The sequence below is a fragment of the Mytilus trossulus genome, chromosome 6, assembly GCF_036588685.1.
Source record: "Mytilus trossulus isolate FHL-02 chromosome 6, PNRI_Mtr1.1.1.hap1, whole genome shotgun sequence".
Classification (NCBI taxonomy): Eukaryota; Metazoa; Mollusca; class Bivalvia; order Mytilida; family Mytilidae; genus Mytilus; species Mytilus trossulus.
In genome coordinates this window covers 56,238,887-56,298,155 of record NC_086378.1, presented here as the reverse complement: position 1 = coordinate 56,298,155, position 59,269 = coordinate 56,238,887, and the positions used below count along the sequence as shown (strand labels likewise).

At 32.1% G+C, this 59,269-nt stretch overlaps 3 protein-coding genes and 1 long non-coding RNA gene across 4 annotated transcripts; 1 reads left to right on the top strand and 3 right to left on the bottom strand.

Annotated features, from left to right (window-relative positions):
• Window positions 1–1,483: 1,483 nt before the first annotated feature.
• LOC134721565 (uncharacterized) lies at window positions 1,484–4,303 on the top strand. Its single transcript, XR_010107881.1, has 2 exons — window positions 1,484–1,833; window positions 3,869–4,303. It is a non-coding gene; the product is annotated as an uncharacterized LOC134721565 (long non-coding RNA).
• A 620-nt stretch (window positions 4,304–4,923) lies between these two features.
• Window positions 4,924–5,997, bottom strand: LOC134722832 (balbiani ring protein 3-like). The gene has a single exon (XM_063586462.1). The coding sequence runs from the start codon at window positions 5,995–5,997 to the stop codon at window positions 4,924–4,926; it is 1,074 nt and encodes a 357-aa protein (XP_063442532.1).
• Window positions 5,998–21,626: 15,629 nt separating this feature from the next.
• Window positions 21,627–25,616, bottom strand: LOC134721564 (uncharacterized). Its single transcript, XM_063584662.1, has 6 exons — window positions 25,475–25,616; window positions 24,933–25,015; window positions 24,433–24,570; window positions 23,940–24,080; window positions 22,450–22,567; window positions 21,627–21,923 (listed from the first exon to the last, which is right to left on the bottom strand). The coding sequence occupies exons 2-6, from the start codon at window positions 24,982–24,984 to the stop codon at window positions 21,701–21,703; spliced, it is 672 nt and encodes a 223-aa protein (XP_063440732.1). The 5' UTR covers window positions 24,985–25,015; window positions 25,475–25,616; the 3' UTR covers window positions 21,627–21,700.
• Window positions 25,617–35,048: 9,432 nt separating this feature from the next.
• LOC134721563 (uncharacterized) lies at window positions 35,049–38,663 on the bottom strand. Its single transcript, XM_063584661.1, has 5 exons — window positions 38,536–38,663; window positions 37,922–38,062; window positions 37,024–37,164; window positions 36,102–36,222; window positions 35,049–35,663 (listed from the first exon to the last, which is right to left on the bottom strand). Exons 1-5 carry the CDS (start codon window positions 38,585–38,587, stop codon window positions 35,438–35,440), a joined length of 681 nt encoding a protein of 226 aa, XP_063440731.1. The 5' UTR covers window positions 38,588–38,663; the 3' UTR covers window positions 35,049–35,437.
• Between the last annotated feature and the right edge of the window lie 20,606 nt (window positions 38,664–59,269).

The following is a 59,269-nucleotide window of genomic DNA, read 5'->3' as shown; positions in this document are numbered from 1 at the left end:
TGTGGAACAGTGTAAATAAACCCATCATAGATACCAGGATTGAAATTTTATATTTATGTCAGACGTGCGTTTCGTCTACAAAAAACTCATCTGTGACGCTCGATTAAAAAAAGGTAAAATAAATTACGAAGCTGAAGAGCAGTGAGGACCTTAAATTCCTAAATGTTTTGCCAAATACAGCTAAGGTAATCTATTGCTGAGATAGAAAAGCCTTAGTAATTCAAAAATTCAAAGTTTTATTAACAGTTAATTTATAATTATGAATATATCCATGATAACTCAAATCAGCACAGAAGAGCTGACTACTGGGTTTCTGATACCCTCGGGCAGTGGCATAGACCCAGTGGTTGTAAATAAACTCATCATAGATACCAGGATTGAAATTTTATATTTAAGTATGTATCTCTATGAAATTATACTACAACTTTCCACACCACAAAGGGATGAGTAAGGGAAGTAATCCAAACTTGTTTAAAGTACAATGTTGTGTTTTTTTAATTACCTCCCTTACACTGCTTTTAAATTATGTATAAAGAAATGTTGTATTGTCTTGAGGTGATTAGCTGTCAATTTATTGTTAGAAATTGTTTTTTATAAAGGAAATTAAATTTCATCAATGATTGTGTACTAGTACGTATGCCATTTTTGTCGAGCCTGGGACTTTTGTCGCAGAAAGCTCGACATAGGTATAGTGATCCGACAGAGGCGGCGTTAACTAACTTCTTAAAAGCTTAATATTTTAGAAGGTGGAAAACATAGAAGCTCCATACTTTGTATATTGATGCTTCATGTTGCAGGTGAGACAGTCTGCCTTGTCAATCCGATCAACTAGAACGTTACCTATGTACCCAGTACAAAGTGTCCTCTGGATATTAAAGCTCTTTCAGCACTTTTTTAAAATATTTCCGACGTACGCTTTATCTGCCGGCTTATCGACAGCCAACCGACATAATCGAATACCGTTTTCTCATACTCTTATATATACCAGTGGTCGATACCATTATTTCCTTTATAGGGGTGTTCTCTATATGTTACCCTTACGGAGCATAGAGAGTCCCTTACGATCACCCCTATAACTTTAGAACCATCCACAAATTTTCCCGCCTAACGTCTCAATCTGTGTACCTCTTTCTCAAACGTAAACCATACTTTCTACACTAAGATTCTAATCAACTGTAACCTTAAAAGAAATAAATATTACAATAGATATGATTTTAGATGGCATTAACACATGTACATGTTTCTTTCAGTATTGTTTTGAAGCCATTTGATTAATTTAGTTTGCAAATTTCATAAATATACGCATACCATAAAACAACGAACATGATTTAAAAACAAAAATGTGTCAAAAGTACACAGACGCGCCACTCGCACTATAATTTTCTATGTTCAGTGTTCAGTGGACCGTGGAATTTGGGTATAAACTCTAATTCGACATTAAAATTAGAAAAAAATCATTTCATACGGAACATGTGTACTAAGTTTCAAATTGAATTGTACTTCAACTTAATCAAAAACTACCTTGACCAAAAACTTTGACCTGAAGCGGTACAAACAGACGGACGGACGGACAAACGAACGGACGCATAGACCGGCAAACAATTCCCCGCTACTATCGTAGATGAGGCATAACAATCGATATTTGAAAGTATAGCCATGGATTGATTTTTAACAAGTGACTAAGAGTGTTTCCGCAGAGCGACCAATTTGTTTATAAATATATGTGAACGTATACGTATAAGGACACACGACACAAACAGATATCTAAATACTGTACTGGTACTGTTGTATTGAAAGATTATAGTATACATTTGTGATCCGTGAGAATCTAAGGTATGTTCATTGAATTAGATGGTGTTACAATTAAGAGGGTGCATTCAAACTATTTTTGCAAATATATCTGCTCAAGCTGGTGTCGCGTAGGGTCGTATAAAACCTGCATTGAATTTTTTTTTTATCTTTTAGTTGCTATATTGTGATGTCCATACTTGAATGAATTTAACTTCTTTGTTATTCATAGCATCCAAAAATATTTTATAGATTCTTGCACACAACACAGTTTGACCCCAAAACCGTGCCTCACATTTTTGCTATTGTTTTCATTCTTTCATAAATCTTCAATGAAGTTTGCAACATCAATTCATAAGTGATCACTAAATTCAATTGGGTATACAATTTGTTCTACTGATGTTTTTGGAAATCTGAGACATGGTTTTGGAGGTCAAGCTGTTTTGTACAAGAATCTATAAAATATTTTGGGATGCTATAAATAACAAAGACGCTAAATTCATTCAAGAGTGAACTTCACAATATAACAACTAATTACATAACAATTAATTATGTAAAATCATGTCATAGTAAAATTATCACAATTTGAAAGATTAATCTTTCTTCTTTCTTTTAGTACCTCATTTATAAAATATAAAGAAGGATGAAATGAATTACATCAGTTTAAAGTCGTCTGATTGGGTGTGAAAAATATTTGTATTGTGCTACATTGTACCTTAATATGGCATATATATGAATGTAGAAAAATGGGCTATACAAATTATACAAAAATACAACAAAATAAACAAGATTAATTGATGGAAAACAAGTAACAAAAAAGGAAATACAATTACAAAGCTAGATATTAATATCATGTTTATATCATGAAATGATTTTGAAAAGGTTGAAAAAAATAAACACCCGCCACATTATTTATGTATGTGCCTGTTCCAAGTCGGGAGCCTGTAATTTCAACGGTTGTCGTTTGTTTATAATGTGTTACATATTTGTTTTTCGTTAATTTTTTACTTAAATGAGGCCGTTAGTTTTCTAGTTTGAATTGTTTTACATTGTCTTATCGGGGCCTTTTATAGCTGACTACGCGGTATGGGCTTTGCTTATTGTTGAAGGCCGTACGGTGACCTATAGTTGTTAATGTCTGTGTCATTTTGGTCTTTTGTGGATAGTTGTCTCATTGGCAATCATACCACATTTTTTTTATATGCATAAAAAAATAAAAATAACAAACCAAAATTATACAATTAATCATTCTATGTGATTTAAAGTGACATAATATACTGCCATTAGTGTGGTACAAATTAACCAAATACAAATCATTGAATAAAGGAAGGAATAAATGAAATACATATCTTTAAAAATAAGAAATACTATTTAACAATAAAACATTCTAAACAATTTTTTTAGAGGACAGTCAAAAGACAGAAAAAAATTATATTAAAAAAAAAAGATAATACAAATTGCTCATAAAATATTTTATTGTATTACTCTTCGTGAAATTGAAAAGGGATCTTGTTTGCCTTTTTCAAGGAGATCATTTAAAATTCCTTTTTCAAGGAGATCATTTAAAATTCTAGAAAAAATCAGACTACTTTATTTGATCTATGTAAGTCTGATAAAAAATGAAGTACAAGTCTGCTTAATCTATTCATACTAGTTTAGATAGGACATATACTTATTTAGTAGATATTTCATAAAGGACAGAAACTTTTTTGGGTACATTCAGAGGGTAGGACATAGATTTTTCTAAAGGGAGAAATATGAATTGCACCGGTCCCATCCCCCAATAAGTATGAACAGGTCCCTAATGCATCACACATTTTATATATTTTGACCCCCCCCCCCCCCCCGACACAAAAAAAAGAACACAAAAAACAAACCAAAAACAAGTGATATAATATTCTGTCAACATAATGCAAGACCGAAAACACACGTAGAAAGAAAACACACAACTACAAAACAATAGTTATATTTTAATATAGTAATTCTGATGTATGACCGAAAAAAACTTTTATATGATGATTTTTTTTTCTGAATGATATTATTATTCAATGTTTCATTTTTTTAAATCTTTTTTTTGTAGAAATGCCGAAACTGTACGTTGTGTGTATTGTTCTTTTGGTCGCCAACATGTTCAATGTGTCGCACGGAGTATCCACTACGGTGCTGGAAATGTTTCCAGAATTCAACGACCTCTTACAGAAAAATATAAAATCAGAAAGAGAAATTCGGACATTGAAGAATGATGTGTCCCGTCTACGACAAGAGATGAATACTTTCAAAACACAGACAGGAAATGCTATTAGGAATTTATTAAGACTTCATGGACTATAAATTAATCCAGGATTGTTTTACAATTTACAAACCCTTATATACGAATATTTTAAAGTCATTGTATTTATATTTATTTTCTGGAAATGTTTATAATTTTAGCATGTTGTTAAAACTTAAAGTATAGTCTTTTATAGTGAACAGATGTAATCTTTTCTGTACTTTGGCAATAAAAAATTAAGACTCAGCGCGTTTGTTGCAAAGCCAATATGCAAACAAGAATGTGTCCATAGTATGCGGATGCCTATCTCACACTATCATATTTTATGTTCAGTGGACCGTGACGTTGGGGGTCAACGCTCAATCGGCATGAAAGTTAGAAATGAATATAAAAAGGAACATGTATACTAAGTTTCTAGTTTATTGAACTTCATCTTTATCAAAATCGTCTTTGACATAATTTTTTTTGGTCCTCATACGTACAGACCAAACATCATTATGTCCATAAACGGGGCATAAAAACAAACTCCTTACACTAAATATCAAACCTTTTTATGAGTACTACACACTATATACACTAGGCAAAAGTCTGCCTATATGACAACCGCATTTTATTCTCTCGAAAAACACATTTAATTTGGACATTTAATTTGAATAAACAATCATCTCCTTTGTGGTCTTTTGCGATTGATATAATATGCCCACATTGCAATAAATACATAGTGAATATCAATTACTTTTTTCTTATGTAGTGTTGTAAATAAGGACACTCCAATAATAAACATATGTTATTTTATTGGTCGGAATAATCCTTACATCATATTATCTTCGACAAGGTTATTCATTTTCAGTTCTTACAAGGCAAGTTCATTTATTTTCAGTTCGTACAAGGCAAGCACATTCATTTTCAGGTCTTACAAGGCAAACACATTCATTTTCAGTTCTTACAAGGCAAGCACATTCATTTTCAGTTGTTACAAGGCAAGCACATTCATCTTTAGTTCTTTCATGGCAAGAACATTCATTTTCAGTTGTTACAAGGCAAGCGCATTCATTTTCAGTTCTAACAAGGCAGGCACATTCATTTTCAATTGTTACAAGGCAAGCACATTTATTTTCAATTGTTACAAGGCAAGCACATTCATTTTCAGTTGTTACAAGGCAGGCACATTCATTTTCAGTTGTTACAAGCCAAGCGCATCCATTTTCAGTTCTAACAAGGCAAGCACATTCATTTTCAGTTCTTACAAGGCAAGCACATTCATTTTCAGTTCTTACAAGACAGGGACATTCATTTTCAGTTGATACAAGGCAAGCGCATTCATTTTCAGTTGTTACAAGACAAGCACATTCACTACCAGTTCTTACGAAAAAATGTACAAGACAAGCACATTCATTTTCAGTTCTAACAAGGCAAGCAACTTCATTTTCAGTTCTTTCAAGGCAAGCACATCCATTTTCAGTTCTTACAAGGCAAGCACATTGATTTTCAGTTCTTACAAAGCAAGTCCATTCATTTTCAGTTCTTACAAGACAGGGACATTCATTTTCAGTTGATACAAGGCAAGCGCATTCATTTTCAGTTGTTACAAGACAAGCACATTCATTACCAGTTCTTACGAAAAAATGTACAAGACAAGCACATTCATTTTCAGTTCTAACAAGGCAAGCAACTTCATTTTCAGTTCTTTCAAGGCAAGCACAACCATTTTCAGTTCTTACAAGGCAAGCACATTGATTTTCAGTTCTTACAAAGCAAGTCCATTCATTTTCAGTTCTTACAAGGCAAGCGCATTTATTTTTAGTTCTTTCAAGGCAAGTGCATTCATTTTCAGTTCTTACAAGGCAAGCACATTCATGTTCAGTTCTGACAAGGCAAGCGCATTCATTTTCAGTTCTTTCAAGGCAAAGACATATTAAGTTGCTACAAGGCAGGCACATTCATTTTCAGTTGTTACAAGGCAAGCACATTCATTACCAGTTCTTACAAGGCAAGCGCATTCATTTTCAGTTCTTACAAGGCAAGCGCATTCATTTTCAGTTCTTACAAGGCAAGCACATTCATTTTCAGTTCTTTCAAGGCAAGCGCATTCATTTTCAGTTCTTACAAGGCAAGCACATTCATTTTCAATTCTTTCAAGGCAAGTGTATTCATTTTCAGTTCTTACAAGGCAAGCACATTCATTTTCAGTTCTTACAAGGCAAGCGCATTCATTTTCAGTTCTTTCAAGGCAAAGACATATTAAATTGCTACAAGACAAACACATTCATTTTCAGTTGATACAAAGCAAGTCCATTCATTTTCAGTTCTTTCAAGGCAAGCGAATTCATTTTCAGTTCTTTCAAGGCAAGCGCATTCATTTTCAGTTCTTACAAGGCAAGCGCATTCATTTTCAGTTCTTACAAGGCAAGCGCATTCATTTTCAGTTCTTACAAGGCAAGCGCATCCATTTTCAGTTCTTTCAAGGCAAGCGCATTCATTTTCAGTTCTTACAAGGCAAGCGCATTCATTTTCAGTTCTTTTAAGGCAAGTGCATTCATTTTCAGTTCTTACAAGGCAAGCACATTCATTTTCAGTTCTTACAAGGCAAGCGCATTCATTTTCAGTTCTTTCAAGGCAAAGACATATTAAATTGCTACAAGGCAAACACATTCATTTTCAGTTGATACAAAGCAAGTCCATTCATTTTCAGTTCTTTCAAGGCAAGCGCATTCATTTTCAGTTCTTTCAAGGCAAGCGCATTCATTTTCAGTTCTTATAAGGCAAGCACATTCATTTACAGTTCTTACAAGGCAAACGCAATTATTTTCAGTTCTTTCAAGGCAAGCGCATTCATTTTCAGTTCTTACAAGGCAAGCGCATTCATTTTCAGTTCTTTCAAGGCAAGTGCATTCATTTTCAGTTCTCACAAGGCAAGCACATTCATTTTCAGTTCTTACGAGGCAAGTGCATTCATTTTCAGTTCTTTCAAGGCAAAGACATATTAAGTTGCTACAAGGCAAGCACATTCATTTTCAGTTCTTACAAAGCAAGTCCATTCATTTTCAGTTCTTTCAAGGCAAGCGCATTCATTTTTAGTTCTTACAAGGCAAGCGCATTCATTTTCAGTTCTTTCAAGGCAAGCGCATTCATTTTCAGTTCTTATAAGGCAGGCACATTCATTTTCAGTTGTTACAAGGCAAGCACATTAATTACCAGTTCTTACAAGGCAAGCGCATTCATTTTCAGTTCTTACAAGGCAAGCGCATTCATTTTCAGTTCTTACAAGGCAAGCACATTCATTTTCAGTTCTTTCAAGGCAAGCGCATTCATTTTCAGTTCTTACAAGGCAAGCACATTCATTTTCAATTCTTTCAAGGCAAGTGTATTCATTTTCAGTTCTTACAAGGCAAGCACATTCATTTTCAGTTCTTACAAGGCAAGCGCATTCATTTTCAGTTCTTTCAAGGCAAAGACATATTAAATTGCTACAAGGCAAACACATTCATTTTCAGTTGATACAAAGCAAGTCCATTCATTTTCAGTTCTTTCAAGGCAAGCGCATTCATTTTCAGTTCTTTCAAGGCAAGCGCATTCATTTTCAGTTCTTATAAGGCAAGCACATTCATTTACAGTTCTTACAAGGCAAACGCAATTATTTTCAGTTCTTTCAAGGCAAGCGCATTCATTTTCAGTTCTTACAAGGCAAGCGCATTCATTTTCAGTTCTTTCAAGGCAAGTGCATTCATTTTCAGTTCTCACAAGGCAAGCACATTCATTTTCAGTTCTTACGAGGCAAGTGCATTCATTTTCAGTTCTTTCAAGGCAAAGACATATTAAGTTGCTACAAGGCAAGCACATTCATTTTCAGTTCTTACAAAGCAAGTCCATTCATTTTCAGTTCTTTCAAGGCAAGCGCATTCATTTTCAGTTCTCACAAGGCAAGCGCATTCATTTTCAGTTCTTTCAAGGCAAGCGCATTCATTTTCAGTTCTTATAAGGCAAGCACATTCATTTACAGTTCTTACAAGGCAAGCGCATTCATTTTCAGTTCTTTCAAGGCAAGCGCATTCATTTTCAGTTCTTTCAAGGCAAGCGCATTCATTTTCAGTTCTTATAAGGCAAGCACATTCATTTACAGTTCTTACACGGCAAGCGCATTCATTTTCAGTTCTTTCAAGGCAAGCGCATTCATTTTCAGTTCTTATAAGGCAAGCACATTCATTTACAGTTCTTACAAGGCAAGCACATTCATTTTCAGTTCTTACAAGGCAAGCACATTCATTTTCAGTTCTTACAAGACAGGGACATTCATTTTCAGTTGATACAAGGCAAGCGCATTCATTTTCAGTTCTTACAAGTCAAGCACATTCATTTTCAGTTCTTACAAAAAAATGTACAAGACAAGCACATTTATTTTCAGATCTAACAAGGCAAGCAAATTCATTTTCAGTTCTTTCAAGGCAAGCACATTCATTTTCAGTTCTTACAAGGCAAGCACATTCATTTTCAGTTCTTACAAGGCAAGCACATCCATTTTCAATTCTTACAAATATAAAAACACATCAACTATAAGAGGAAAATACTGGAACATCAGAAACACTGAAGTGCAACAAAACCCAACGCCAATATTCTTAGAAACGATCTTTTTAATTACAACTGCCATATTCCTGACATTGTTCAGTACATATCAAGAAAAAAGTATGGATTGAACCTGGTTTTTGTCAAGCCTGCGACTTTTGTCGCAGAAAGTTTGACATAGGGATAGTGATCCGGCAGCGGCTACGGTGGCGTTATCTAAAGCCCCAGTCCCACTAGACCACGATCGCACCACGCTCACCGCGATCTAAAATAAATTTAGATCGTGGTGAGGTCGCGGTATGAAGGGCATGAAAATGTTAATTTTCGTTGCTTTCACGATGCTACTACGTCCTAATTACGCTTCTACAACGATCCCGCTACGATTAAACCACGTTCTCACCGCGCTTATTCTGCGACCTCACAAAGCTTATAAAGATCTTTCTACGCTCTTCACGCTCTCACTACGACCATACCACGAGTTATCCGATTGCAACACGATCTTACTGCGATTATAGCACGTTCTTACCACGATTATACTACGTTCATACCGCGATCTAACTACGTTATCAGCAATACCGTCAATATCGTGTTTCATATCAATATAGTTCCATTCCTTCTATTTCTGATTAAAACGGAGATTTCTCGGAAATAATACAGTCATGCCACCAAAATCCACTAGAACACATGGGCGTGGTGGTAGGGGTTGATGTAGAGATAGAGGGACCAAAGTATGAACGCCATACTAAACTCCAAGAAACTAAAATTAAAAATAGTACAAGACTCGTGACTTGGGACAGGCGCAACATTAGTGGGGTTAAACATGTTTGTGAGATCTCAACCCTCCCCCTATACCTCTAGCCAATGAAGAAAAGTAAACGCATAACAATACGCACATTAAAATTCAGTTCAAGAGAAGTCCGAGTCTGATGTCAGAAGATGTGACTAAAGAAAATATTAAACAAAATGACAATAATACATAAATAACAACAGACTACTAGCAGTTAACTGACATGCCAGCTCCAGACTCCAATTAAACTGATACTATACACATACAAATGTAAGTAGTATAATACTTGTCATCAAGAGATGACAAATCAAACCTAAATTACAACCTACTGCTGGTCCATAAAGCTCAAATGACGATATTTTCGTGAAGGTAGCAGAGATGACACAGATGTGTCAATATGACACAGATGTGTCAATATATATAGGAAGATGTGGTATGAGTGCCAATGAGACAACTCTCCATCAACGTAAAAACCTATAAAAGTAAACCATTATAGGCCAAGGTACGGCCTTCAATACGGAGCCTTGGCTCACACCGAACAGCACGCTATAAAGGGCCCAAAAAAATACTAATGTTAAACCATTTAAACGGGAAAAAACAACGGTCTAATCTATATAAAAACGAGAAGCATGGTTGAGCCGTTAGAGCAAATGAATAAATACATTCAGACAAACAAAATCTAGAGAGTTTTTTTATATATTTTATGTGAAAATGACAATAGAAATGATGTGAACGTAGTAAGGTCATGATAAGAGCGTGATAAGGACGGCAAGGGCGTGCTAGAATCGTACTATGGTCGTGAACAGCGTGGTAAAGTATTAGTGGAAGCGTAGTTAGGTCGCAGTGAGAACGTAATGGTCGTAGTAAGGTCGTCATAACGTCGCTGTGAGATCGTAGCGCAATCTCTCCGAATAGAATCACGCTTTCGCTACGCTCTCGCTACGATTGTACAGCGATCTTTGCGATCTTACTACGATCTAAGTGCGCTCTCAATACACTTCTACTACGACCTGATTTCGCCACGACCATACCACGATTGTTTTGAGCATGTTCAAAGTTGTCCACGCTCTTCACGATCTTGAAGCACTCACCACGACCGTTGCACGACCTTACTGCGACATACACGACCGTACCACGATCATCAATATTTGCATTTTTTTCACAGATCGTAGTGCGATCGTGGCCTAGTGGGACTAGGGTATTACTTCTTAAAGCTTTATATTTAAGAAGATGGAAGAACTGGATGCTTCATACTTTGTATATATATATATATATATATATATATATATGCCTCTTTTTACGAAGTTTCTGTCTGTCAAATGTCCTTAACCTCATTTTATGGTTCAGTGACTATTCGAAAAAAAAGTTAAGATTTAATGTTAATTTTTTTTAGTAGTATGATAACTAAATTTGGTATGTGCATACCTTGCGATGTCCTCGTGCCCGTCAGACAGTTTTGACTTGACTCTGACCTCATTCATGGATCAGTGAACAAAGGTTAAGTTTTGCTGGTCAAGTCCATATATCAGATACTATAAGAAATAGGTCTAGTATATTCGGTGTATGGAAGAACTTTAGGGTGTACATGTTCAACTGTCAGATGTCATCTGACCTTGACCTCATTTTCCTGGTTCAGTGGTTATAGTTAAGTTTTTGTGTTTTGGTCTGTTTTGTTTATACTGTATGCAACAGTTCTACTATATTTGGTGTATGGCATGATTGTTAGGTGTACATGTCTAGCTGGCAGGTGTCATCTGCCCATGGTCTGATTTTTATGGTTCAGTGGTCAAAGTTACTTTTTTGTTATACTATATGCAATAGGTCAACTATATTTGGTGTATAGAAATATTTTATGATGAGCATGTCAGTCTCGCAGGTTTTATTTGACATTGGACCCAACTTTCTTGGTTTATTGGTAAATGTTTAGTTTTTTTTGGTTAAGTCTGTTTCTTAAAAACTGTTAGCAATAGGTCAACTACGTAGCTACTTTTGCATAGGTACTATTTCTGTACTAAAAATATGTAGTACTGGAAATTTACTTTTAATATTTGGTACTATTTCTTTACTTTAAAATTATTGTAATATTTAGGTACTTGTATTTTACAGTACTTGATTTGTACTAAATATTTTGGTACAGAAATAATACAATATTCCATGTTTGAAAACAAGAATTTTAAGAGACTTGAAATAGAAAAACTTTCAAAATGCTGAAAATGTAACGGTAGTAACCAAAAATCTGTAGTACCCAAATTTCCAGTACAAATAAAGTAATGTAAAATACAGGTACCTAAATATTAAAATTATTTTAAAGTAACAAAATAGTACTGAATATTAAAAGTAAATTTCAAGTACTACATATTTTTAGTACAGAAATAGTACCTATGCAAAAGTAGCTGTGTATATTTAGTGAATTGATTGATTTTAAGGCGTACATGTATTTTTTGTTTGGTTTATACATGGAAGTATTATGTCAATATAATACTTCCATGGTTTATATGACCTTGATCTCATTTTCTTGGATCATGTGAAGTTTATGTGATAGTTGTAGCATGGAAGTATTATATTGACAATATAATACTTCCATGGTTGTAGTAAAGCTTTTTATAAATAATCAGTAAAGAAGGCGAGACATTTCAGCGTGTGCACTCTAGTTATTGCTAACCAAACTTCCCGCTTATATGACAATGTTTGAAAGAATCGTTGAAATGACAACACTTCGTTACAGAAATACTTCACAAACACACGCAATTACACTTATTTGAGAAACACACCAACAAATAATGTAAAAGTGGACACAACATGCAAACCGTGAAACAACAAAGAACATCTTCCTCCAATGACAAACGGGACACCACCAACAGTGACACACTAAGTAACGAACATTGAAATTTATACAATTATTTCACAATACCAGTCCAAACAATTATTATGACAATGACGGTATTGAAAGGCTTTTTTATAACTATTTGAACAGACATCACACAGTATTCAACCGAAACCACAACAGAACATTATACATAAAGTAATATAGCTGACTATGTGGTTATGGCTTTCCTAATTGTTGAAGGCCGTACGGTGACCTATAGTTGTTAATTTCTGTGTCATTTGGTCTCTTATGGAAAGTTAGCAATCATACCACATCTTTCTTATTATAATACTTAAAAACAGATTTATGAAAGAAAAACAAAATACAATATTTTTCAAACCATCTGTGAATTCTTGCGTTAATAGCAATACTTAATTGAAATATAATAACAGCTTGAATAACATATAAATTTAATCATTATGATAAAAACTGTATATGCACATTAGTAAGTAATTTTACAAAATCATTCTTCAGGTTTTACAATTTATAAACAATTTAGCAAAACCAGAGTTCTTTACGGTACATAATACAAGCGGAGAATGATATACTGTAAAGGGGATAGTTCATGAAAATAAAGTTCGATATACAGAAATCAAAATTAACAAATACAAAAAAAGACACAAATACAAATATGAGAGCACTCGCAGTCACTAAAAGCTATTTTAAGCCCATAACAACTAATAAGAAATCATGTAGCCCGAACATAAAGTGTTTCCATTTTTTTTTATTTTAGCGGATGATGACAAATGTCGAAACAGTAACCATCAGCTCATCTTCCGTTAACATATTTCCCCTAAGATGACTTCGCGAGGAAACAAAGAATGAGAAAACGTCCGTCCTGTGTCTAATATATATGACAACGGATTAGAGATAGTGTTAATTTTCCTGTTTGTGTGATAAAAGCCACATAACACTTGAAAAATGTATTATTAAAACTGTTGACATATATTCAATTTTCGGCGATTTCTTGCAAAATGAAATTATATAAAATAAATTTAAAATATATTTTCTATGTAAGGACATTCATGGACCAAGTCAGGAATATGACAGTTGTTTTTCATTCGTTTGATGTGTATGAGCTTTTGATATTGCATTCAAGCAACTTTCCAATTTGTATTTTCGTTGGAGTTCAGTATTTTTTATAATTTTACTTCGTACTTGTTTTGGTCTTTTTAACAATTTTTCATTCGAGCGTCACTGATCAATCTTTTAAAGGCAAAACACGCGTCTGCTATAAATATGAAATATTAATACTGTTATCTATGATGAGTTTATTTAAACACGTATGCCTATATCTTCAACGAAAATTCATTTGTTATCTTTTCTTTTCCACCAACGGTTGTCGTATGTCGGTCTGTAAACTTATACATACAAATTTTCTAATGATTAACGCTGATTTATTAGAAAATAATATTTCTTAAAACGTTACTGGTAAGTATAAATGCTGCATTGATGAAGATCTGCTTACAATTCCGGATACTTGTAACCTGAGACCATCCCAATATTTGCAGGGGTTCTTGGTCAAGTCTTTAGTTGCCGATGTTGTGTTGTGTGTATGATTGTGGATCTTTTCTTCATTTTCATTTTTGCCATAGCATTGTCAGCTTGCGTTTGACTCATGAATTTGAATGTGCCTTTGGTATCTTTCGTTTGATTTGATTTACTTCTAACAGATTTAGAAAATAATGAGCTTCGATAGAAAACTTATAAAAATAAAATCACAAAAAAATAAAATCACAAAAATACTGAACTTAGAGGAAAATCTAATCGGAAAGTCCATAACCAAATGGCAAAATAAAATAACAAAACACATAAAAACGAATGGACAAGAACTGTCATATTCCTGACTTGGTACAGGCATTTTTAAATGTAGAAAATGGTGGATTAAACATGGTTATATAGCGCTAACCCTCTCACTTTGATGATAAGGTAACCTTGTTGTCAGCAATTAAGGCTGACTTCATGAAGGCGCATCCCGTTTCAATTGTTAGATTTTAGTTTTAAGCAACTAAACGTACACTTTATTTGTTTAACAGTTAGATCCAGAAGAAATTTTGACATAGCTACATTATACAATTAATTATCTTATTACTTACAAAATTTTATATAAATAGTCTTGTAATTGTTATAAAACACATCAAATACCATAATTTCATACTTTATTTTGAACTACATTTTGGATATCAAAATTTTGAAAATTTACGTGTGCCCACTTTTGTGGCGTCGATGCAGTCGTGTGATAGACAGTGCGTACTTCTGTTGTGCTGTTTTTTTTAACGTGTTTGTTTTTATTCGGTGGATAGTCAGCACTTCGGTGTAGACATGAAAATCAATTATATGGTCATTTGTTTTTATACATTTACTATTTGCAAAAGTATGAACTATTCTATTTACTAAGGATTGTCTGAGATAATAACCTTAGCCGTATTTGGCGCATTGTATTGGTATTTTGCGTGATCAATAATCTCCAACTTTATACTTGTTTAGCTTTCTGACTATTTTGATCTGAGCGTCACTTATGAGTGTTATGTAGATGAAACGGGCGTCTAGCGTATACAATTATGTCCCTGGTACCTTTGATAACTACAATAGATATAGGAAGATGTGGTGTGAGTGCCAATGAGACAACTCTCCATCCAAATAACAATTTGAAAAGTAAACCATTATAGGTTAAAGTACGGCCTTCAACACGGAGCCTTGGCTCACACCGAACAACAAACTATAAAGGGCCCCAAAATTACTAGTGTAAAACCATTCAAACGGGAAAACCAACGGTCTAATCTATATAAACAAAACGAGAAACGAGAAACACGTATATATTACATAAACAAACGACAACTACTGTACATCAGATTCCTGACTTAGGACAGGTGCAAACATTTGCAGCGGGATTAAACGTTTTAATGGATCCAAACCGTCTCCCTTTTTCTGAAACAATAGCATAACATCACAACATAGAAAAACATACAATAAAATATCAATTGGCAGACTTAACTTTTAAGCATGTTGAAATGCTAAATTGTATTGTTTATTTCTCTGTCCTGAATGTTTTTGCATTTATGTTAGTATGTTAACCGGGTGTATTTCCCCTCAACCGATTTATGACTTTCGAACAGCGGAATACTTCTGTTACCTTTATTTAGGAGGAAAGTAAAGAATCTAGAAATATCATTTAATTTTACATTTTTCTATATAAATGATGTCCCTTCAGTAAACAATACACAATTTAATGACTATGTTGAACTCATCTATCTCTTTAATTATTTTATTTTTTATTTTATAAAATTATTTTTGTGATTTGACTTTTTTCTGTACGATGTCTGATGTACCTTAGAGCCTTATTGACTGTAAGAACGCAAAAGTTGTTAAATGAAGAAGATTTTGACATGTCTTTGATTGATATTTAAGTTGAAATCGGAGTCTCACCTTTCCCCAAAAGGTAGATAATGACTTATGCAGACATTGCAAATAACATGATCTTACCTACTATACATTTCTAGGAATGTGATTGGTTAAAAGCGTGCGTGAAGACCGTGAATATTTGATATTAGGTTAGTAGGGAGGCAGGGCTTCATTCATACACGGTAAGTAGTGGAGCTACGTCCCTTTATATACCATATAAGGTAGTAGGGAGGCGGGGCTTATTTCATACATGGTAAGTAGTGGTGTCGCGCCCCTTTATAAAAACAAAACGGTACTGAGAAAAAATCCTTAAAGTTTCGACATACGAAGAAATTGATGATTAAGATTGTAATAAATTCATTAAACTCATTTAAACCTAACAAGTTGTTACTGTTGGTATCTGTTCTTGTAGGATCAATGGAATAAAATTGAGAATAGAAATGGGGAATGTGTTAAAGAGACAACAAGCCGACCATAGAAAAAACAACAACAGAAGGTCACCAACAGGTCTTCAATGTAGCGAGAAATTCCCGCACCCGGAGGCGTCCTTCGTCTGGCCCCTAAACAAATATATACTAGTTCAGTGATAATGAACGCCATATTAATTTCCAAATTGTACACAAGAAACAAAAATTAAAATAAAACAAGACTAACAAAGACCAGAGGCTCCTGACTTGAAACAGGCGCAAAAATGCGACGGGGTTAAACATGTTTATAAGATCTCAACCCTCCCCTATACCTCTAGCGAATGTAGAAAAGTAAACGTATAACAATACGCACATTCAAAAATCAGTTCAAGAGAAGTCCGAGTCTGATGTCAGAAGATGTAACCGAAGAAAAGAAACAAAATGACAATAATACATAAATAACAACAGACTACTAGCAGTTAACTGACATGCCAGCTCCTGACTTCAATTAAACTGACTGAAAGATCATGATTTCATCATATGCATATCAGGCACAATCCTTCCCGTTAGGGGTTTAGTATCATACCATCATAACATATTTTCTGTTTTGACTAGTTTGTGATAACAAAAACCCTGGTGCAATAATTTTTCAGTAAAACATAAATTTCTCTCGTTTAAATCTAAAACATTGTTACATACACGAGCGAATCGTACACATTGAGATATATAAACACCGTAAGCTGGTGACAAGGGAACGTCACCATCTAAAAATGGATAATTAACGATAGAAAATGAAAAATCATCTCTTTTAACATAAATTCTAGTATTAAGCTTTCCGATAATGATATATACATGTATATCAAGATCGAGGAAAGGGCAGTGGTCATTGTTAGTATATAACATAAAGTAAGTTCAGCAGGATACATTTCTTTAGCATACATACTGAAGTGGTCATTATTGAGAGCCAAAATATCATCCAAATATCTAAAAGTATTATTAAATTTGTTTATCAGATGTTGTTTCGATGGATCTTTGCTGATTTTTGTTATAAATTGTAACTCATAGCAATAAAAAAAACCAGGTCCAAAATATGTGGTGCACAGTAAGTCCCCATTGGAATTCCGATAACCTGACGATATACGGAATTTCCAAAGCAAACAACAATGTTATCTAGTAAAAATTCAAAGGCATACATAGCATCAAAGCATGTCCAATTGACATAGTTTTTTTTGTTTATTGCTACTAAAAAATGACATAAAAAAGTTTGAACATATATATTCACATTCTGACTTTTTAAATGCCAATTTAATAAGGTGTGTGAATTTTTTCTTAATGAGAATGTGAGGCAATGTGGTATACAGGGTAAAAAAATCAAACCTTTGAACAGATTCAAAATCACCAATATAAGCATGCAATTCATCAAGTACTTCCAACGTTTTCTTGACACCCCGAAAGTAATTAATTCCACTATTTTCGAAGGCCTTATTTGAACAATCTGTTATCAGGTTTTTGATTGTACCAAGTGTACTGGTAAGAAGAAAAGACAATTTAGTAGTACTGGAATAATGGCTTGAAGATGAAATGAATCTATATTTTTAAGGTGTTTTGTGTAGCTTCGGAAGCCAATACATAGTTGGGACTTTCATTGTATTTGGTTCTGCTTGTAAAGCGGTAGCTAAATGTTGATGTTTCTTACAGATGTCGTTTTCTGAAAATGGAGTCAGTTGGAATGTTGGTGAATTGGTAATTTCTTTTTTCAGAACCTCAATGTAAAATTTACGTGAAATAATAATAATATTATTAGCAGCTTTATCGGCCGGGACAAAAACAAATTCCTTGACTGGCTAGTTCTTTTAGTTTATGTTTGATACGAGAAATGGGTTAATTGAGGTTATTGTTAAAAGTAAAATGTGTTTTAAATTGTTGAAGACGTATATCAACTATGTTCATTACTGAATTTTGAAAAAAGAGTCCAATGATTTTTTGTTAGCTTTTTCCCGTTTTATGCATTTCAACAGTAAGTACGGATTAAGTCGTGGATGATAATATGAGGCAGACATAACCTGTGAATCGGGACGAAGTCTGAATGTATTATTTTTTTTTAATTGAAACATGTGAATAAAAGAAACGGAAATACCGTAACGTTCCCGATTTTGGTTCTGTTGTTAGGGATTTTGCCGTGACGTTCTTTAAGTTAAGACGTCATATTCAATGTAAACAAAATAAACTTTTTCAAGGTAACGTTTTTTTCATATCAAACAATTATTAAAAATGAATTTGTATTGAGTTCCAATCTTATATTTTACTAGACTCAGGCTGATAAAATATTTCAAAAATAAGCGCCGATTGATAATGTTTAGAAATTATCCAATGTACATCATAAGTACTCTCACATGAACTATACGATATTTGTGAATATTTTTTCAAAGATTCATCTAAGCAATGTCTCAGACATGTCCGAAATTCAGTGTTGATTAGCAAGATAAAGAAAGCAGCATACTTTAGCTCTCTGCGTGTCCAATTCTTGTCTGATTATCATGAATTTTTCAAAGTTTCATTGAAGTTATGACTTGGCATGTTTTGAGAGCCGATCATCGATTTTTTTAAAAGAATACTTTATCAAAAGTTCTTCCAAGGGTAATAATTTTCTTATGAACTTAAAATATAATTTTTGTTTAGGTTGAGAGCTCCACTGATTAGTCTTTATGTAGACGAAAAGCGCGACCGGTGCGAATACAATGGTATCGATGATGAGCTTATTTAATCCCCTGGGTCAATCACATCAAACAAATGTCATATTCTTGACTTGGTACATGCATTTTCTTTATTTAGAACATAGTAACTAAAACCTGGTTTTAAGCTAGCCAACCTTCTCCCCCGCACGATATAGTGCGAAAGACAACGAATACTGACGATGAAATGCATTGTAAGCACAAGTAGTTGCTATTCGGATGTAGAGTTGTCTTATTGGCACTCACACCACATCTACCTTTATCTATTAAGTGTACAGTCCTTTTATAATTAATGTGAAATGTATGTACAAGATTAATTACAGAAAAGTCTTTAATATTCGAAATATTGAGCTTTTCTACCTCAGGAATATATAACCTTTGCTGTATTTTAAGGAATTTGAGCAATGCACTTCAACTTTGTACTAAATTTGGACTTTTTAAATTGTCTTTAATTCGAGCTTCACTAATGAGTCTTTGTAGGCGAAACGTGAGTCTGGCGCATATACATAATTTCAATTTATGTATCGACGATCAGTTTATTTTTATCAGCAATGTCCCGGACAAGTATAAACAATAGTGCCGAGTTGGAAATATTCATTATACAGAATATTGCATAGAAAACATTGCATGTCTTACATTTCTGTAAAATGGAAAGTGGATATCATCTCTTGTATCGTAAAGTTTTGTTTTCAACCAACCGTCATTGTTAACTTTTAGAAGTAAGTCAAGATATGATGTATAAAACTCTGTTCTAACTTTTCTTAGGGTAAAGAAAAAATGATATAATTCAATAATTTGAAAAGTGTTTTTTTCAAAAAATTACTTGAAGGCAGACATTAGAAGATCATTGTTAGAAAAAAAATCATTTTTAGAAAGTCAATAAGGTGTTTACTAGATCAAAGGAGGGGATTAAGACATCAAAAGTACAGTCAAACCCATAGATCTAAAATAAACCGACAACGCCATGGCTAAAAAACGAATAACGACAAACAATAGTACAAAAGTCAAAACATAGAAAACTAAGGACTAAGCAACACGAACCCCACCAAAACTGGGGGTGATATCAGGTGCTCTGGATAAACGATCTTGCTCAATATGCAACACCCTTCGTGTTGATTATGGTATTACAAATCCGATAAATACCAGTAGTCCGTTTAGATAACTTTTTCCAGCGTAGACCCTGATTTTATAAACTATTAGAATAAAGAACATGAAAGATGAACAATCTACTTGCCACTATACATTATTAACTATGTTAAAAGCCCAGATGAAGCTGACAAGAAAAGACATTACTCAACCAACTGAAACTATATTTTTATATTTCCTACTGGATTGAGTTGTATATGGAGCTGGTCACAAAGCTGGCGGTGCTGTAACGATGTCTGTTAGCATGGGTTTGGATATCCCTGGTACAGATCATTTGCTAACGGAAATTTGCTGATCCAATATCTTTAACCGATTTTTCTAATATCACCTTTGAATGTACACAAGGAATCTTTCCAGTTCAAATTACACCATCATAGCAAAATGACTTGAGTCTGTATGTAAAGGTAATTTTTTTGTCTAGCTTGATTGCTAACTTAATCGTGCAATCATTATTAGGTTAGATTTACTACATTTTTTTCGGAGTAGTGTAGTCCTGCATACATAAATAGGTTATATATTGGAATAGTCTGATTTGACTAGCGACTTAACTAGGTTCAATTACAAAATAAGAAAAAAATGGCAATTTTTATCTTATAGTTCGTTCCTGTGAGGTTTGCATTGTCGTATAGTTTTGTTGCACCTCAATGTTTCTGCTGTTTCGTTGTTTTCCTCTTATAGTTGATGTGTTCTCCCCGGTTTTAGTTCGTAAACACGGATTTGATTTCTCTAAATCGATTTATAACTTTGGGACAGTGGTATATACAGGCAACAGTAGTATACCGCTGTTCAAAACTCATAAATCCATGGACAAAAAACAAAATCGGGGTAACAAACTAAAACCGAGGGAAACGCATTAAATATAAGTATACTACTGTTCCATTTTTTTGTCTACCCTTAAAGGAGGATAATATATCAGACCTAATCAGGTTCTTGTGCTTGTTCACTTAGCAAGCAAGCTAGCTAGACAATATATTACATCCACATTCAAGTCATTTAGCTGTAACTTCCGAACTCATTTTTAGGTACTAGATAATACACATGAATTTTTTCAATAAAAGATGGTTGATAGCAAATAGAAGCCTGGTATATACGCGCATTTATTCGACATGCTTGCTATATAAGAACCAAATGGTTACGACACAGTTTTATGTTTTTGATAATCATCATTTGCTGATATCAAAGACTAAAAGCAGAATATGTGCACTGTAAAAGTACTCACAAAATTACCGTTTAAATAAATTAATCAAAAGTTGGATCTTATAAATGACTTAACATAACTGTTATTTTTTATGTGTGTACATATTTAGTTATATTATGCTGTGTTGTCCCTTTAAGCGTTTATTTTATTTGTTTTTACCAAAAAGAAGGGGAAAAAGCAAAACCTCAGATAGCTCCGATTTAAATATAAAAGATATAAAAGTTGAGGTATAAAATAAAAATGAATATGGGAAAACAATAAATGGGATAATACACACATCATAAAGTGTAGTTGTACGACTGTAATCTTGATTTGAATTACGTGACAACAAAACAAAATTGACTAGAGAAGAAGTTAAGACAAAACATTTGCTTCATGACTTTAATAAACATGAACTTTTCAAATAAGCAAAGCAGTGTAGGTTAGTTTAACTATGGAACTCGCATTTTTAATTTTTTTTTAAAACACGACAACAAATGAAAAATAAAGAACGCAGAAGTTAGGAGAAATAAATTCTGTCAGAAATAAATATATGCTGCATGAGTTTATGAATAATAGCAGTAATACACAATTATATTCCTGCCAGTTGCAATAGATGGGTAATTTCCAGACCAGCTGTTTTTGTTATCTTTATCTTCGTCATCAGTCTTGATAAATTCGTCGCGGACACTCATTCCTTTCACCTGCTGACAAGCGCTTAATTTTCTCACAAGATAGAATGGCTTAGATGTGGGAAGCTCTATCGGAGTATTAGTCGATCCATCAGTTCTGAGAATGAATAGAAAAGAAAAATCAATATAGGCAATAAAATGTTTATATTTATTTGAATACATACATATATTTTGTATTTAATTAATTATAAGTAAATTTTGAGCTTCATTGAAAAAAATTAAGTAAGTTTTTAGCTTAAGTTATCTCTTAACTTTGTTGACATACTGTAAGTAAACTCTTTAAAGCTTGTTGTTCGGTGTGAGACAGGGCTCCGTGTTGAAGATCTATAATGGCTTACTTTTATAAATTGCTATTTGGATGGAGAGATTTCTCATTGGCTCTCATACCACATCTTCCTGAGCTTTATCTATTTGAGCTTTATTGACTAATTATAAGTTATCTTCTAGCTTCATAGACACATTTTAAGTTTACTTTTTGCTTCAATGGCTTATATGTTATAATCAGTTATGTTTTGTTTTCTTGACTAATTATAAGTCATCTGTTAGCTTCATGAAGCTAATGAAAGTTAACTTTAAACTTCGGTGACTCCAATTATTTGATCATCACATTCTAGTCATGTTACCTGCAACAGTATTGTATCCCTGTATTTCTGTCATAATCTCCATCAGGCAAAGTTCCACCAACAGCATTTTCATTATCAGAATCTTCGTCATCCCAATGAACATGTCCATTTGCAAATCCTAAATATTATCAAAAATCTTAAAATTTTTATTGCATAAACAGCAAATCCTAAATTATCAGCACTTTTTGTGAACATTGAATGATGTCACCGTACGACCAACCTTCAACAGTTAGCAAATCCAATACTGTATATAGTAATTTATACAAGAGTAAGAAATGAAGATTGTAAACCAATTCATACTAGAGAAATAACTGTTTTTTTGTCCTCAGTGCCCTTCAACTTGGCATTTTATTAAGCCTTTTTAAAGTTTTTGTTCGAAAATTATTTGTTTTTGTTTTTTTAAGCGCCACTGATGCGTCTTTTGTAAGCGAAACGCACGTCTAGCGCAAATACTAAATTTCAATCTTGGTATCTATGATGAGTTTATGAACAAACCAATAGACCAATAAACCAATAATTGTTATCAAATACAAAACACAACAACATACCACTGCATTTCTGGCTTCTGGACAAGCACACATAGACTGCAGTAGGTACATATTTCTTTGCGCAAAGTTAAAATTTTAGAGCACTCTCATTTACTGAAAGCTACTTTAAAGTCCACAGGAACTTATAAGGAAACATGTTTATCACGTTTTAGATTGTGATTTACCATTTAAGTCGTCTGATCTTATCAGTACCGAACGTGACTATTCCCGTATATGACTGTTTGCTGAGGTAAACTCATATTGCTACTAGACATGTTTTGCGTAGTGGAAAGTACCATATGTGGATTCTTATAAATTCTATAAAACTTTTGGACTATTTAAATCTCGGGTCTATTTCTGAAATTAATTCTTACATACTTTTGATTTTTTAACCCTGTATGCTAACATTGCCCATGTGAAATTTTAAATTTTAAACATTGAAAGACAAAAATATATGACGTATTGATTTTCTGACGTCAGACAGGCGAAGCAATGAATGTGTCTTTAATTTGATAGATTCTTTAAAAATCGTAACACGATGATGACTGCTGTACCCATATTTTGACTATTATATTTATTATGTCTAGTTCACGCATCATTGTAAATATAACGGAATTTGATGAGACTGGTTATTTATGATGGCAATTTGTTTTAATTTTCCTTTTTTTTTTAAATATTTTCTTTTGACATCTTTACCTAAAATAAATGGATATGTATTTGTACTTTTAAAAATTACCTCTAAGATATAATTGCGCCGAATAGATTTTTTGGATTTGAATGACACGGTCTTATATCTTTTTTAGATGGAAATTAAAATAATGCTTGTCATTTAATATAATGATGCCGTGATACTGTGGATCTTGTTTCATTCGAAATGGCAACATTTCTGAGTTGAAACATGTTTAGTAAATTTCAAAAGAAAGAATTCTCTCCGTATCCCCCGTCCCATACAGGCAGACAAACCTTTGGGACACTTCCCTCCTTTCCTTAAGATGCAATAAGTTCCTTTTGGCCAATCAACTATTTTCCATGTGGTCCAATCTGTAACCTTCTCCTCTCGAATCTTTGAACAGTAATCAGTTCTTGTGTTCCTACCAAATATTCCTAAAATGATCATTAGAAAAGAGAGAAATAATTAACTAAACATTTAGCTAAAATTTTCTATCATATTCCTTTATTCCTACGACGTTGTTTTAAAGCACTTGCAATGTGTAATCTGATTTACCATAATTTTAAAATTACACTTAACATGTAGGTAATAAAAGTGAAAGTCAAATTAAGTCACTTATGACTCCATCGTACACAATTTAAATTCTGGCATATATAATAAGTTTGAAGTAAGAGAACATACAAGGAATAAATATTTTGAAGTTAAGCAAACCATGTTTAATTATCAAGTAATGCTTCATTTTTTAATTTCATGAATATTATTTCTAGTAAATCAATAAATAATTACCAGAAAAATGATGACCACTGGACAATGCGTTTTTGTTATCATTATCTTCGTTGTCCTGATGTCGCCATCCTTGGACCCATCCTGATGGACAGCCTGATTTAGGCTTTACTAAACTATATTTCCCCTGTGGCCACTGTACTACAAGAAACAATACATTATTCGGTATATTATTTTGTAAAAAACTATATATTTTCATTCATTCATACTGACCAGCATATCATATAAAAAATGTGATTTAATATTTATGAGGTATTGGAAACCAATTAATCATTCTGTATAAAACAAACATTTATTTCTTTGTATATGCATTCTATATGTTGAAAAAGACATACTAAATGATAACTAGATACAAACGTATACATGAAACAGAATGCAAATGGCCAAACAAATCCCGCTTCCTATATCTTTCATCTAAAATGTTTGAAACATAACAACCCACAATCCATAGCTTTATCATAATGCATATTGATTTTGAAAACCTAAGATTAAAGCTTATTTACCTGCATGGACACAAGCAACCACAAGGAATAATGCCAAGGTAGTCTGCATCATTGTATACTGTCACTTCTGGTAAGATGAAATGCTTTAAAATATAAAGATACGAGTTTTAGAAATACGAAATAAAACACTTAAATTATATAATTTATGCTTACATAATTGCATACTGGATAGACATGCACCTTACTGCCTATTTGTGCATATCTTGGAATTTCGTAAAAAAACTTGAAATTAAACCGATTTTTATTGTTACGAAAGCTGCTTCAGCAACAGTATTTGCATGACACCATGATGTTAATAGTGAAAGTGGTAGATTATAAGCAATCTTGTCAACTTAGTCTGATGAAAAATATCATGCTTTTAATGTCAGATCTGACTAAAAGCTCATGAACATGAAAACTACAGAAGTGTGTCAAATTGACAGATAAACAAAAGTTTAGGTCTTTTAAGCTCTAACTATATATACCAATATATGCAAACAGATTTCAATGACTAAACATGCTAAAGTGAGAAAAAACACAAATAACAATTAAGTTTGACTCACCCTAAATCACTTCTCTGCTTAATAGTTGATGAATTGATTTATACATCTCTATCGTCCAATCATTTTCCTTTACACTTGCGCGCACAACGTTGTCAATACTAATAAAGGATGAATAATATACCAAATACATTTAAAAACAAGTGATAATGACTAATATAAAATAAATGATTTCCATAACATACACATACTCACTCCCCAAAACCAAAAGTGCAGCACTATTGTTCACAATTAAAACATGGTGAACAATTACTAGAAAACTGTTCATCATTATCCATAACTTGGATGGAACTAATGGATAATATGAATTGGGTCCACAACATATACATGCAATACAATACAATACTTTAGTTGGACCACATCTCGAATATAAGTCTGCAGTATGGGACCAATACAAAAAATGCCACATTATCAATTGAAATGGTGCAGCAAAGCACATCACGTTTGCAGATGGTCATAAGACACAGTTATTGTCCTTTGGTTTTCGTTGTCCCTAGTGTGAACATTTTCAACGTGATTTTTTTAAACACTTTCTCAATTTATTTCTTGATACTTAATGCATGAAATATTAAGTAGTGTAATGATGAAATAACATGTGAAAAAAAATTGGGTGCTGAATCTTTATGATAAGTAGTGATTTTGTCCAGTTAAAAAATGTAAAAAAAAATCTGAGGCTGTCAAACTGAATTTTAGACCCCATAAACACATGTTGAATATATTTGAGGTAAAGCTGGTAGAAGTTTCTTTAATTTTTCTATATTTATTCCTAATAGAAGTACACTGTAAAAATCTTTATGAGATAGACATGACAGAGCAGGGTCATTTTTTTCTTCAATTTGAATTTATTGTCTTAAAGAAATGCACTACAAAATAACTGTGTTATCGTGCCAGATCAACTAAATTATCTATCGTAAAGGATAGTTATACTTGACGATACTTATATATATGAGGATATTTTTTATCCGAAATAACTATAGTAACATTTGTTCATTTTATTGTTATTTTTTGGTGATGTTGTACCCTATTGGACTGGTTATATATTATATTTTGTAGTGTACTGTATCATATTTATATGATCCATAGTACGATTTATCGTAGGCTATTTATAAGGTCGTTATATATATATATGATGCAATGGCATTTTAGCTTGTTTTCTACACAGTTAAACATTAATGTTTATTATACCGTGTTAAAAAAAAAGAAAAATTCCACAGTAACCGATTATCTAAAAACATATGCTTGTAAAAAAATCAAGCTCATGAACCTATAATCTCTCTTTCAATAACTTTGATAAACTGTGCAATTGCTTTTGAAAATTATACAAATACTTATTAAACAATACGAGGTGATATAATTACTAATCGAACAATTTTCCTCTAGAGGCAAACATGCCACAGAAGTCATAGAAAATATAATCAACACTAAGCAAAATTCATACTGATAAAGTAAGTTATAAAAGGTCTCGCAATAACAATTGTGAAGGAAAGACTAACGACCTGTTCAAACCCGAAAAACGAAACAAATATAATAAACAACAACCACTGAGTTAGAGGTTCATACAGTGATGGTACCAAATTGATACAAAGCACAAAAACACAGAAAAACACAGAAGACACAAATTATGAATTGATATATTTATTTGTAGTTACTGAATGCGACTCTAAAGCCCATAAAAACTTATCATCATGTCTTTATGAGTAAAAATTTATCTGAATTATATGAAATCATATAATGAGAAATATTGAACAAGCTCTCATCAACTCATCTTAAGTTAACAGATTTCCGTTTAGATGACATAGAGGAAAAATCAATGACAAAACGTCCTGCCTGTGTCCGACACCGGATTAAAGATATTGTACATTGTCCTGTTTGTTTAAAAGCTACAATATGGTTTTCCTGTTTGAATTGTTTTACATTAGTAATTTTACGGACCTTTATAGGTTGCTGTTGCGCTGATACAGGACTCTGTTTTGAACACCGAACCTTGACCTATAATTGATATTATTACAAATTGTATTTAGAGACAAAGTTGTCTCATTGGCATACCACATCTTCTTATAGCTATATAACACTTGATAAATATATTTTTAAGAATTACAAAAAATGATTCTCGTTTTTTAATTAGGTAATTGGCAAATACTGTGAAAAAATTTCTCAAATCATTATATAAACGGCAAAACAACGGCACCCAATGAAAATAAAAATAAAAACAAAGCATGTAAAAATTTATAAAAACAAATAAATATCCGAACAGCTGTTCTATAATTCTATGAACTACTTCTTGTTGTAAAGTACCAAACGTGTCAGATTAAAATATAATGATTTCAATCCTTGTTTCGGTAGGCGAGGAAATATTTTTTAAACACAAATTATTATCCATATTCATTTTGCTTATTTTTTAATCATGTTTATTATTATTTTGTTAACCACTTATTGTTCAAAATTTTAGAGAATACAAATAAAAAAACCATAGTAAAAACGAGGAAAGAAGTTTCTAAAACTAATTTGTATCGTCTACAAGTGAACCTGAATCAATAATAATTCATTTTCATTTACTATGATAAAGTACACACTGTAATTGACATACACGAATTATGCGCTTTAAAATCTGTTAATTGATAAATTGTTCTCTTCTCAACGTTCAGTGGCAAATATTTCATGCACTATTGAGGACGTATAAATTCAATAAACAATAAATCTACTGTCCTACAAAGTTAAAGACCTGTCATGAATGCCAGAAAAAACAGTTTGCCACTAGGAAAAGATATCTATGATATATATGATATGAATAGAAATCATTAAAATTTGTGTCTACTATATACACGGGTGTCATTCGGTTTATCGAGAGAAATGGGCGTGAAAGAATATCTAACGGCGGTCAAGTATTGAGAGACGATCGTGAAAGTTCTAGTAACGGATCGTGAAAGACATTTAATGTTCATTCTTGTTCAGAATCTTTGAAAAAATCGCATAATTTTCAAAACGTGGAACAAATCCGAACAAAAAAATATGTCTGTCAAAATGGTTTAACTTCCTCAACATAACTGTGAAAGAAGATAAAGAAAATATGAAGTACTTTTTGAAAAAACACAAAAGGCGCAATGCGCGTCTATGAAATTAATTAAAAATAACACGCTTTGTGTACCTATAATGGTCATATTTCAGAATATCATGATATATTTGAAATTTAATCTTTGGTGTATCTGATAGTACAGTAAAATTAAAGTATGTTCTTCCATTAAAAGCGTTAATTTGTTTATGAAAACCTTGAACTTGTTGAATTTCCATCAAACTTGATCGTGAAAGATCAGGCAACGTATTTTTTCGATTGTGAAAGAAAATGCGTGACCAGACTTAATACTAGTAATCAGAAACCAGTTTTTCTATTACCATTTGATAAATCTGCAAGTGATTGAAGCCTGTAGCTATTTTGATAAGGATGAACATTAAAGCTATTATCTTTTTTTTCTATTCAACACTTTACCTCAAAAGTAAAAAAAACAAACTAATAACGTGTCTAAATAAGACTAGTGTGAAAGATTCAGCTCTGTGTGAACCAGTCTAGTGCACTTTAGACACACCGACACTAGTTAGCCAATAATATGGATAGTATGCAACGAAAACATCATAGCAAAAACAGCACATTTCATGTGTAGTTTTGGATTGAACGATAACCAACATTGTGTGCAACAGAACTTTATAAGTTCTTTATAAGCAACGCAGATGATAAGGATTGCTTTAACTATATAGTACATATTATAGAATACCAAAGCGCAAATGCTGTAATGTCTTGTTTGCTTTACTTATGATAATATATGTGTTGAACGTCTATAATATCAAGGGTTTTACTAGAAGTGTCAAATGCACTTAAGATTATCAATGTTTCATAAAAAAGGCCATGGTCAGATGAACCATGCCATACAGATCTCTACAAATATCCCGTACACCAAATAAATGTGTTCCGATCCTTACAGTGCCTTAGAAACTGACAAATGTAAAAGTTATGCTTGGCCAATTAATTCGAAACATAAGGTCAAAAGTATATGAACCCTGACCGACAGCCAGACATAGACATATTTTTATTATTTAATAAATCAAACACAATTGAAGTCATCATGGTCATATAAGAAACATGCAGACAGACATGTACACCATACACGAAACACCTTGTCACTATTGCATACATGTATTTATTCAAAAGGCCAAACAACATAAAACAAACATTGCCGAATGATGCATGATAATGAGTTCAATGTTAGTTGAAACCTTGCACAAGTCGAAAATATACACCTTACAATCATAACAACAGACAGTTATCCTAAAACTTAACGAATCCTCGATATGGACTTGACCACTAAAATGAATCTTCATCCATGAAATGAGGCAAATTCAGAGTCAGGTGAATCCTGTTTGACGGACATTTAGTTTACAGGATCCAATATACAAAATATGGGTATCCTATAACTCATGATAAGTGAGTACTTCACATGACGATAAAAAACTTCATCCTACAATGATCCAACCATTTTACAAACAACATGTTCACGAATGCCCAAATAATAATTTTAATGTATTTTCGCGTCTTGCGTACTTAATTATAATTCTAGTACCTTTAATAACTATTTACGCCACTGGGTCGATGCCATGGCTGGTGGACGTTTCGTCCCCGAGGATAACACCAGCCCCGTATTCAACACTTCGGTGATGACATGAATATCAATAATGTGGTCATTTGATTCAAATTTCTTGATTACAAAACTCTGAATTTTTCGAAAAACTAAGGATTACCATAGTCGTATTTAGTACAAGTTTTAGGAATTTTGGATCCTCCATGCTCTTCAACTTTTTACTTGATTGTCTTAATAAATATTTTGATATGAGCGTCACTGATGAGTCTTGTGTAGATGAAACGTACGTCTGGCGTACTGAATTATAATCCTGGTACCTATGATGACTATGATAACTATTTGTACTTGTACAAATAAAAATTTCCTGTTAACCCGCTTATATCCCGAGAAAACGATGATATGGATTGTTTTTATGTGCAGCAGTTCATTTTAGCTCCTCTTTGAGATCTAAACTAAAGTTTCAAGTGCCGGGTGTAACAACTTGCAGTATACACTAACATACATTGGTGGATAATATAAAATTTACTTTTTTGGCGACTGCACTACGTCCTACAGTGACATCGGAAGTTGCGTGGCACCAAATCAACATTACAGGTAAGATTTATTTTGATAACTATATCATTTCAAAATATTAAATTGAGCCAATTCTGTGGTCTTTAGATAAGAAAATAAACTATTGTATGGAATAATGCTAGCCATAAAAAAATATTAGACGTTTGATTTATATTTCGCGCTTCATTCTGAAACACGCACTGTCAGCAACATGAACGTCTTCGCAGCATCAGATCTTTCACGATCTTTTTCACGATCTTCAAAAATGCGGTACGTGATCTTTTACGATCCAAAAAATCTATTTTGTGTGAATAATTCTTTATTTACCTAGTTTCAGATTATATTTATACAAAATAACTATGAAAACCGTTTAATTAATTCAAATACAATGCCCTTATTTTGATAAACGTAGTTTATTTAGTCGAATTTGTGAAAAATCGTGTTTGTTTACATTTTTTATGTCATTGAAATGTCGAGAAGCCATCTGTCTTTTGTCGTTTTGTAATAACTGTGTTCTTTTGAAACTGGATATTCTGACATACTGATCATAATGTTGAACCATTTTGACAGACAGTTTTATTTTGTCGTAAATGTGTCTGTGTAATTAATTAAATTAGAATATTTACTGATCTTTCATATGTCTTCTCGATTAAATGTCTTTCACGATCCGTTACCAGAACTTTCACGATCGTCTCTCAATACTTGACCGCCGTTAGATATTCGTGAAAATTTAACATTTGACTTCCATAACAGTATTTTCATGAACTAATGAAGATATAGGCGCACCGTCCATTCAATTTCTTTGTAGTAATGAATTGGTTCATTTTCAAATGTCTCAAAAAAAATATTTAGAAGTTATTATTAAATTGAAAAGAGAATTCTGTTTTCATTGAAAATTAAGTAAACAATTTAAGTCTCAGTTTTCAATAAAAATCACTTTTTTCCTGTATGTGACTGAGTCGCAATTGTTTTCAACTGAAACAGAATAAAGTTTTGTCCAATAAAAACGAAAAAAAAAAAAAACTTTTGCGTCCGTGCATTCGCACCCCAACCTCGACAAAAATAGAGGATAATGGACGATTCATCTAATTTTGCATTGATATGCTGATTGATTTAGATTAATTATATTTAGTACGAATTGTGTCTTAAATTTCACGGGCCTTACGTCCATTGAGCATGAATGCAAGCGTACAAGACACGGATTGATAACGGTCTCCGAATTTGATTTTTTTCTCAAAATTTGGGGCAAAAAAAGATTATTTAAAAGACAAATTTAAGGAGTACAAAACACTTCATTTTTTACGTCATATCACTAGTATTTCTAACTTTCTTTGTCTTTGTAGAGGAGTTGCTGTTTAATGAAATCGGTCTCTTCCTTTAGTAATATATGTTCATTATAATACCGATTTTGAAAAAAAACCACCGATATTCATAGACAGACATTTTACGACAGTCATAGTTAAGCATCATTATCACAAAGTATATTTGGACAGGGTACAACATGAACTGATCTGACAAATATGATCATTCAACAGTATTTTTAAACCTAATTTATGTAAAGAAATATATACGGATACTGATTGAATTTCATTAACTTAAGATACTTGTATCGATTTTCCGATTTAAAATTGCTAAAAGTGGCGCATTATCTCCCGTTTCGTTAAAACCTTCATTCCTTATATTTCATATTTTTGTTATAAGAATAAAAATTAAAGGAAGTATGAGCAGTGGCGAAGCAAAGGACTGAAATATGTGTGTGTGTTTTGGGATGGAAAAGGGGAGGGGCAGAAACAAGAAATGCATAATACACTTCTAGAATTGCCGAGAGGACTGGTCCTGTTACACTTATTTTTCATCTTTTTCACGTTATACTAGTATTGATACATTATTTATACATTATGTGATAGACTTTGTCTTTTCTGCAATGACAATTTTATAGAGACAGAACAACATTTTTTAATAGACTGTAATTTTTATTCAGATATAAGAGAAGAACTTTTTAATTATATTAATGTTTTGAATAACACTTTTAATGTTTTAACTCTGATGAGAAATTTGATTTTATTATGAACTGTGATCATGCTCAGGTTTTATTAGCCAAGACATTACATCTTATGTTTAAACGTAGGAAGATTAATTTGTAAATTTTTAATCACTATTGATTGTATAAAGTTAATGAACTTAAATGAGTTTTTTTAATAATTTTTAGTATCATGAAAAGTTTTATTATTTAAATATTTCTTTTATATTATAGTATATATTTTTTAGTTTGAAAAGGATGAAAGTGTCTCATATGTCTTAAAGGCAGGGATCTAATATTGTTTTAAAGATTTTTTTTATATTGTATATGATGATGTATATTGGATCGTGACACTATAATAAACTATTTACTTACTTACTTACTTACTTACTTACTAGTATTTTTAGAATTTTACAAAATAAAAAATAAAATAAAATATAATGTATATATTTTAGACTATATATTTCATTTAAAATACCACCTCCTTTGTCTCGTGGTAGCGCATTCGTCTCGAATGCAGGAGGTCCTTGGTTCGAACCCTGACCGTGTCAAACCAAAGACTTTATAATTAACATTTGCTGCTTCTCCACTAAGCACGTGGTATTTAGGAGTAAGAGCAAAGACTTCCCTTTTTGAATATTCCTAGGAGTTCGGTATTTTTGTTATTTATCATTTCCTTTAATAATTACATCCACGAATAAAGGTTCTTTGAAAGTTACAGACATCATGCTAAAGTTACAGACATCCCTATCGGTAGAAGGAAAAAAGTTACGGACAAGTTGTTTTCAAGTTACGGACATCATAAGTGTCTTGGAAAATCGTGCTGTAATCGTTTGTTTTATAGTATTTAACCACTTTTTACATTACAGAGTTTCCCTAAAAGATTGATATAACTTTTTAATTACTGAATATTTCTTTTGTATTTATGGTATTGTAATTATATAGGAGTAAAGTAACCGAAGTCAGGCGGCGCCATCTTTGGCTGTGGGTAACTTAAGTTACCCACAGCCGTTTAAGCACAGTGAATGTGGCATAGATCTTCTTAATACCATTAAAGTCAATGAGGCTATCAGTTTTTACAAATACTAATAAATTGCAATTAACACCAATTAAAAGACTGAACAAAATAAAAAAACACATATACCGTAAAAAAAACCCCAACACTTGAGATTGATAGATCAACGGAGCAGACAGCTGCCCTGGTGTCATCAAAACGAGCCATGCTATGCAGGTACCATGCACAATAGCGTGACGTTATCAATCGTTGTAAGGGTTGCATGGTGCTGTTTGATAACGTACGAAGCCGGGCCGATTCTTAGCAGTCAAAGGTGAAGCGTGTTCCAATGTTATGCCAGGCAGTCAAAGGGTTAACCTCATGATAGATAAATAATGAAACAGATGACTAATAAATAACTGATTTCCATTGGATATCGTTCTCAGGTTTACAAATCGACAGTTAAATAGTTTTTATGTGAAAAATTTGCAGACACATCTTCCTGCTTTTGTCCAATTATAACAAAAAAGGTGCATAATTATATTTACCATTCGTTGCCCTTTTACGATACAAAAATGTACGTAATCCATGAAAACAAAACACTTTCGACTGAGTTTAGTACGATTTTTATTTTGTTAAGTTGTATGTATATACTTTTTAAAACTAATATAGCTCCTTCCTAATATTGCCCTTTGGTTGTTAAATCATGGAATCTTTCCAATTCACAAACCTGTTTATTTACTTTTTAATATTTATCCCTTATAATTTTTTGGTGTTTGCTTTCAGGTATCAAATATCAATTTATTTGTTCATTGTGTGTTAATTTGCGTTTTTTGATTGAGTTAAGCCTTCAAATTGATATTTTATAGTCAGTCTTTCTAGGTTGTGATGTTATACTATTGTTTAAAAAAACAGTGGTATCACTAAAACGTTTGATCTCGCTGCAAATGTTTGCGCCTGTCCTAAGTCAGGAATCTGATGTACAGTAGTTGTCGTCTGTATATGTAGTTCATACGTATTTCTCGTTTCTCTTTTTTATATAGATTAGACCGTTGGTTTTACCATTTGAATAGTTTACTTAGTAAAATATTGCTTGCTGTTCGGTGGGATGAGTCAAGGCTCCGTGTTGAAGGACGTACCTTGACCTTTAATGGTTTACTTTTATGAATAATTACTTGGATGGAGAGTTGTCTTATTGGCACTCAAACCACATCTTCCTTTATCTATATATAAGTTATTGAACTGATTTTGTGTTTATCAAATGATAAAAATGACCTTTATCGATAAGCAACAATGACTTTTATTAATAATCCTCATATTTCTGAGCATTTGTTTAATGTACTTGTTACATCAGTATCAAATAAAGACGACAAAGATTTATGCTTACAATAATCATCATGTATTTGTTTAAAGACTTAAAAGAAGTATTTTGGCACTAACTTGTATTTTTTAGTAATTGGCCGTTCAAATATAAACAAAAATGTAGATAATTCGATTACTGTCTAACGATTAAACTTGATTTGCATGTGGTTTCCTGTTATGATAAAATAATCGAACACTTTATCAAATAATTGTTAAATTCAATAATCATCATGAAGATTTTTTTCTCTGATAGAAATAATAGATGTAAGCTTAACTTAAAACACTTATGATATTTGAAGAATAAAAAAAAAAGATAAATAATAAAATATAAACAGTGGTAATCGTTTCTTGATTTTACATTTGTGACAAATTAACAAATTTCTGTCAAAGTGCATATATAATGCATGACTTTATGCATAATAGCAATAATTCATACGTATATTCTTGCCTCCCTCTATAGATGGGTAGCTTCCGGCCCAGCTGTTTGCGTTACCTGCATCATCTTCGTCGTCTGTCCTTATATATTCATTGCGGACATTCATTCCTTTCACCTGCTGACAAGTGTTTGATTTTCTCACAAGATAGAACGGTTTAGATGTGGGAAGTTCTATTGCTATATTAGTTGGTCCATCAGATCTGGGAATGAATTAAATTATATCAATATGACAAAACAATATGAACAATTTCGGTCTTTGACACAAAGTGTTGTTGACTAATAGTAAATTAATTTTAGCTATTTATAAGTCAACTTTTAGTTTCGTTGACTTATTATAAGTTTATCTTTTAGTTCGTTGACTAATTATAAGTCAACTAGTTTTTGTATAAGTATATGTTTATCTTTAAGCTTTGTTTGCTAATTATAATTTTAACTTAAAGCTTCGGTTGCTTATTTTCACTTAACTTGTAGCTTCCTTGACAAATTATAAGTTTAACTTTTAGCTTCTTTGACTAATTATGAGTTTAACTCTTAGCTTTAATGACAATTTTAAGTCAACTTGAAGATCATTGACTAATTATAAGTTAACTTGTAATTTCGTTGACTAATTATAAGCTATTTATAATTATACATTTTACCTGCAGCAGTATTGTATCAATGTGTTCCTTCCATATGCTCCGTCCGGCAAGGTTCCACCTAAACTATTATAACTGCCAGAATCATCCTCATCATCCCAATAAACATGTCCGTTTGCAAATCCTAAATATTGTTAAAAAAAATATATAATGGTTTATTCATATACAGTATGTCAGTAAGTTTTATACCATGGAAACTTTTTGCGAACATCTTATTTCTATGTTATTGAAAACCTGTTTACGTTTGAGATAAATAGTTATCAAAAGTACCAGGATTATAAACTTTTGCAATCAGTGAATGTACGAGAGAGAGAGAGAGAGGGAAACAATTTAGTATATAGTGAACAGGTTCATTGAAATTTTAAATAATGTGTTTGAATATAGAACTCCCGAGGGAACCCCAGCTGGTTAATGTAACTCAATCCGAGTGTGCTACGTATTTTGAACCTGTATATACCTCAGGAATAGATTATCGTAGCTGTATTTGGCAACACTTTCAAGAATTTTGGTCCTAATTGTCTTCAACTTCGTTCTTTATTTGGGCTTTTTAACTTTTTTAGATTCGAGCGTCACTGATGAGTCTTTTGTAGACGTAACGGCGACTTGCGTAGTTGCAAAATGGAAACCTGGTATCTATGATAAGTATATTTATTTCCCTGGTTGTTTATTAAATTTTTAATACGTCATTGTTTTTCGGAGTGAAAACCCTTAAGTGTTACAAAGTAATTTCAGACATTATATTTTTATGTGTTTGTAACAATATCAAAACAATATGTTGGAGCTATTTGGCAAAACCGTTGTTTGCGGAGCAAGTTTCAAAACTACAGATATGGCTGTCAAATAAATTATGAACGTTAAAACTTAAAATTTAAGACCCCCCCCCCCAAAAAAAAATAACCCCCAAAAACAAAAATGACTGACAAACCTTTTGGACACGATCCTCCTTTTCTTAGTATACAGTACGTTCCTTTTGGCCATGGTAGTAATTCCCATTTGGTCCAATCTATAACCTTCTCCTCGCGAATTTTTGAACAGTAATATGTTTTTGTGTTCTTGGTAAATCCACCTGCAATGATCAACAGAAAAAAAGAGATTAATATGGTAAAACAGTGCATTTCGGAAAGTGTCCGTTGCATTGTTGTATTCGTAATAACTTAAAAAGTCCTTCCCACCAAGCTGCTAACAGTTAATTTAATATTCTTTGTCTACGAAATTAAGTAAGCCAAAATTGACACAAGTAAAACAAAGATGGAAGCCTTATTTATTTGGAAAAAGAAAGACGAAAGATACCAAATAAAGGCAACAGTAGTATACCGCTGTTCAAAGTGCATAAATCGATTGAGAAAAAAAACAAATCCCGGTTACAAACTAAAACTGAGGGAAACACATCAAATATAAGAGGAGAACTATTACACAACAGAAACACAACACTAAAATATAACACACAGAGAAAAGAACTATAATATAACAATGGCCATTTTCCTAACCTGGTACAGGACATTTTAAGAAAAAAATTGGTGGGTTGAACTCACAAGTAAAACATGTACCAACAATGTCATGGCTTAATCGTAGAAGACAAAATGACAAACAAAGGTATACAAAAAACAACATGATGAACTAAAGACTGAGAAACTTGAACGTTAAAAGGATGAATGTATATGTCTAAGGTAAGAGGGTATACAAGAAACAAATGTTACAAATTCTGACTAAAATTTTAGAAAGTAACATTGTTTAATTTTCAAGTAATGTTGCATACTATAATTTCAGGATAACTATTAAGTTTTTTTTTATAAGATCAATATCTTGAATCAGTATATGATTACCGTAAAAATGATGACCACTGGATACCGAGTTTATGTTGCCTTTGTCATCTTCGTTGTCCTGTAATCGCCATCCTTCAACCCATCCGGATGGACAGCCTGATTTAGGTTTTACCAAAGTATATTTTCCCCTCGGCCACGATACTACAATAAACAATTAATTGGTATATTATTCTGTCATAAGAAAAAAACCCATATTAAGTATTCATTTATAATGACTAGCATATCATAAACACTATAGGGATTAATGACACTCTTTCATTCGACAGTATGAACCATGTTTTTTTTTGTATAGAATCATCTTGCATGTACAAAGTAAAGAATATGACAATTTTTATCCTTTCAATTGAAGTGTTTGCGCTTTTGTTTTTGGCTTTTGATTACGGACTTTCCGTTTTGAAATTTCCTCGGAGTTCGGCATTGTCGTTAGTTTACTTTTAAACTTTTACATGAAATGGAATTCAAATTGGCACATCAACCACTACCTCACCTGTATCTATCATGTATATTAACAATGACTGAAACACGTTAACCAACACCATTACATTTGTTTAGGAAAAAAATTAATACATTTATAAAAATAGTTATTTTCGAACCTGAAATAAAAGTGTTTTTACCTGCATAAACACAAGCAACCACGTAGAACAAAGTCACGATAGTCTGCATCATTGTTTACTGTCAACTTTTATGAAAAAGTAACAGAATATTATTTTTAAATAAAACACACTTGTTATTTATAGTTAACACTTTCGAACCGGATAGGTGCAAACCTTCCCGTTAAAGGCGCATGTCTCATTTTGTTAGCAAGTAAGCTTGAGTTTAAACTGGTATTATCCAAAATAATGAGGACAAGAGACAATCATGATGATATCAAAAACAGAGACATTATAAGCGAGCGTCTTATAAAACATATTATCCTTTAAATATCAGATCTCCTAATCTAATTAAAAAAGTGTCAAATTTGTCACTAACGTCAGATATTTTATATGCAATTAAAAATAAACATCCCAGTAGAACCCAGAGCTACCATCTGAAATTAACAAAGAATAATACTAAGAAAACGTAAAAATATGGAAAAGGAAATGTACCAAGTTGTACTTTAAAATAAAAATATCTATCTATCTTTATAAGTTCTATATTTATAACACTTCACTTGCTTATCAGTTGATGAATTGTTTTATTACTTTATCATATGTTTAGTAGTAAATACAGTAGTTTTGCATATGTGATAAATAGCCTGCTGTTGAATCCATATCGGGCAACTTTGATGCGCACCCTTTATCGCATACCCTTTATCACACCCATACCCTTTATCGCACCCCTACCCTTTATCACACCCCTACTTTTTTTTTTTTTTTTTTTTTACATAAAGTCAGTTTTATTTTTTTTGGGCTCAAGAAAAAATTTCCTCAAAATAGGTCATTTTTTTAATGACGTCATTGTTTTGTATGTGACGTCACGAACGTCAAGTTCTTTATATTGTATGTGACGTCACGAACGTCAAGTTTTCATATTTTTTGGCACACTAAATGCAACTATATAATAATAAACAATTTTTTTTTTTAAAACAGCAGCACGCAAATTGTGAGGTAACTATGGTGCTTCGAATAATTGAGCAGTTCTTTTAGGCCTTTGAAACAAGTAGAACTTAAGGTAACCAAGTGCTATGGATCAGAAAACAGTTCATAAAATATTATACTCTTCTGTTGAAATATATGATTAAGCGTATAATACATGGCAAAATCCGTATCACATGCCGTATCACCCTCGACCAATATCATCCCTCGGGCCTAAAGGCCCTTGGGCTGATATTGATGTCTCGGGATGATACGACATATGATACGGATTTTGCCATGTATTATTCTCTATATTATACAATACTGTATCAAAAAAAATTGTCGTTTTCTCGTAAACAACTGAGCTTAAAACACAATTTATACTTATGAAACAGACTTGTAATCTTATATCGTATCTGTTTGATTACAAAAATGACGATCTTAACATAAATATTGATAGAAATAAATACTTCATAGCAATGCTTTTTACAAAATACCATGTCATTTGATATCTAATCAAATATAAATGAAACGAAATGCACTTCCTTACACGCTATCTAAATAAACAGCAGTACATGACCGTAGCCGTGGGTTTTGAATAAAATGATACTGGTTCATTGTTCGTTGTGTGATGCGATATCGATTTCTAATAATATCATTCATATCTCCTTTCATTCTATTGAACACTTGACAAAATCAAAATAACACTTATGTATACATAAAATAATGTACAAAGCGGCACAACTCAATAATCCTTTTCTAAAGTTAAACCATTGTGGTGATGTCAGCCTATTCATTTACCGTGGATTCTTTTTCTAGAATCAACGCTTCCTTAATCCGTCGCTGAAATGGACTCACCATTTTATATTCTTTTGTTACCTTTGTGTGCCTAATTACATTAAGGTTGAATTGGCCAATTTACTGATTTCTGTTCAGTAATGCAATTATTTTAAAAACTTACCTTTAATTTTTGTAATTTCTATATGCCTGCACTGGGAGTCGAACTCGTCCATGAATTCTCTTAAGTGTCACTTACATCAATATATCGACGAAACCTCTCGGCTTCCAATTGGTTACGATTTAATTGTCTAATATATATATTTAAATGAATATTTGATATACATCGGTACAACGGACACACATGGATTGCACCTTTATATATACAATAATAGGCAATCGTATAGTATGGGTTGGTAGCCGCGAGGTTTCATGGTTATGCTCAATGGGTTAGACCTTGTCGGCTTAGGTTCGAATCCTGGTTTTGTTTTTGTTGTTGTTCCTATTCTCTAGTTTTCCTGTTTTGTTTCTTGTTTTTTTCAAGTTATTGTGGAAATGTTTCGTGTTTGGTCGTTTATAATCGGATCATTGTTAGCTATTCCACATGTTTCAAACGAAAATGTTTTCAAGTGTCCATTTTTGTTTTATTAATCAATAAAGTATGATTTTATCTGTGTATTCGCAAATTCTTAAGCTAGAAAATCATGATGTGTCTAGAATAAGACATCTTGTTAAAAATTACGGATACATGCTTTATATATATGCTCTATATATATGTTTCTTGTCAAGTTGTTGTTCACGGCTTTGACACATTCCTCATTTTCATTCTCAATTTTTTTAGAAAGAAAATCAAAAATGTTTCATTTTATCAAAACAAATAATTTGCAGATTGCTGATAAATAAAAATCTTTAAGGGCAGATGTCTTGTGTAAAACAGGTATTTGTGTTATTTTAACCATTTAAAATTGAAATTTATAATTTATTGTAATGCACCGTTTGTCACGATCACATGGTCATTTAAACTCACTTACAATACATTCTAATTAAGAATAGGCTTTAATTTTGAAAAGACATTATCACAATAGTTTAAGTTATAGATACAATATGGATAAGCGTTGATTCATGAAAAACAAACCATTCGCCCTGCGGGCTCATGGTTTCTTTTTCAAGAATCAACGCTTATCCATTGTATCTATATCACATAATATCTTTCATGCAGGCACCTACTTTAAACGTAATGAATGGAACATTTTGGTTTGCACTATATTATTCAGTTTGAGTAAAATTATTTACGTTAGAACTAAAAGAGTATAAAATATATGGACAATTTTTAATATTTCAACTACTCTGTCATTTGTAAATTGAACTAATATGATAAATACTGCCTTTACAATACAAACATATTAACCCGGCAAATACAGAATAACTCGACCAACAATGATGTTTGTATCGTATTGGCCGAGTTTAAACTTGGCCAATACAGGATTTTGAACGCCTCTCGTTTAGGTCGAAAGTCATGATTAAAACACCTTGCTCAACTTTAAAATATCGTTTGTTAGACGCTGTATTATTTGCATTGTTTACACCAAGTTTAGTGTGAACAATATTTCAGGTTGAAGACGGTCCCATTGATTACACTTTAAAAGGTAGGTTGTACACTATTCATTTATTTCAGGTTTGGGCAACGAGTCTGTAGATTATCAGAACGCTCATTTCTTGTCGACCTCTATGCTACTTTTTTTTCTGGTATACATTTGCATTTTCAGAACAATGAAGAGTACGCACTGTTTGCATACTAGGGGAATAAAAAAAATATATATATCAAAGAAAAGAGCAAACCTGCTGAAAATATTTTAACAGTTTAATGGGTACAAATCGATTTACTGTTTACTTTAACTTCTTGTGTTTTTATAATGTGTCATTTATATTTCTAATCCAACTCATCTTATATATTATTATGAATTGTTGTATGAAGACCTGTAATTGTTCGCATCTTTTTTTCTGTTGTCAGTTGATCTACATTGTATGATTGTCTCATCGGCAGACATATGTAGCTACCCGTTTAATTTAATCTCTCTGTTTATGCATCTCTCATGCAATGTATATCCCTTATGTCGAGCTTTCATTATTTACGTCGTGAAAACGAGGCAAAGTGATCCTAGATTCCGTCATCGCGATCGGTGGTGGCGTCAACATTTCTGTTCAGTTTGTGTTGTTTTTCAAAGTCATTAACCTTCGTGGGATTTAAGAAAATTTTGACAAAAGCTGGTTTATAAATAAGATTTCTGTTTTTTTATTATCAATATCTTTTTCAAACCTTCATCGAATTTTAGTAAATATGGACTGAGAGTTTGGTTTGTGACAAAATGACAGTATCTTGAGAAAACATTTTAAATTATTGATTTTCATTTTTCGTTTTTACTGATAAATGAAAATTTCATGACCAAAAACAGTAACCATACCAAATTCAGAAAATATTTATTTTCATTTTCCCCATTGAACTAATAAATGGACTAAATTGTTTCAGCAATTCACATTCAAATTTAATCTGAGATTTTTTCAGTCAACAATAACTTTGTCAAACCTTCATGGAAATTTTTGAAATTTGGGCTTCTTTATGACCAAATGACAATATCAATAATCAATATGTTAATTCTCATTTTCCAATATTTTACTGATAAAAATATTTAGGTTTGAAGTTAACAAGCAGAACAGTCTGATGTAATAGCCTTTCAGTCGTCAATAACTTTGCCAAAACTTCATTGAATTTATGAAATTTTGACAGCAGCTTAGTTACGACCAAAATACAGTATTCAGATTAAAGTTGTTGAAAATATGTTTATCATTTTTCCTTATTTAACTGATAAATGGACTTAGTTTTGTACAGTTAACATTTAAAGACAGCCTGGGATTAAACATTTTTGACATGCTGAATTTGGTAACTTTTATAGTTTGTTATGAAACTTGGACAGAAACTTTTTAAGCTTCCTAGTTTTTATATTTAGACGATGAAATAGCATTTAATGAAAAAGTTCGATTTTGATTTAAAAGGAAAGGATAATCAAGTATTAATATCATAGAATATTAAAGCAGACTGGACATCAACAACCGCAAAATTCTATCTCCTTTGAGAAAATAGACGTACAGACAAAGGCAATGAACAAATAAGAACACATGATATATATAGCCTGACTTGGTACAGGCACAAAAAGGTGGTGATTACCTGTCTTGGGTGCGCACAAACATCATCCATTTTCATCTAGACGCGTCTCTGACAAAAAATGCTGTAATCGTCACTTTATTTTTTGTTGAGGATACTAATTTTAAAGTTGATTTTTAGAAATGTTGGATGATTGATGCAGCTCTGCAAAATAATTTTGAAGGTTACTAAAACTTACTATTGACTGCATAATGTTTGTTTCTGTTATAATATCTCATTATTTACATTCTAGACCAAAGCATTAAAAATTAGAGGTATCTTATCATTTATGGAAAATCGAATTATTAGTAAATTCACAAAATATGCTAACCGAAAATTGACAATCAAAATTTACATTTAAAACTCTTTAGTAACGGTTACAAGGATGATTCTTTGGAGCCTACACTTCACAAACACTTTACTCATTTGAGTTTAACAAATATTAATTTATGCACCCGTTTTTAGTATTTACGACATTTGTCTTTTGTTTTGTCCTCATCACTTGCTTTGCATTTAATTTGGAAGCAGAATACATAAAACTTTCAGATTTATCGCCTAAAATGAGCATCAAATATCATTTAAGAGATCTTGATTGGAATTCTTAATTTACATCACAGGCACTTGTCTCAGATTGTTCCCCCTATATGCCTTAATAGTATCAGTTATATAGTGTGTTAGTGACTAAATATGATTAAATATGATATATACGGGGTCAGTAAATTCCATATGGGATGAGAGCAAAGCTCGTGACTAATAATATTAAGGTATATAAGAAAAAAATATTCTGAGACAAGTGCCTGTGGTTCACATGCATCTACATCCTTTGGAGTTATTGTTCGTTGTATGATAATTTAAATTAATAGAAGATGTTTATCAAAACATTACATCATGATAAGAATGAAACACCTTAAAATCATTCGAATTGAGAAACGTGTCCCTTATTATATTTATGATGAAATTACTTTTTGTCTTAGTCATCAAATCGGAGCGGTGTAGTAATATAAAGCTATTTTTTAAATTGTCTAAAGAAATACGAGGTCTGTAAATCTGTCAGTCATTCTTTCATTTCTCTTGATAACGTAGTTAGAATGTTTCTTTTTGCACATTACCAGATAAGGAAAGTTTTCATTAAATGAAAAAAGACACTTTTTTGTGTTTCATACGCAGAACATCCTTCGTATGCCTAAAAATCAAGTTAAGTGAGAACAAATATTCTCTTACTCAAACAAGGAAAATTGTATCGCCTAGTCTGATGTTCATTATTTTACAATGCAGTAGGTTCACATATCATAATATTTTAAGATATTTTGTTTTGTTTACCCACTAATTCACAGATATTATCTCTATGTGTTATCTCTGAGTGACACAACATAGCATGGTGAAGGGTCGGAAAATGTAATAAATTGCAGACAAGATTAAGTTCACTTAAGGTAGACTAAAAAAAGAGACATTTAATTAATGAATGATACTAAATGATCCAGTGGTTATCCTATTGAAGATGACATCCATTTCTTTCTAGATTGCCAATTACATTATACAACTAAAGACTATCTCTGTTTAATGTTTTATTTTTACTTTTAAACAAGAAACATTAGACGAGTAAAGAAGTTGCTTGTTGCGCCTGTGTACATCTTTGAAAGTATAAAAATAGTTCGTTATTTTGTGTACATTAAAAAGGAATGACAGATGATTATAAATACATATTAAAATAAAACAGCAGTTTAATTTATGTTTCATTGTTATTTTGGCTGCCATTTGGTAGAAGAAATCAAGTTCACATCGGTGAATAGTCAGTAACTATATTAAATGACAGTTTATAGAACGCAACAGTAGTGAATAACAACCTGTTTATTTAAATTACAAGTACAGAACTGCACTTTTTATTCATGCAATTGTACTTGTATTCATAAATTTTGCGAGTTCAATAAAAAAAATGGAAGTTGTGATTTTTGCACCGATATTTGTGTTACAAATTTTATGTTCAAAACTAATAAAGAGTATAATACAATTATGGTATTTACTTTTATTCGGCAAATGGAATGTTGTATAAAATATAATTGACCTGCAATTGGTCTGATTACTTTTTTGTTGTGAAAACGCCGTTATTGTAAAATTTAAAATTTTTAATGTTGGATGTTATCGAAATTAAATTGGGCGGAAGTAGTTTAAATAATCAATGTTATTTTGGTCAAATATTTCCTAGAATAAAATCATTTCATACACACGACAGCACATTATAGCATCCAATTTTAAAACCAATTGTTAAAATGACTACTATCAAGGGAGCTAATTTTACAAATTCATAACGACAAATTTCCTTGTTTAGTAATTGCATTCTGTTCTAGATACTCGAGAGAAAGATTTACCGATTTTTAAAAGCATTTATCAAAAGAGCGGACGCATTATCAAATTGTCCAATATATATCAAATTCCAATTCCGTAATGAATCTATTTCAATATCTTTTTTTATAAGTGTTAACGATTTGTTTTGATACTTGAACCTATTTCCTTGTTAATTCGTAATCACGTTCCCGTTTCTTAAAAGAGAACGCATTGACGTCAGCAATGCACTTGATTGTTTCCATTGTTTCGGACTTAAATTCAAATATGGAATTGCATCAGCTACTCATCACTGAGTATACATTACGCGTCTGGCGTAAATATAAACTTTCAACCCTGGTATCTATGATGACTTTATTTACAACCACTGGGTCCATGCCACTGATGGTAGAGTTTTAATTCTCCGAGGGTATCACCAGCCCAGTAGTCAGCACCTTTGTGTTGACATTAGTTATCATTGATATGTTCATAACTACAAACTAACTGTTAAAAAAACTTGAAAGTTTTGGAAAATAAGGCCTTTCTTCCTCAGTAATAGATTACCTTAGCTGTATTTGGCAAAATATTTAGGAATGTTTGGTCATCAATGCTCTTCAATATCGTACTTTATTTGGCCTTTAAAAAAAATCATTCGAGCGTCACTGATGAGTCTTTTGTAGACGAAACGCGCGTCTGGCGTAAATATAAACTTTCAATCATGGTATCTATGATAGGTTTATTTACTGACTTTCAAAATCTCAAAATCAATGTTAAGAATAGTAAAACTGTCCAATAACGCTGGACTGAGTTGTAACCTTACCTAACACAGAGATATTGTGATAGAGAGTACACATCTTCCCTAGTAAATATATACTGTAGGTTGTTAAAGATAATAATGGTTTCATCTCTGTGTTATTTGATTGTACAGTTTTGGTAAGTATTTATTGACTTTATGTAGATATAGGAAGATGTGGTGTGAGTGCCAATGAGACAACTCTCCATCCAAATAACAATTTAAAAATTAAACCATTATAGGTTAAAGTACGGCTTTCAACACGAAGCCTTGGCTCACACCGAACAACAAGCTATAAAGGGCCCCAAAATTACTAGTGTTAAACCATTCAAACGGGAAAACCAACGGTCTAATCTATATAAACAAAACGAGAAACGAGAAACACGTATATATTACATAAACAAACGACAACTACTGATTTATGTACATTTTAGGGTCACAACTTTAACCAGCGTTGTAATCTACGCAGGGCTGTTGGATCTAGTCCATATGTCCTTCACATTAAATAATTCAGGTCTCAGTTTAATCAATCTTCAATTACTTGAATGTGCACTCTTGTCTTTTCTAAATGTCCTTAATTCTACCTTTTATGTACTCTTTGTTGCGTAACCTAATTTGAACAGTTCATTTAATGTAAATTATTGGCATACTACATGTATGTTTACTGTTGTGGTTGCTCATTGAAGGTTACATAACCCCCTTTTTACAACATTATACCACTTGACGTTTTGTTTACTCTTCGTGGCCCTTAAATTACTTTATTGTAAGGAAAGGTCACAGCTTCGTACAGCGTTAATTATTTGCGAAGTGTTGTCTTCTGTTTGGTCCTTGATTATACCTTTCAGGTATTTTGCTTTACAAAAAGTAATTTGACAGCTTCCTCCATTGTGAGATACCGGGAAAGTATATCTACTGTTCATGTCCATTTTATTTCATATACAGCTTCACCAGCGTTGACAACCTCGGCAGTTTTGTCTGCAGTTACTCTCTATGTCTTTAAACATATACGTTATTTTCTTTTTAATTCTACACAATCATACACTTTTGGTTTTTCGAGTATTTGACCATTATCATGTCATGAGAATTCTGAAATGGAGGACTGTAATACTGTCGTTAGATTTTTTTTCGTTTCAAGACCACGAGCAAGTCTACAAACTTAACCACTGCATGTCTTCTGTCGGCGACACACACTATGCCACTTAATATAAACATATTTTAACCCGATATTGGATGCCAAAATTTGACATTAAGATGCTATTTTGTGGAAAGTTAACCGTATATCAGTAATGATATATTAATATCTACACGTATATAGGTATCAAGCTGCACTGACCGTCAGGCACTTTAGTAGTGTTATTTACGATATTTACTATCGTTAGTGACTAAGCTACGTCTAACAAATCAACTAACGTTTTGTTTAATTAGGATTACGAGTTTTACAGACAGAATTATATAATCTAGATACAAGTTGTTATAAGCAGATTAACGATGATTTCTGACGACCGAAATCTGCAAAATGTCACGTGTCAATACTGATTATACAATGTAGGTAAGAGCAATTAGTACAATTATAACAGTACTTGGCTAATCGTCTTAATACAGTTACTATGCTTTTATACAGACCCTCAGCATAGACGATATCATGCTCACAAGGCGTTAATGATAGTCATCTTTATAAGCAATGGTTCTGGAAAGACAAACTGGACCCCTGATGTGTTCACTTATCGCAACACTAACATTCGGAGCGGATATTTAGATGGAATAGCGGACCAGTTTATGTTTCCGACCAATCCCTTATAATTGAAAATTGTAATTCCCAACTATTGACAGTTGTATACTAGTATTCTGGCCATTTCCTGTGTTATAATTACAGACAATGTTTAAGGTATTCAATTAAGTATTATCCCTTCACCAGTGTTAAAAAGGAAGATACTGTCAACCTCGCTCAACTTGAAATTCACTTCAAGCATTCCTTGACGGGTTTCTTCTCTCTCCTTTGGTTAAGATATTCCTAATGTTTTACGAGTGTAGAGGATCGGCAAACTAGCATCGCCCTTTTATCGTATCAAATGAGTTATGATTAAATCTTCATCTTAAGAACACTTTGCTAAAAGGGAAAATAGATGTATTTTGTATTATTTGGCAGATTTGGAATGGCCGTTCCATACTTCGATCATTTTTAAAATTTCTGACCACAGAGCCAATTGGCAAAAATATTGATCTAATAACCTGAAATAAAAACAGGTTTGAAAATTAATAAATATAATTTCTGCTGGATCTGCATTATCACTTTTTTAAATTTTATTATGCTGTTTGTTTAGTAAAAAATACCAGAACTCACCTAGACTAATAATGATTGTCTAAACTGTTAGTAAAGAGCTCATTTCACCTACGTAATATTTTAGGTAATGATTTAAACTGATTTTCAATAATTCTAGCATAAATATTCCTATAGGGTTGTCAATTTACATGTTTTCACCTACAGATAATGAAACAAGCTTTGTCATCTTGAATGAAAGTCTAAAATGCGATAGACTAGTGACAAGCTAAATTGATTCAACTATTCATATAGCATTTAATTACCAATTATACCAGTACTATCATATATTCTGGATAAATAATTCTATACAACCTTGATATAAAAGAGTACGATAGGGTAAATTATCGGTGAATGATACTAATATGACTTAGTTCTCAAATAAGCCTATAAAACAGCTTCACTTAAATTTCATCTTTTTTGAAGCATAAACTGTGCAATTTCACTGCATTAGATTCACATTTATACTATTAAATTTAAAAAAGAAGATGTGGTATGATTGACAATAAGACAACTATCCACAAAAGACCAAAATGACAAAAACATTAACAACTATAGGTCACCGTACGGCCTTCAACAATGAGCACAACCCATACCGCATAGTCAGCTATAAAAGGCCCCGATAAGACAACGTAAAACAATTCAAACGAGAAAACTAACGGCCTTATTTATTGAAAAAAAATGAACGAAAAACAAATATGTAACACATAAACAAACGACAACCACTGAATTTACAGGCTCCTGAAATGTCTTGTCAATGATGTCTGAGTCCAAAATATGTGAAGTCCACTTGGAAACTTATTCCAACATTGAAACGCTGATAAGACCAAAAAGAGTCAAAATTAGAACTAACATTGATTAGGAATAAGTGCTACCACGAGAGAGTTACTTTCATCAATTCAAAAAAGTATTAACTTTTTATATTATTTGAGTTTACAGCCACAGTTTTACAACACATACTGGTTTTATAAAATGAATAAATACAATTTCCTCTGCTGCAGCATTATATTGTTTGTGAATAGATTGTATTCGGTTCATTTAAGGAAATGGAAAAACCACTAAAGCTCTCCTGGATCAACTATCGTTTTACATTATCATTTCGGGGCCTTTTATAGCTGACTATGCGGTATGGGCTTTGCTCATTGTTGAAGGCCGTAGGATGACCTATTGTTGAAATTTCTGTGTCATTTTTGGTCTCTTGTGGGCAGTTGTCTCATTTGCAATCATACCCCCATCTTTTTTTTTCATATTGTGGTTTGTAAGTTTGAGGGAGATACAATTCAAAACAATATTGACTTCTTATTATATTTGAGTTTTACAGCAAAATTTATAATCAAATATTGGTTTTGAAATACATAAATACAATTTCTTCAGTATTCATAATGATCATGTTTGTTAGTAGTTTGCATGCTTTTCACGTAGGGAAAAACGACCAGAATTCATCTGACCAACTATTATGGTCTATTAGGTAAAGAGAAAAATGTGTTAACAAAATATCCAAAACAAAAACAAAATAATTACTTGCTTTCTGACTAATCTTCAATTATGTTGGCATAACGAATCTTAATATGGTAGCTTTCATATTTTCATTGACAAATTATGAGACAGGCCTCTGCAACCTTGAATGAAAATCTGAAATGTGCCAGACTAGTTACCATCTAATTGGTCTTCTACTATTGTCATAGGACAAATAATGTATTTGATTACCAGTTTCTATCCTATGTTCTGAATCAACAACTCTAAAATACAACACAGTAAATGTGTTATATTAAAATTTTGTGTTTGGCAATTCATAATTTTTCTGATAATTGTACTGTTATAAAAGAATACAATGAGATACGATATAAGTTAATGATACTACATGTAATAAAGATTCCAAAATTAACGACATAGAACACTATTGCGCTTAATGTATTATTACATGACTATTGTAAATAATATCTAATATGAAGCATTATGTTTCGATTATAAACAAGATTCTACTAACAGCATTATTAACTCATATTTATTGCAGTACAATAATTCTGTGTAAACATATTTTATCAATGTAGATGTAACCATCACCATAAACATGCATGCAATATTTGCCACTGGACACTAAGCAAACAATAGACTAACACATCGATAAAAATAGAACGTTTTTTCCATGCTTTGAAATAATATTGAATGCATTTGATTAATTTACAATAATACGCATAACTGTATAATACTGCAGTAAATATGCCAACTGTCACTATTTGCGGGTCTCCCCCATTGAGGCTTTGAAATTTTAAAATTTTGAAAGAGCAATTTTGTCCAAATTTTAACCAAAACAATAATTTTCACCATTGGTATATGATTTTAAAAGTATAAAGAAGCAAATACAAAACTTTAAAATATATTTGAAGTCCCAATTACAGGTTTTGTAGGACTTTCAGAACAATCCCGCGCATAAAACCAAGATGGGCATTTTGAAATGTTGGCTGGTATGTGTACAATGCACATTATAGTTCATATATTTTACAAATCTGCTGATTTAAATGAAATACAACGTATTTTAGCACATAAAATGAAAACCAACACAAAGAAATTAGACTGGTCGAAATGAATTTTGCAACGCGGTCTTGCAATTTTGGTGGAAACTGAAGTATTTAATAAGGTATTAAAAGGACAATTCACTATTCGAAAATATTTAATTCGCAATGACAAAAAGAGTGAAAAATTGCTTTTAGCGAACATATTTTTTCTTCTTCAAATTTTGAAAATAAATAAATTAAATAACAATTACGAATAGCGAATGTGTTAATTTATTTCTAAAGTATAGAAATTAGTATTATAATAAATTGCGACTATGAGAAAATTGTTTAAAAATACAAATTATAAAAAATATCAAAAATACAATTAAACATTGTATTCAATCAAAAATATCAAAACGTTGTTATTTTTTCAAATTATAAACATTGATATAATAACAACTTTGAAAAAGTATGCTTCTTCTATCGAATGACTTTCAGCACACTTGAAACGGTGGTAATTGCAATAAGTGATACTAATTAACATTGATTAAGATGAAGGTAACATCAGTGTTTTGGGAGGGGGAGCAGACAAAATGGCATTATCTGATCTGTAATTGTGGTTCTTTTGATGTTGAAAATAACAAATTTACTGCTATCTAAAAGACAGAAAGTGAAGATAACTATCAACGTCACTAATGTCTAAGACAAAGATAGAAGACGTGGCATATAAAGATTACCAACCGGTCGTATACAATAGTATATAGTACAACTGTCTATAGCACCTGCACTAGGTGAACAGTATAAAAATTCACGCAGCCAAAATATCCAAAATCTGTTTTCTTTAGTGGGGATCCAGGATTTTGAAAATAAAGGGGCACAACCAGTGCAACGTGAGAACATAACTCCATTTGCAATAACGATATATGATGTTTGCACAGGAATCTGATGTACAGTAGTTGTCGTTTGTTTATGTAGTTTATACATGTTTCTCGTTTCTCCCGTTTAAATGGTTTTACCGTGACTTTTAATTGTGAAGCCCTTTATATAGTGGTTGTTCGATGTGAGCCAAGGCTCCGTGTTGAAGGCCGTACCTTGACCTATAATTGTTTAATTTTATAAATTTGTATTTGGATGGAGAGTTGTCTCATTGGCACATACCACATCTTCCTTTATCTACGAAGCTCTATAAGCAGGAGTTGTCCTAATCCCTAAATTCCCATCTGTTCTATAAATACTTTAGACATTTGAAATTCTTTTCCACGTGGCTATATTTAGTAGAAGGATAAACCGTACTCTACATGACTGCACATCATTTCGAATGTAAATATGGTTAAAACGTGTCGTCGTTGTTGCCGTTGTCCGACCGTAGAAAATTGTTATACAATTATTTTATCTTCAGTTTACAGCCACTTTGAATTTTCAACACAATATTTCTGGCACTAAACTAATATATTTTTGATTTTTGGGGTTCCTGTCATTAATTTTATAAAAAGACGCAGAAAGGGCCACAACTTAAACAGTTTTTACAATCTCTAACGATAAGTACAATATATATATATTAAGATTTGAAACAGTTCTTTTTTTCAATTCTGTTTTAAAAATCTCTGAAATTGTTCGAATGAGATGATATCAGGAGATGTACGAAGACAATTGCGGTTAATCCCCAATAATTGTTTTATTTATGATTTGGCTTTATTTTTTATTTTTTTTATTATTCCTTTTGAAAATTTCTGTATGCACTTTTCGATAAGATTAGCTTTTACGATTTCCGAGTTATAAAAGACCAAAGTGTAACGAGTGAACTCTTATCGTAAATAGAAAAATGAGGTGATTTTATGGATAATCAAAATCATACGTAGAAGAAGGACAGACAAAAACAAACAGCATCATCAAAATAGCACACGAAATTTTAAAAAGTATTAGGCTCAAGATGCACGACAAATGAACAGGATACTCGAAAGTTCCGACAAGTTGAAACTCCACTATGGGTATCGTCTTTATGGTCAGGCCATGTAAAAGTTAGAGATAAATACCACTTGTTAAAAAGAAATAACAGAAAAAAACCACCTAGGATGGAGGCTTTCACAATTTTTTTTAAATATATAGGACAACTGTGACACATACACTACCTAACGATCAAACTATTCATCATGGCATCCTTATAATTGCATGAAAACTATGTTTTCAGCACTATGTCAACGGATTTTAACAAGAACTTAAGGATTCTGAGCCTTTATAAGCCCAAGTGTACAAGGATAAATGTTGTTTATGTCTGTGTCATTTTGGTCTTTTGTGGATAGTTGTCTCATTGGCAATCATACCATATCTTCTTGTTTATAAATCCTAAATTTCAAATTATGTTTCAGAATTAACACCACTAAATCTTACCAAATTGCTTTGTATATCTGTTTCTCTAATTCTATTGAAATTTATCCTTTTCCGAACCCATTGTATAAAACAATTTAATCAACGTGTGGTTGCTGGTGATCTCAAAAGATCATTGGATGATTTTAAGGGTCATGACCTTTTTAGCTAACTGGATGAATCAAAATTTGATAACAGGTGTTAATGAAATTGACAACTTCGTGCAAAGTGAAAGGCACTCGAAGGGGATTTTCAGTTCACAAAAAAAGAAAATGTCTTTTTAATCATTAGAGAAACAGATTCTTACATAGTTACTCGTGAATTATCGGATTTATCCAATCTCGATAGTTAAATTATAAATTTTAAAGTCCTCGCCGAGGCGGCTCGGACTTTAAAATTGATAATTTAACTATCTCGATTGGATAAATCCGATAATCCACTGGTATCAATGTAAGAATCTATATTTATCATGACTAATGTTGAAGAAAGCAACACATTATAGCGAAGACTGGCAATACACTGCAAAAATACCCTTCTATCTTGATGTCATATTTCTTTTTTACTATTCGAAAGAAAGTTTAAACAAGGGTTTCACACTGGTTTTAAGTATGTAATATTTCGTTTGCTACCAACATTACCCAAATATTTAACTTATTGCCAAAGTTACAGATATACGAAGGAACTATTTTGTTTAATATATGTTACAGTACTACTTATGTGTATGTTCTTTAATTTCCGACCAAGCTAAAATGTCGTAATGTACATGTACCTGAATATAAGTCATTTTTATTAAACATTTTGTTTTTAATTCTTTTCTCTGTCTGGTCTAATAGAGTTTACATTTCTTACACCTTGGGGTTTATAAGGGTGAAGAGGACCGAAAGCTGTTATTTTACACGTTGTTTTTAAAAACGGTCTTTAAGTTTAGTAATACATTCAACTTCAATTCTTCTTGAGAACATCTGTCAGTGGTTGACTATTCCACATAAACATATATATTTTTAACTCTATGTATAACTACCAATGCTGTTTTAATGGAACTGATGGTGTTAGTGTCCTAAACAAGTTATGGTCGGATTATGTTTGAATTCAAGCCATTTGTAACTGATAGATCTAAATGAATTTAAATTAACATGGAAAGATAGTACCAAGTTTAACTTTGTACTGCATTTGGCTTCTTTTCAGTAATACTAGAAACAAAATTTTGGATACACAAAAGTTTGAAAAGCAATAGAGCAAGCCAATAAACCCCGAAAACAACACTATACAGGACGCCAACACTAAACAAAAACAAAATACTGCACTAAGTTCACGTGCATGCTTAAAAATACAGAAAATGGTACTAGAATTGACAGGCAAGCATTACAGCCAATACCGTGCACACACAGAAGAACAAAATAGGGAGATCAAACGACTGACAGTCAGTTAGTTCGTGTCATTGAATGGCATCTATTGCGGGATACACCCTTCTGATTACTGGGTACTGTTAATGACTTATGTCGCCAGCTGACAAACGTATGCTGTATGATCAGGTGCAGATTCATAGATGAGAAATAGGTTGAACAAAATGATTTGTCATTTAAGACAGAAAAGAATAGAGGTATCAAATGGTGCACGTCAGATGAAAGTTGTAACACCGAAGAGGAAAACACCCAGACTGCTTCAACTTTGGCAGTTATGATGCAAACATTATGATTTGGGGCTAAATGTGTCACCCAGTGCATACATTTAAAAAAAACGCAAACATTGTATATCTCAGATGCAAGATTAGAAAATATCTTGATGCAGTCAGAAATTCGAAGAGGACAAACACTTTCAACAAGAACACATTGAGGAAATGCGGACATAGACAAAGACTACATTAAAAATATTCATAAATGATGGTTATAACGAGTTAGCGTAGTGTTGTCCTTTCGTGCATCACTTAAATTGCAAATATTGAGCGGGGCATACATCACCCGTTCGATATTCTTTTATTTCTATTTAAACTACTAGGAGTTGCCGTGTCTGATAGGATATTAGTTGTATAATAAATCGTCGGTCGGCTTCCAAAATGTTGTAAATTACATTTTTTGAAAGGAAAAAAATATTTCACAGACGAGCTTTGAAAATTTGGATGAAATGCATGCCAAAATGTTGTATGTGAACATTGTCGTAGAAGGCAGCAAAATAAATACTATAACGTTTGTGGATTCCATAAAAACTGAAGCTAAACTTATTTTAGCAAAAATAAAGAAATGTACATTAGTATTTGATTGCCAAAGCCATTATAAAACATTTTTCAAGTTTACCTTCAACAGTTGTTAACCTTACAAACCATTGAGATTGGCATTTTTGTCACATGTCTAATTTCAAATGTTTTGATTGGTCTTGCTGTATGCAATTTTGGAATATCAAAGATTGTCTTTTGTCAAGACAATTTGTGAGAAATAGTAATTTTATCCACAAAAAAAAAGAGTCATATACGACATTTTGGGAGCTCAAGGATGCCTATGACAATATGGATACATGATTTATTAGTCTTTGTAGTATATTCGACACCGTATGTGGCATGCAGTTCAGATATAAGAATGTCAAATGAATATTTCTCTCTTTTGAATTGTTTCATCTATTGTCATTTCATGTCATTTTATAACATACTAAATTGTGTGGGTTTTGTTCATTGTTGACGGTCTCATATTGCCCTACATGTATATAGAAATAAGATGATGTGGTATGATTGCAAATATAAAAACTCCCGACCGGTCAATAGTTTATTTTTGGAACTATCGTTTAACTTTACGAAGGTTTTACACATTTTGTTTTCATTAATTATAAAGAAATTCGAACCATGCAAATTAAATGTAATAACAAAAAACATAAACTCAAGAATTGTTTTCCTTCTCCCCCATCAAAAAATATTTTTTCTTCAAAGTTTGGAATTCTGGAAAACAAAAACCAAAAATATAAACAAACTAACACAAAAACCTCCTAATTGAAAAAAAATCGGAACAATTGTTCTTACATGCATCTGGTTTTTATTTATCATAGTAATAATATTATCACAAACGTACAGAACCATAACAAAAAATCAAAACATAGCCACAACATAGTTCCATGACATGTGCAAGTAGATCAAGGAATTATAAATAAAAACTAATTAGAACAATTATTCCATCAAACAAACTGAATCATTCTTAATAGGTTGCAGAAATGTGGACAATGTGATATGCATAAACCACAAAGGGTTTGCATATATAGAATGTGGACAATGTGATCTGAATAAACCACAAAGGGTTTGTATATATAAAATGACATTGAAAGTCACACTCAAACACTTTACATTATGTAATTTTGATTGACAAGGAGAAACCTGACAAGGACAAAAGTGTACTACTTTTGACTTTATTTAATTGTCTTGTTAATTAACATCTGTCAAACTTCACCAAAGTCAATGACATATCAAGTACCATGTAATTAGTACGCTCCTATTTCATTTCCCGGTATTAAAGTACATTATATTTTACGCTTGTTATAATGACTATCATGTAATGTTTTGATTTCATTTTGAAAATTACTTGCACTATTTTGTGTTTATTCCTTAGTTCACCCGTTTTCGGGATCAGAAACAATATGATATAACCTCATTTTCAACGCTGTGACTTAGATGATTAGTTTTTTTTAAGATTCGTGTTGTTTAGTTTTTAGTTTACTATGTTGTGTCTTGTGTACAATTATTTTTCTGTTTTGTCCTTGTCTTTGTCAGCCATGGCGTTGTCAGTTTAAATTTATTATCGATCTATGAGTTTGAATGGAATCTTTTACCTCTCTTGTTTAAATCAGGATACAATCTTGTAATATTCTCGCATTCTCCATTCTTATTAGATGTTAATGAAATTTACAAAAGGTTTACATCAGAAATGTCGTACATCGTCCAAACAGCTATTTTGACAGGGGTTATTCCACTTGGAAATATAAATTATATAAACAAATAGCATGATTGTTCGCGCTATCGAGCATACATTTTTTCTAGGGTTGATATGAAATTTATATCAAAGTTTGTAAAAGATACTTTTTGGAAGGGTTCATTGATATAGGTGGATCATTTTGTTTTTTAAAGGAGTTATGCCTTTGAAAAGTTAAGTTATAAGGGAAATTTTATGGCAACCACTCTAACACCTTTATTTCTGGAAGAGTCAAATGTGGCTATGTTTAAAACGAATTCGAAAAAATTAACACTGAACATTTTGTATGTAGGAGTTATGTCCCTTTGAATATGCAGAATTATAATTTATATAATGAAAAGAAAAAGAACCAACACAATATTTTTTTTAGTAAAGTTCTGCCTTTGGACAAATAATATTATGTGCATCATATATAACATGGGGAAATTAGAACTGTGTTTTTGTATTAATTTTTGTATTTTCAATTAAATAAAGATGCCGCAATGGCGTATATATATTTGAAGATATTTCGCTTTTCGAACGGTGGCTGTTAACATCATAGGTATTGTTTCTGTTTCAGTCAACTATAGTTTTTATCTGATGGATTCACCTCTTCGTTTACAAATTCCTTGTGACATTGATTTTCAAAGTTAATTTCTTTATTATCCATACGTATAAATTTCTAGTTTTTCCAGTTTTATACCTTTTTCTTTAAATTCTTATTTGATTTTATACTTTTCTGTACGGAGTTAACGTCAAAACGGTATGAACAACGATGGCTTCTTATTAATATCGACTTCACTATCAGGATTTCTTCACAACAGATGGATAACAACTCTAAAAAAAGGGTCAATAAATGAATGATTAAACTTCTTAATTATTCATCAGAAATTAACATTGTTTTCAATTAATTTTGTTTTATCGGTTGCTGTCGGGCGTATAGATTTCATTGTCTCCATATCATGTTACTTTAAACTAGAAAATCAACATGAAAATTGCAAATAAACCCGATTCGCAGACAATATGATTTCAAATTGGTAAAAGAACCACCCACTCAGTGGACGTAGCATCAAGATAACTGTAGCTTATGTTAGCCCCTTCGTTATTCCACAAAAAGCAATTGTCACATTTTTTTTCGTGACGATTATTACGATATTAAAACAATTTTTGGTTTATAAGTTTATATTGGTGAGCTTAAAATAAAATCGAATCTGTCTTTTTGATTCTGATGACCCACAGTATATACAGAAAAAACTTTGAGATTTGGCAGTGGGGCTTATCATTCGTGTTGTCCCCATATCTGTAGGTTCGATTAGGGGTGAAAAATGTATCAAAATGAATGCGCGAAAGGAAAAGAATTATTCAATAAATAAAAATAAAAAAATCCGTTTGTACAAAATCACAAAGGAATTATTTGATAAGAATTAATAGTACTTTATGTTTTTTTCAAATATTTTAATTATTGTTATATGTTTGAAAAGAAGAGCATCTGTAGCACTTAAAAGAGTCAAAGTGACATTTTTAGGATTGTCATCTCTTCTTTATTCGTTATGTAGCTTTATCCAGATTAAATTTGTAGGAGGTTAAGCTAGTATCGTGAAAGATTTT

Coding starts and splice junctions, on each gene's coding strand:
- LOC134722832 (XM_063586462.1), bottom strand. CDS start 5,997: ATGTGCCTGCCTTGTAGCAACTTAATATGTCTTTGCCTTGAAAGAACT.
- LOC134721563 (XM_063584661.1), bottom strand. CDS start 38,587: ATGATGCAGACTATCGTGACTTTGTTCTACGTGGTTGCTTGTGTTTAT. Junction 38,063..38,535: donor GGTTGCTTGTGTTTATGCAG/GTAAAAACACTT, acceptor TGTTTATTGTAG/TATCGTGGCCGAGGGGAAAA. Junction 36,223..37,023: donor AGGAGGATCGTGTCCAAAAG/GTTTGTCAGTCA, acceptor AACAATATTTAG/GATTTGCAAACGGACATGTT.
- LOC134721564 (XM_063584662.1), bottom strand. CDS start 24,984: ATGATGCAGACTACCTTGGCATTATTCCTTGTGGTTGCTTGTGTCCAT. Junction 24,571..24,932: donor GGTTGCTTGTGTCCATGCAG/GTAAATAAGCTT, acceptor TGTTTCTTGTAG/TACAGTGGCCACAGGGGAAA. Junction 24,081..24,432: donor CAGTGGTCATCATTTTTCTG/GTAATTATTTAT, acceptor TGATCATTTTAG/GAATATTTGGTAGGAACACA.